This window comes from Bufo gargarizans, chromosome 1 (genome assembly GCF_014858855.1).
Source record: "Bufo gargarizans isolate SCDJY-AF-19 chromosome 1, ASM1485885v1, whole genome shotgun sequence".
Taxonomy (NCBI): Eukaryota; Metazoa; Chordata; class Amphibia; order Anura; family Bufonidae; genus Bufo; species Bufo gargarizans.
The window spans coordinates 168,366,207-168,427,154 of NC_058080.1; the positions used below are offsets into that span (position 1 = coordinate 168,366,207).

At 42.5% G+C, this 60,948-nt stretch overlaps 1 protein-coding gene across 1 annotated transcript; it reads right to left on the minus strand.

The window, feature by feature from the left end:
- Window positions 1-36,043: 36,043 nt before the first annotated feature.
- Window positions 36,044-60,705, minus strand: TMEM144 (transmembrane protein 144). Its single transcript, XM_044300081.1, has 12 exons — window positions 60,584-60,705; window positions 59,037-59,209; window positions 57,699-57,821; window positions 56,751-56,850; window positions 54,772-54,852; window positions 53,370-53,451; window positions 51,731-51,804; window positions 49,091-49,209; window positions 46,154-46,273; window positions 44,190-44,287; window positions 43,482-43,535; window positions 36,044-36,350 (listed from the first exon to the last, which is right to left on the minus strand). The coding sequence occupies exons 2-12, from the start codon at window positions 59,176-59,178 to the stop codon at window positions 36,267-36,269; spliced, it is 1,077 nt and encodes a 358-aa protein (XP_044156016.1). The 5' UTR covers window positions 59,179-59,209; window positions 60,584-60,705; the 3' UTR covers window positions 36,044-36,266.
- Between the last annotated feature and the right edge of the window lie 243 nt (window positions 60,706-60,948).

A 60,948-nucleotide genomic window follows, 5' to 3' on the forward strand; every position in this document is an offset into this window, starting at 1 on the left:
TCATGTCATATCACTATGCTCTGCTGTACTTGGCTTGTTGCTATGCTTACAAGACAAGCCCCAGCTGCTGGACATAGACTGGAAACCAAGCCAATCCCAGAGCTAGGTGGGGGATTTAAAGGGGTTTTCCTATCTCAGACAATGGGGGCATATTGCTAGGATATGTCCCCATTGTCTGATAGGTGCAGGTCCCACCTCTGGGATTGGCACCTACACGAAGAACGGAGGCCTGAAAGTGGTGGAGGGCGGGACTGCATAGAAATGAATGGGAATGGTGGCCATGCGCAGCCACCATACCCATTCACTTCTAAGGCGAGAACGCCTCCCCTTTACTTCTAAGGCAAGAACGCTTGGTGGGGTCCTCCAGCCACCATCTTCCCAGCTCTGTTCTTGATATCTTAGTGATATGCTCCCATTGTCTCGGATGGGAATACCCCTTTAGGACAGCTGATTCCTAATCACCTTGTCTGTTATTGTATTTAGTATTCTGAGCTCTATAATGTGCGACTTCATAGACCATACACAACTACTTTTTAACGATCTTGAGGAAACCTGGAATAATAGAAAACTGGAACTACTCATGAAGGTTCCTGACTGGATAATACATTTCACTCGATTGACTTGTGGGGTTGCATCTACTTGGTCCAGGATGGCATCGTTTTAAAAAAAGAAAATGGGTCATGGCCTTTTTGTTCAAGGTATCATGTTGGGTTCTAGTGATTCGAAAGCCACTGATTAAACAGTGAATGATGACAGATCTAATTAATATGCCATTCATGTTTATGGTTTGGAATGCCATTTAAATCATACTTTTCTTACTACTAGATTAACCACATTTTGTAAAAAATACATTGTGTGGAAAAGTTTATGAATTACAGGTTCCATTGAATTCCTATTCTAAGTCCTGATCCAATCCATTTTCTAAATGGTCCATAAGGAGGTAAAATTAAATCTTTTTTCTTAAGGAAGGCTTTTCGTCTGGCCCCTAGTCAGATTTAATCAAATTTTTGACAGACACGGACTATAAATATGCACATATAAGCACTATACCAACTTGTCTGCAGTCTGTTTTTCATTTACAGCATTTCTTATAGAAGGAGTATAATAAAGACTCCTATGCTCCACTAAGAAGATCAAATACGTAACTAAAGGACATTTTTTTTACTTTACGCTCGGTCACTGCTGGCATACGGCATTATGTCTAAGTGTGAGACCACGGTAATTTGGAGAAAAAGCATTTTTATTTTCCTTTCAGACCTGACATTAGCCATGAAATGCCTGGAACATTCGACCTGTGGGTAGATTCAAAATCTTTTCTCTAAAGAATACTTTATTGCTTAAAGCAGAAAGTAAAAGACGCAGCATTTGATCACTGAATGTTTCTCACAAGAGTCTCATTCTCAAGGGAAGAAAACTATTAAAAAGTACTCAAGCAATTTCTCACATGACGCAGTTCAATGTCTGTCGCTAATCCGCCATGTCTTAAGGCTATCCATAGGAATCTCACAAACTGTGTATGTATTTAAGAACTTAAATAGAAAAACAACAAATAAGCACTGCAATTACATATGTCTGTTTGAGCTCAAAGAAAAACCTATCGATCACATAGAAATAATTTAAAGCACACATAAGTATACAAAATGTATCTGCTTGTTTATGAAGTAAATCCGCCATGACGTGCAACTCGCTTTAGCTGCAATTTACTCACAGGAAATGTCTGAAATGTCCAAATGATGGTGGGTGACATGTCTCAAATGGGAAATCCTTAAAGGGGTTGTCTCAACTTGTACATTGCTATATATGTTGAAGCTAATACTGTAATTAAAAACTTACCAATGTAGTTATGTTTTCCATATTGTCTCTTCTCCGTGATGTGTGTCATTTCCTATTTCTTTATAGACTGCTGGTTGTCAGGGTTTACGGCCACTAGTGCAATTCAGCAGCGGTGGCCGCTTCTGCTCACTACACACAAAGCAGGAGCGCGCCTAGCTGCGCATGTGCAGTAACTCCCCTCCCGGCCACCTTGTAGATGCTGTGCTGAACAGCTCCCGGCAGTGACAGAAGCCTCAAAGCTGTTCAACACAGGAAAATGTAGGTCAAAGCATGCAGAGGGGAAGATGTCCAGGACAAAAGGCTGTCATCTAGTGATATATTACAGCCTGGGTTAGTCATAGCGGTCATCTGCTTATAGATGACAGCCGTTTAGGGATGTCGGTCTTGCTTTTTTTTTCTGTGCTCTGTGCTATGTTCCATCACACTGTTATCTATATATGCAAATAGTAGTTTGAGAACACAATCCTGAAACTTGAGCAGCCCCCGGATCATGCACTGAAGAGGCAAGGGGCAGGATTACACTATCCCAGCACCACTTGCCTCTGCTATCAATCAAGGCAAGAGTAATCGCCCCCTGCAACTCTGATCAGTAGGCCTTGTGAACAGCATGAGAGAGCAGAAAGGAGGAGATGAGACAACCCCTTTAACCACCTCAGCTCCCCTAGTTTAAACCCCCTTAATGACCAGACCACTTTTTACAATTCTGCACTACACTACTTTCACCGTTTATTGCTCGGTCATACAACTTACCACCCAAATGAAATTGACCTCCTTTTCTTCTCACTAATAGAGCTTTCACTTGGTGGTATTTCATTGCTGCTGACATTTTTACCTTTTTTGTTATTAATCGAAATTTACCGATTTTTTTGCAAAAAAAAATCATTTTTCACTTTCAGTTGTAAAATAGTTTTAAAAAAACTACATTTCTATATAAATTTTTCTCAAAATTTATTGTTCCACATGTCTTTAATAAAAAAAAAATGTTTTGGTAAAAGTTATAGCGTTTACAAACTATGGTACAAAAATGTGAATTTCCGCATTTTGAAGCAGCTCTGACTTTCTGAGCACCTGTCATGTTTCCTGAGGTTCTACAATGCCCAGACAGTATAAAAACCCCACCAATGACCCCATTTCGGAAAGTAGACACCCTAAGGTATTCACTGATGGGCATAGTGAGTTCATAGAACTTTTTATTTTTTGTCACAAGTTAGTGGAAAATGATTTTTTTTTCTTATAAAGTTTCATATTCCATTAACTTGTGACAAGAAATGAAAACTTCCATGAACTCACTATGCCCATCACAAAATACCTTGGGGTGTCTTCTTTCTAAAATGGGGTCACTTGTTGAGTAGTTATACTGCCTTGGCATTTTAGGGGCCCTAATGCGTGAGAAGTAGTTTGAAATCCAAATGTGTAAAAAATGCCCTGTGAAATCCTAAAGGTGCTCTTTAGAATTTGTGCCCCTTTGCCCACCTAGGCTGCAAAAAAGTGTCACACATGTGGTATCGTCGTTCTCAGAAGAAGTAGGGCAATGTGTTTTGGGGTGTATTTTTACATATACCCATGCTGGGTGAGAGAAATATCTCTCTAAAAGTCAACTTTTCCCATTTTTTTATACAAAATTGTCATTTGACACAGATATTTATCTCACCCAGCATGGGTATATGTAAAAAGACACCCCAAAACACATTGCCCAACTTCTCCTGAGTACGGCGATACCACATGTGTGACACTTTTTTGCAGCCTAGGTTCGCAAAGGGGCACAAATTCCTTTTAGGAGGGCATTTTTAAACATTTGGATTCCAGACTTCTTCTCACGCTTTAGGGCCCCTAAAATGCCAGGGAAGTATAAATACCCCACATGTGACCCCATTTTGGAAAGAAGACACCCCAAGGTATTTCGTGATGGGCATAGTGAGTTCATGGAAGTTTTTATTTTTTGTCACAAGTTAGTGGAATATGAGACTTTGTAAGAAAAAAATACCCCAAAAAAAAAAACATAATTTTCCGCTTACTTGTGACAAAAAATAAAAAGTTCTATGAACTCACTATGCCCATCAGCGAAGACCTTAGGGTGTCTTCTTTCCAAAATGGGGTCATTTGTGGTGTGTTTGTACTGCCCTGGCATTTGAGGGTCTCCGCAATCATTACATGTATGGCCAGCATTAGGAGTTTCTGCTATTCTCCTTATATTGAGCATACAGGTAATGAGATTTTTTTTTTTTCGTTCAGCCTCTGGGCTGAAAGTAAAAACTGAACGGCACAGATTTCTTCATTCGTATAGATCAATGTGGATGAAAAAATCTCTGCCCAAAAAAAAAAAAAGAGGGGTAAGGCGTCTGCCAGGACATAGGAGCTCCGCCCAACATCCATACCCACTTAGCTCGTATGCCCTGGCAAACTCGATTTCTCCATTCACATCAATCGATGTGGATGAATAAATCATTGTATATAAAAAAAAAAACGTGTTTGCCAAAGCATATGAACACCACCGCCCCCTCAGCTCATAAGCATCGGCAAACATATCTTTTTTACTGCAGAGGAGAAATCTCGTCTTGCAGCACCACATACACCGACTTTTGTGTAATCTGACAGCAGCGCAATGCTTCTGTCAGAATGAACATCAGTGCTGCAGCTGGTCGATCGGTTGGTCCACCTAGAAGGTAAAAAAAAAAAACAGACCACAACGCAATAAATTTATTAACATGAACTTTATAATAACTTTTGAACAGAACATTAACTTTTATGAACTTTGGAAACAGAACATTAACTTTTTTGCTTACCGGTGATTTTTTATTTTTATTTTTTACCTTTATAGGACAAACCTCTCCTTCCCCATGGGACAATGTGCAAAGCGCAAATCGCCCAGAGATGTGGCGAAGTACATTATGCACTTTGTCCCAGGTAAAAGGAGAGGTTTGCAGCAGCTCTGTGTGAATGGGCCCTAATAGCCCTGTGTGCCTGTCCTGTGAGATGCAATCCCTATGCTAAGTGTACCTGTGTGTGGTACTTCCGAAAAACACTCCCCTAAGCATAGGGCAGGGTGGTCAGGGCAGTCAGGACAGAAATAGCGGGTGTCACGCCTTATTCCACTCCTGCTACAGACACATTTTTTTCGGGGTGGCGGTTGGTTTGAGGTACTGGCAATGACACTGGGGAAATGTCGCTCGTGTAGACGGCTCACTACACTAGTGGTTGGGGCCACGGAATCTCCTGGATACAGGAGGTTCTCGATGATCTCTTCCTGAAATTTGAGGAAGGATCTTGTTCTCCCAGCCTTACTGTAGAGAACAAAACTATTATATACAGCCAATTGAATCAAATATACAGACACCTTTTTATACCAGCGTCTGGTACTGCGGGAAAGTAAATAGGGAGCCAACATCTGGTCATTGAAGTCCACCCCTCCCATGAGCAAATTATAGTCGTGGACACAGAGGGGCTTTTCAATGACACTGGTTGCTCATTCAATTTGGATTGTCGTGTCTGCGTGAATGGAGGAGAGCATGTAAACGTCATGCTTGTCTCTCCATTTCACCGCGAGCAGTTCTTGGTTACACAAGGCAGCCCTCTCCCCCCTTGCAAGACGGGTGGCAATGAGCCGTTGGGGGAAGCCCCCGCGACTAGGTCCCGCGGTGCCACAGCAGCCAATCTGTTCTAGGAGCAAATGCCTGAAGAGGGGTACACTTGTGTAGAAATTGTCCACATAAAGATGGTACCCCTTGCCAAATAAGGGTCACACCAAGTCCCAGACTGTCTTCCCACTGCTCCCCAGGTAGTCAGGGCAACCGACCGGCTCCAGGGTCTGATCTTTACCCTCATAGATCTGAAATTTGTGGGTATAGCCTGTGGCCCTTTCACAGAGCTTATACAATTTGACCCCATACCGGGCGCGCTTGCTTGGGATGTATTGTTTGAAGCCAAGGCGCCTGGTAAAATGTATAAGGGACTCGTCTACGCAGATGTTTTGCTCAGGGGTATACAAATCTGCAAATTTGGTGTTAAAGTGGTCTATGAGGGGCCGAATTTTGTAGAGCCGGTCAAAAGCTGGGTGGCCTCTGGGACAGGAGGTGCTGTTGTCGCTAAAGTGCAGGAAACGCAGGATGGTCTCAAATCGTGTCCTGGACATGGCAGCAGAGAACATGGGTATGTGATGAATTGGGTTCGTGGACCAATATGACCGCAATTCATGCTTTTTGTTAGGACCATGTTGAGGAGAAGGCCCAGAAAAGTTTTAATTTCGGAAACTTGGACGGGTTTCCACCGGAAAGACTGGGCATAAAAGCTTCCCGGGTTGGCGGCTATAAATTGAGTGGCATATCGATTTGTTTCTGCCAGAACTAAGTCCAACAGCTCCGCAGTCAAGAACATCTAAAAAAAAAAACAGTGCCGAACCGATCTGAGCTGTCTCAACCCGAACTCCAGACTGGGCGGTGAAAGGGGGAACTACTGGTGTGGGTGAAGTTGGGGGCTGCCAATCAGGGTTTGCCAACACCTCAGAGACTCTAGGGGCTCTGTGCGGTGGCTGCGACGGGGGAACTACTGCACGTGCCACCGTACCAGCTTCAACTGCCCTTCTGGTGCTCGCCACTTCACCATGTTCTACGGCAGTGCTGGTACTAGGTCCAGGATGGGCTGCGCTGCTGGTGTATGCCTCACCACATAATCCGACAGCGCCAGCCCCACTCTGCTGCCCTTGAAGTGGATTCTGCGCAACCTGTGGTCTAGCAACACAGGGCCGGATACGCCTGGTGGTATCAGGGACCTCAACCTCCTCGTCCGAACTTTGGGTCAGACTGCCACTGTTTTCTACAGGTTCATATTCTGACCCACTGGATTCGTCAGATGAGGGTTCCCATTCCTCATTTGACTGGGTCAGAAGCCTGTAGGCCTCTTCAGAAGAATACCCCTTATTTGCCATTTGGACTACTAAATTTAGGGGGTATTCCCTGAGACTACCCAAGAAAAAAAGCAAGCCTGTCTTACAAATGGGAGGCTAGCGAAGTACCGGAGGCCGCTGCGATTGATAAGAAATATCAAAACTGATTTTTTTTTTTTATCGCCACAGCGCTTGTAAAGTGATTGTGAAGTGATTAAAAAAATAAAAATATTTTGTCACTGCGGCGGGAGAAGGGGGGGGCGTGGGTGAACGCACCTGTGGGCGACCGATCAGGCCTGATCGGGCAAACACTGCGTTTTGGGTGGAGGGCGAGCTAAGGTGACACTAATACTATTATAGATCTGACTGTGATCAGTTCTTATCACTTACAGATACTATAACAGTACAAATGCTGATTAGCGATACGCTAATCAGCGAATCAGTGACTGAGTTGCGGTGGGCTGGGTGCTAAATGATCGCTAACTACCTAACCAAGGGGCCTAAACTATCCTAAAAACTATCAGTCAATACCAGTGGGAAAAAAAAGTGACAGTTTACACTGGGGTTAATTGGGGTGATGGGGGGGGGGGTGATCTGGGGCTAAGTGTAGTGTTTGGTGTGTACTCACTGTGATGTGTGCTCCTCTGCTGGAACCAACCGACGAAAAGGACCAGCAGAGGAGCAGAGAAGCCATTTAACACATTATATTTATAAATATAATGTGTTAGATGGCTTCTGATTTGATTTTTTGAAAATCATCAGCCTGCCAGCGACGATCATTGGCTGGCAGGCTGATGACGAACTTGTGCTTTTACTTTTGCCGCCCGCGATGCACATGCGCGGGCCGGCTCTGACCGAAATCTCGCGTATCGCGAGATGACGCGGCGGGGCGTCCAGGAGGAATTACAGGGCCGCCGCAAAGACGCATCCCTGCGTGCGGCGGTCCTAAGGAGGTTAAAGGGTTTCGGTCACCTGAAAAATGGGTATTAAGCTGGCTGACATTAGCGATGTGCTAATGTCACCTGAACATAATTATATTAGTGCCATCTCAGTGCCTGCCACCGTTATTGAGAAAAACAAACTTTTATAGTATGCTCATTAGCTTCTAGGAGCAGGGGGGGCGTTGCCCCTGCTCCTAGAGGCTCCGTTCTCCCACCTCTGGCCGCGCCCTGCTACACTAGATTCACAGGGGCAGGCATTGTTAGTCTCCTACCTCCGGCCCTGTTTGCAGTGTACATCTCGCGCCGTTCAGTATTCGGCGCAGGCACAGTGAGGTAGTCAGCAGCCTCCGAGCGTCCTTCCCTCACTGTGCCTGCGGCGAATACTGAATGGCGCAAGATTTATACTGCAGACACGGCCGTCGGGAGGAGAGCAGCGCTGCCCTGCCCCTGTCAATCAAGAGAAGAAGTGCGTGAAAAGAGGGGGGAGAACAGAGCCTCTAGGAGCAGGTGCAACGCCCCCCCCCCCCCCCCCCTGCTCCTAGAGGCTAATTAGCATATTATAAAAGTTTGTTTTTCTCAATAAAGGCTTTAGGCAGTGAGATGGCACTGATATAGTTATATTCAGCTGACATTAGCACATCGCTAATGTCAACCAGCTTAATACCCATTTTTCAGGTGACAGAAACCCTTTAACACTAGTGTCTTATCTTTTTTCGATGTTACCATGCATAGTACATGTTTTGTACAATTAGCAAAACTTTATGTAGATATTTTGATTCTCATTTCTAGTGTTGAGCGAATAGATCTGGACGAAGTGGAATTCGATCCGAATTTCAGGGAAAATCAATTTTCCCTGAATGGCGCTACAAAATCATACTTACCTCATCCGTTTGAGTGCAAAGAGCCGGTCGTGGCCATCTTGATTGAAGATCTCGCATGAAATCCCGTATGTGGTGATGTATGACGTCACCACGTCGTCCAACAAGATGACATCATCATGGGCCACGCCAATTTTTGGGCTAGATCTTCAATAAAGATGGCAGTGGTCGACTCTTCCTGATCAAATGGATAGGTAAGTATGATTTTATACTTTTTTTAAAATTTTACACTGTAATATCAATGTCAGATGCCGCAATCAGCTATGTTCACTGCTCTCTGTCATTGCACCAACTACGGTACTTACAAAGAAAAGCGAAGTAATTCGTCAAAGTGAATTTTTTGTGAAATTTAATGAAACAGTGTTAATGAATTGAATACTTCGCTCATCACTACTCATTTCATACATATTTACCCACTAAGGGGGAATTTATCATTGTAGGTGTATTTGAGGTTAGTTTTTATACTTAAGCTAACAATAAGCTCCAAATTTTTGAAAATGGTACACATTATTAATTTGGTGCAATTGCAATGTGGTTGCGCCTATTTCAGTAAAAGTACACCGGTGAATGCCTGGCTTGGAGTTTGGATCTACTTGGAAATAAATGGGATCATTAATCAAACTGGTGTAAAGTAGAACTGGCTTAGTTGCCCATAGCAACCAATCAGATTCCACCTTTCATTTTTGACACATGCTTTGAAAAATGAAAGGTGGAATCTGATTGGTTGCTATGGGCAACTAAGCCAGTTCTACTTTACACCAGTTTGATAAATATCCGCCTTAGTTGAAATTTTCACTCTAAATCTGTAGGTGGCCCTAGAAGATGCCAAATTGACCCCAAAATGTCACAAAAACCCATTTTTTTAAGCCAGAATTCTGGACTTGATAAATTCCCCCTAGGTGCTTAGTGACCTTGGCCTACCAGTTCAAGTGACTGGCTATTATAAATTTAGACAGTTAGAAGATACACCGCACCTGCAGATTTTGAGGCTTCATTATATTTCTTATCTGAACATGAATTCCACAGTGTGAGAATTGTCTAGATGTTCCTCAAAGTATACATTCATGTATCAAAGTTTGTCTCTCGGCTCTAAGACAAGGCCTCCAGATGTCAGAGGTGTGTAGTAGTGTATGAGTTAACCCTTAATGGTATGATGCTTATTGCTTATACAACAGTGACACCTAGATATGAGCAGTTAATACTGCATCAGTAGCAAAAGTGCATTCTGGGTAGTATTATGACGTCACGCTCCTTATCAATAGACACACCCATCCAACAATGATTGGAAAGGACCAAACTAGGAGGGTGTGTTCATCTGATAAGTTTTGGGTTAAGAAACCAGATACCGAAAAAAAAAACAGAGACAGAAATGAAAAAAACTAAGAAAGAAAGAAAGAAAGAAAGGGAGATCTCTGGAAAAACATTTGGATTATAGATCTGTGAAGAAACAATTGGATTATCGGGAAAAACTCTTGAGAGCTGACTGCCCCAAGATACCCGCTCATTTGCGGACATGTAACGTTAGTTGCTACATCAGTATTTTCTCAGATATCAGTTACGATGCATATAACTGAATAAGGGATAATATTGGAGAAACTCTCTGTTGGGAATCTTTATATTCCCTAGTTTGATATCAAGCCAATAATTTATAAGTTTTGTTGCAATACTACCATTATCTGAGATTGGTCATTTTGGGCAGAGCAAGGGCTTGTATCGGTCATTTTCTTGATTGAGTTTTCCGCATAATCCATTGATTGTATATCTCTCACAATTTTAAAGCCATATTGCATATTATTCTTGTGTTGGTCTAGGAGTGTTTTGTTGGCACCATATAGTGGTGAATTCTGGGTACTGCATATCATTGTATATTATTTAAATTTATGTTGATACATTTTTTATTGTATTTTAAACTATTGTATAATAAACCTTTTTTATATTTTTGCATAGACGCTTGTACCCTGTTTTACTGATTGCACAAAATAATCAGGTTCTTGATTGAACTCTTTTTGAGATGTTTATGTCCATCTCACGGGTCAATATCGCTTGAATAATTTTTCTTTTGATCCGTATTTTTTTAAATATATTTATATAAAGCATTTGTTTTATATACTTGACATGGTGCAAGGCAAATGTGATGCCCATATTCAAAAAGGGCTTTAGGTAATAATTGTGGTTAATTATTCCCATTCTGACTGGTCCTCAGTTATAAGTGGTGTGCCCCAAGGTTCACTGCTGGATCCCCAATTATTTAACTAAAAGGGTTTCTGTCACCAGATTTAACCCTATTAAGCTAGCTGACATTAGGCAGGTGCTAATGTCAGCTAAACCTAACTAGCCTATTCCTACTTTTATCTATGCCCCCGTTACGCCAGAAATCTATTTTTTTTAATAATATGCTAATTAGTCTCTAGAGCCTCCGTTCTCCCACCTTTGACGCCGCCCTTCAAGTCCTGATTGACAGGGTCAGGCAGCGCTCTTATCTGTCTGCTAGCCCTGTGTTCTTGTGAAATCTTGTGCCGTTCAGCATTCGGCACAGGAGCGGTAAGGGAAAGACGCTGGCAGGCTGCTAGCAAGCTTAATAGGATTTAATCTGGTGACAGAATTCCATTAATGAAATGAAGATGGGATTAATAGCACCATTTCTATTTTTGCAGAAGACACTAAGCTGTGTAGTACTGTGCAGTCCATGGAAAATGTCCATAAACTATGAGCTGTTTTGGACACTCTGAGTGTTTGGGCATCAACTTAGCAAATGAAGTTCAATGTGGATAAATGTAAAGTTATGCATCTTGGTAATAATAATCTCTGTGCATCATATATCCTAGGGGAGGTAACACTGGCAGAGTCACTTCTAGAGAAGGATTTGGTTGTACTTATAGATCATAGATTAAATAACAGCATACAATGTCAATCAGCTGCTTCAAAGGCTAGCAGGATATTATCATGTATTAAACGAGGCATGAACTCACAGGGCAGGGATGTAATATTACTACTTTACAAAGCTTTGGTGTGGCCTCATCTGGAATATGCAGTTCAATTCTGGGCACCATTCCATAGAAAGGATGCCCTGGAGCTGTAAAAAAAAGTACAAAGGAGAGCGACTAAACTGATAAGGTAAGGGGCATGGAGGGTCTTAGTTATAAAAGAAGGATTAAAAGAATGAAATGTATTTAGTATGGAGAAGAGGAGAGCAGAAGTGTGGCTCACAAGTGAGAGCCAAACCCTCGCTTTCCGTTGCAGATTGGGCTACCATTAGAAAAAAACTAAAATCCTGCAGTTTTTGTAGTGGCCACAAAGCCTGATAACAGACACTTCTTGGTCTGTACAGCCTACAGGTATCTGATTACACAGTAGATTACATGTGCCCCCCCACCCATTTTTAAATAAATAGATTTCCCTGAAAAACCCATTTAAGCAAATTGCAGTATAATGTAGATTAGTTGCTAAAAAAAGACAATAAGATAGTCAACAAATATCTAATGTAAAAATGAAAAGGATTGGCCCATGAAAAACATTTAGCACCTATTCACATAATAAATTAAAAACATTTGCTACGGATGTAAATGCTGGAACCCCCACTGATCATGAGAATCAGACCCTAAGACTTCATCATGAATGGATTAGTGGAGCGCACATGTGACCACCTTTTCACTTCTATGGGACGACCGGAGATAGCCAAGTGTTATACTTCTTAGTCCCATAGACAGTGATGGGAGCAGTGGTAATACATGCACACCATCACTCTTATTCACACACAGGACTTGAGGACCCCTGTTCTCATGATAAGTGAGGGTCATACATTTAGCCTTTGCATAGATGATAAATGTCATGGGCCAACCCCTTTAAGATGCTATTACCTAGGAAATGCTATTATTAGAAGAACAATTTTAATGTCAAAGTACCAGAATTAAAACATGTAGGGTTATGCCCAGTGTTGGTCGAGCACCAAAGTGCTCGGGTACTGGAGTAGAACACCTCGGGATGCTCGGGTGCTCTACCAAGCATCTGAGCACAATGGAAGTCAATGGGAGAACCCGAGCATTAAACCAGGCACCCCCTGCTCTGACCATCTAAAACATTAGAGGTGAGGTTCTGCTGCTGAGCTGACCATCTAAAACATTAGGGATGCAGACCTGCTGCCAAGCTGACCATCTAAAAAATTTTGTGGGAGAGGGCCTGCTGCCGAGCTGACCATCTAAACATTTAGGGGTGAGGGTCTGCTGCGGAGCTGACCCTCTAAAACATTATGGGTGAGGGCCTGCTGAGCTGACCCTCTAAAACATTAGAAGTGAGGACAGCCTAATAAGCATGTTGATATGATGGAGGAGGAGGAGGATGAAAAAAGGGAGATTGAACCATATACCCTTTGTAGTGGTGGAAGGGGTGCATAGGAATACAGTGTATTCAATACACCACAAAAGCCACATTTAGAGTGCCTTTATGTTCAGCCGCTTTCCTCTGGTGGGGTAGAAAAAACAGGGGCAATCCAGGCCTTGTTTATTTTTATAAGAGTCAACCGGTCAGCATTTTCAGTTGACCGGCAGATGCGCTTATCAGTTTTTATGCCCCCAGCAGCACTAAATACACGCTCTGACAAAACACTGGCGACGGGGCAGACCAGCATCTCCAAAGCGTAGTTCATGCCACGTGTGCAGCTTGGACACCCAATAGTTGTAAGGCACACAGGGATCACTGAGGACGCTGACATGGTCTGCTACGTACTCCTTCACCATCTTCCAAAAATTTTCCCTCCTTGTGACACTAGGCCGCGCATCAGGATGTCATAAAACTGTCCAAGGCCTTGGAGAGTGTTGCCCTGCCTCTGTTGGAACTGCTGTGTGTTCCCCTCATCTTCCCTCCTCAGTTGACCAAGGAACTACGTACTCTGCAGCCAGCGTTGTCAGCTTAAAATTTTTGGAGCAATTTTTCCACAAGAACCTTCTGGTATTGCACCATTTTGCTAGTCCTCTCCACCACAGGAATGAGAGATGAGAAGTTCTCTTTGTAGCGGGAGTCGAGAAGGGTGAACAACAAGTAATCGGTGTTGGCCAAAATGCGTACAACCCGAGGGTGACGGGAAATGCAGCCATGTGTGCCAGAGTCCCGACAAGACTTTACTGTCCTCATCAGGAGGATGACTCTCAATCTCCTCATTCTCTTCCGCCTCTTCTACCCATCCACGCTGAACAGATGGAATAAAACTTCCATGGGTACTACCCTTCTGTAGCGGAGGCAACCATCTCCTCTTCCACATGCAAAGCGTCCGCCTTAATTGTGAGCGGCGAGCGTTAGAGTAGACACAGAAGTGGGATGGTTACGCTGATAATAGCGTTATCGCAGCTCACCATCTGTGTTGATTCCTCAAAGTTGTGTAGAACCTCACAGAGGTCAGACATCAATGCCCACTCGTCGCTTGTGAAGAGAGGAAGCTGACTGGAAAGGCGACTACCATGTTGCAGCTGGTATTCCACTACTGCTCACAAAGCCTGACCAACATGTGGAACGTGGAGTTCCAGTGCGTGCTCACATCGCACAACATTCGGTGAGCTGGCAATTGCAAGCACTGCTGCAGCGTTGCCAGACTGGCGGAAGCTGTCGATGACTTGTGGAAATGAGCACACACACGGCTCAGGCAAATTGGGGTAGGTTTTGAGAAACCGCTGAACCACTAGTTTAACACGTGGGTTAGGCATGGTATGTGTGTGAGCTTGCCAAGCTCCAAAGCTGCCACCAAGTTACGGCCAGGTTGAGTGGCGAGAGCCACAGCTCAGTCTGGTCTTTTATCCCCTGCCACAGCTCTGCGGCGGTGTGTTGTTTGTCACCTAAGCAGATCAGTTTAAGCAGGGCCTGTTGCCGCTTCCCCACTGCAGTGCTACACTGCTTCCAGCTGATGGCTGACTGGTGCTGCAAGATGATAATTCACAGGTGGAAGTGGAGGAGGAGGCGGAGAAAGGGATGTTGCAACCACTAACGTAGGTGGCAGCGGAAACTCTGATGGAAGTAGGGCCCGCAATCCTTGGCATCGATAGCACCTGTGCCATCCCAGGATATGACTCGCTCCCTGACCCCCACAATGTTCACCCAGTGCGCCATCAGGGAAATGTGGTGTCCCTGGCCAAAAGCACTTTCCAATAACTGCGTTAGTCAGGGCACGGGTGATGTTACGGGACACATGCTGGTGTAAGGCTGGGATTGCACACCGTAACAAATATTGGTGGTTGGGGACAGAGTACCGTGGGACGGCCACTGCCAACAGGCTGCAGAAAGCCTCAGTGTCCACAAGCCTAAATGGCAACATTTCCAGGGCCAGCAATTTGGAAAGGTGCGCATTTAGTGCTATGGCCTGTGGGTGGGTATTTGCTCCTTCGTTCAAAGGCCTGGGGTATAGACATTTGTATGCTGCGCTGGGAAACAGAAGTGAATGTGCTAGCTGATAGTGTTTGCAAAGGTCCAAGTGCATGACAGCAAGCATCCGGGCCTGCGTCTTGGATAGGGGATTGGCCAGCACGTAACACAGGGGAAGAGGAGGCAGTAGTGTGACCTGCAGACACTGGTTGTGGACCCAGGCGTTCGGCCCACCTATTAGGGTGCTTTGATGCCATGTGGCGGATCATGCTGGTGGTGGTGAGGTTGCTAATGTTCACGCCCCTGCTCATTTTAGTATGTCACAGGTTGCAAATGACAATTCTTTTATCGTCTGCACTTTCCTCGCCAGACTTTGGAACACCTAACCCTTGGCAATGGAGATTGCTGCAAGGGGGTGATCTGGGGAACAGTTGCAGACTTGTTTGGTATGGTCCATCTTCTCCCTTTTGCCACACCACTGCCTCTTCCATCCTTTTGCGGTGCTGCGGATCCCTCCCCCTCTGTACTGCTCGGCTTGCCACCTTCCCAGGTTGGGTCAGTGACTTCTTTGTCCAGCACCTCCTTTTCCACTTCCTCACTCTGGTCATCCTCCTGACTAACAACAACCTCAGTTATTGACAACTGTGTCTCATCCTCATCATGAACCTCTTGAGACATAATTGTGGTTGACTTATTGGCAACTGTGTCTCATCATCATCATCCACCTCGTGAAACACTAATGGACATTCCCCACCGTCATCTTCTTCTGACTGTGGATGCTCCAGAGTTTGGGAATCAGGGCACAGGATCTCCTCATGTCCCTCTTCAAGCGGGCTTGGTGAGAGGTCCAAATTAAGGAATGGCAATGAAAACAGCTCCTTGGAATATCTGCGTGTGGGATCACTTGTTTGCCAAGACTCTCCATGGCAGATGGAAGGAGTATCAGAGTGAGGATTCTGTTGACCAGACTCTTGGCTACTGAGACTGGACTTTGTGGAAGACAGGGTGGTGCTTAACCGACTGGAAGGATTATCTGCTGCAATCCAACCGACCACCTGGTCGCACTGGTGTGACTTCGAGAGTGGTGTCCTGCACCACCCTGCAAACTGGGACATGAAGCTAGGTATTGTGGTTGAGTGTGTTTCTTGGGCTCTGGCAGCAGGCATAGTTTCACTGCACCCAGGGCCACGGCCACTGCGTGCATCAGCAGCAGCACGACCACTTCCCCGTCCTTTACTGCTCGCCTTGCGCATATTAAATGGTATATATGCTTGCAAATATGTCACACATACAAAACCTGCGCTACTGTAAGTGTATGCGCAAATAAAGTACACAGAATGTCACTGATATTTAGGATGCGCATACGTTAAACAGGAGGTATAGCGCAGGTAATGTCGCTGTCACCATCACCTAATAAAAAATACACTGAATGAATGTCACTGATATTTAGGATGTAAAAATGTTATACAGGAGGTATAGCGCAAGTAATGTCGCTGTCACCACCGCCTAATAAAAAATTACACTGAATGAACGTCACGGATATTTAGGATGCACAAACGTTATACAGGAGGTATAGCGCAAGTAATGTCTATCACCAGCGGCTAATAAAAAATTACACTGAATTAATGTCACTGATATTTAGGCTGGGCAAACGTTATACAGGAAATGTTGCGCAGGTAATGTCGCTGCCACCAGCAGCAAAAAATTTGACTGAATGTCATTGATATTTCGGATATGCTAATGTTATACAGGAGATGTAGCGCAGGTAATGTAACTGTCCGCAGCAGACACCGTCTACGGAAAAAGTACACTGGATGTCACAGATCTTTTTAGGCTGTGCACACCTTAGACAGGAGATGTAGCGCAGAGCACCACACCAGGGAGCACCACACCAGGGAGTGATCTGGGAGAGCCACTATTACTCTTGTATAACTTCTGTAGCGCAGATAATGTTGCTGTCTGCAGCGGCCAAACAATCGCAAGCTATTTAGTGCAGGTTGCGTTAAATATATATATTTCGGCTGCCAGATACAACTATAGTCCTTAAAAGGACTTCTGCTCTCCAGCTCTCCCTGACGTATACTGAGCCGAACACGTGTCATCGGGTTCCTATATAGTACCCGATGACGCATTCCGGCCAGCCAATCACTGTAAAGCCAGCAGCCAACATGGCTACGGCATTACAGTGAATGGCAGCACTTACTTGTACGTTTTTTGGCTGCATAGCAGCCAACAAACGTGCGGGGAGGAGACTCAAACATCGCGCTCAAGCACACGTGGTATTCGTCCGAACACCGCGATGTGTTGAGCATCTCGTTGCTTGAGACAGACTAGTGTTCAGCTGAGCATGCTCGCCCAACACTTAGGGTGGCCACTGGCTTCACCCTAGAAAGCTGTACCTCACAGACATTGTACTGAAGTTCTCTGCAAACCAAAGGAAATCTTCTGGATAAATAACATATTGTTGTTACTAAAGCTTCACTTGAAATCAGCGGAGACATTTTATTAGCATTGTTGAGTTCTGATATTCATGTTGTGCTTCTCAGAGACAGCTGTCTCCCAGGAGGAGGCGTGGAGCAGGGGCCAGGACAGGCATAGACATAGACATAGTGATTAAAATAATCTGTACAATCTTCTCCATTACACCCCTAGTTAAAATGAGAGTGCGAAGATACAGCAATGATAAGGAAGTGTATTAGTCATATATAAATACAGGGTTTCAACCTCTACATTGTTCTTACATGAGCTGTGGACACGGCCTGAATCATTAATTAATCTATTGATGATCATTATTGCAAATCATTATTCAGAATTCTGTAGATCAGAATGCGTCTACGTCAGCAAATCAGGTTACTCAAAAGAAATGCTGTATTACCTGGTTCAAGTGAATGGGTGACCAAATAATACATGATCACACAAAGCATTTTTGCAGTGGGTCTATTGTCCTATAGTCTTAGCTACATAAAGTTCATGACCTAATTGGGCAATTAATTTAAAGGATTTGTACAAGATTAGAATATTTGGCTGTTCTCTTCTGGTATTTGGGTTGCATATGGTACTGCAGCTTATCTCCATTTTATGCTAGTTTCACACTAGCGCTTTTGAATCCAGAAGGCTGTTCTGCAGTGATCTTCATCCAGCCGATTCATTCTCGGCATGTGTGCCGGGTTGCGGCCGGATGTCCCCCAGTCCCCATTATAGTCAATAGGGCCAGCGAAGTTAGGTAGCAGTGCTGGATCCAGACATCTCCAGCAGGCTGCTCCCTGCTGGATATGGTAAACACGAGTGTGAAACTAGCCTTAGTGAAAAGAGCTGAGCCGTAATATCACATACAGCCCGTGGCTGTTTTTGGAAGACAGCAATGTTTTTCTAATCCTGTACATATATTTAGATATGTTCAGAAATATTTTATTTCAGCTATGTTTATAGACAACTTATTTTGCTTTGGCAGACTGGCACATATTTGTTGTTCTGTATTCTGGTTGCAATGCCAGACAGAGGCAGATTTATTGCATAGAATAGCCCCAAGAGTAAAACTCTGTGTCTGTGGTGTCTCTGTACAACAGCCAAAGCCTGTGACATAGAGAAAAAAAATGTAGCACCAAACTCATCATGTAAATGGACATTTCTGGGAAATCTCTTCCTTAAAAACACAAACCGGATTCCAAAAAAGTTGGGACACTAAACAAATTGTGAATAAAAACTGAAATGCAATGATGTGGAGATGGCAAATGTCAATATTTTATTTGTAATAGAACGTAGATGACAGATCTAACGTTTAATCCGAGTAAATGTGTCATTTTAAAGGAAAAATACGTTGATTCAAATTTTCACGGTGTCAACAAATCCCCAAAAAGTTGGGACAAGTAGCAATAAGAGGCTGGAAAAAGTAAATTTGAGCATAACGAAGAGCTGGAAGACCAATTAACACTAATTAGGTCAATTGGCAACATGATTGGGTATAAAAAGAGCTTCTCAGAGTGGCAGTGTCTCTCAGAAGCCAAGATGGGTAGAGGATCACCAATTCCCACAATGTTGCGCAGAAAGATAGTGGAGCAATATCAGAAAGGTGTTACCCAGTGAAAAATTGCAAAGACTTTGCATCTATCATCATCAACTGTGCATAACATCATCCGAAGATTCAGAGAATCTGGAACAATCTCTGTGCGTAAGGGTCAAGGCCGTAAAACCATACTGGATGCCCGTGATCTCCGGGCCCTTAAACGACACTGCACCACAAACAGGAATGCTACTGTAAAGGAAATCACAGAATGGGCTCAGGAATACTTCCAGAAACCATTGTCAGTGAACACAATCCACCGTGCCATCCGCCGTTGCCAGCTGAAACTCTACAGTGCAAAGAAGAAGCCATTTCTAAGCAAGATCCACAAGCTCAGGCGTTTTCACTGGCCAGGGACCATTTAAAATGGAGTGTGGCAAAATGGAAGACTGTTCTGTGGTCAGACGAGTCACGATTTGAAGTTCTTTTTGGAAATCTGGGACGCCATGTCATCCGATCCAAAGAGGACAAGGACAACCCAAGCTGTTATCAACGCTCAGTTCAGAAGCCTGCATCTCTGATGGTATGGGGTTGCATGAGTGCGTGTGGCATGGGCAGCTTGCATGTCTGGAAAGGCACCATCAATGCAGAAAAATATATTCAGGTTCTAGAACAACATATGCTCCCATCCAGACGTCATCTCTTTCAGGGAAGACCCTGCATTTTTCAACAACATAATGCCAGACCACATTCTGCATCAATCACAACATCATGGCTGCGTAGGAGAAAGATCCGGGTACTGAAATGGCCAGTCTGCAGTCCAGATCTTTCACCTATAGAGAACATTTGGCGCATCATAAAGAGGAAGGTGCAACAAAGAAGGCCCAAGACGATTGAACAGTTAGAGGCCTGTATTAGACAAGAATGGGAGAGCATTCCTATTTCTAAACTTGAGAAACTGGTCTCCTCGGTCCCCAGATGTCTGTTGAGTGTTGTAAGAAGAAGGGGAGATGCCACACAGTGGTGAAAATGGCCTTGTCCCAACTTTTTGGGGATTTGTTGACACCATGAAATTCTGATTCAAAATATTTTTCCCTTAAAATGGTACATTTTCTCAGTTTAAACTTTTGTTCCGTGATTTATGTTCTATTCTGAATAAAATATTAGAAGTTGGCACCTCCACATCATTGCATTCAGTTTTTATTCACGATTTGTATAGTGTCCCAACTTTTTTGGAATCTGGTTTGTATGATAAAATGATGTCTGTTAAGCACTCTCTTGCACATCCCAATAAGTTAATTTCCAAAGGCTTCAGTTATGAACCTTCTATAACATTCTTGTATCACAATGTGATAAAATTACACATCATACCATACTATATATTTCCATACATGTTGTTCATTAGACTTGTGATGAATACCGCACCTTGTAGCCCCGCCTGACATCAACTACGTTGAGCTCTGGTGGTACGGTTTAGTCACTGGTTACCAAGACGTGATGTTAAGCTCTCTCTGGGAGCACATAAGTTCAGCTTGGCACAGTTTACACAGACACCTCCTGTCCACGCAGGCACGGGAGGGTGAGAGGGTGGTCCACGCTACCTCTGGCGTGACTCCTCTGGTCCCCTGCCAGCCTGGTAGACTGCCACTAGTTCCTTGATAGGTATAAGCCCAGTCCACTAGTGGGATTATATCGGGTCAGGAACCAACCGTAGGTAGCTTATAACTATGCCAAAACACGAAGGAAACAAAATATATTTTGTGTGGTCTTCCAATCGGCACAATCAGCAGCAGTCCCAAACAACAGGAGTAAGTCTCTTCTCCTTTCTTAACCAAAGCAGGGTCCGTGCTTGAACTTCATCAGTAAGGAACAGTTCACACACAGCAACACTTCCATAAGACGATTTTATCTCGATTCAAAACAATTCCAGCTCCTCGGTCTCAATATCCACCAGCAATCACAGCTCTTTTATCCTTTAAAAGGAACACGACATAGTGCAATACCCACAGGTTATTGAAACACTAGGCATTTTATTTTACTTACAAGATCGACACTTGTTCACATCACATATAAAATCAATTTGCCCGACTCGAGTTTCGCTGTCTGCTTGTTTTAAATCGAGATAAAATTGTCTTGTGGAAGTGTTGCTGTGTGTGAACTGTTCCTTACTGATGAAGTTCAAGCGCGGAACCTGAATTGCATTTTATTTTTATGCCAAAACATGGACAATCCCCATTCATGATCGAGATACAAGAACAGCGCAAGATTAAATTATATATTTAATTGCCTTAAGGGTGCAATAGACATAACACTATATACACACAGAGTATATACAATGGAGAGCTACTAAAGAAGAGCTACTAAACTGGTACATGGATTGCAGGATAAAACTTACCAGGAAAGATTAAAGGACCTTAACATGTATAGCTTGGAAGAAAGACGAGACAGAGGGGATATGATAGAAACGTTTAAATACATAAAGGAAATCAACAAGGTAAAATAGGAGAGAATATTTAAAATAAGAAAAACTGCTACAAGAGGACATAGTTTTAAATTAGAGGGGCAAAAGTATAAAAAATAATATCAGGAAGTACTACTTTACTGAGAGAGTAGTGGATGCATGGAATAGCCTTCCTGCAGAAGTGGTAGCTGCAAATACAGTGGAGGAGTTTAGGCATGCATGTGATAGGCATAAGGCCATCCTTCATATAAGCCAGGGGCTATCCATAGTATTGAGTATATTGGGCAGACTAGATGGGCCAAATGGTTCCTATCTGCCGACACATTCTATGTTTCTATGTAGGACCCCAAATGATGGTAACAGGGTTTTGGTCACTGGGGAGCGAGAGAAGGCAGAGCTCTGAAATGTTTTGTTTAGCTCTGTATATACAAAAGAAGAGAGGGCATCTCATGAGGGTAGTTTCACTGGTGGAAATACCTCAAATAACATACTTACCTGGCTGACTGTAGATATGGGCCTTAATATGCAAAAAAAAAAAAAGTGAACAAGGCCCCAGGTCCAGATGGATTACACCCTAGAGTTCTAAAAGGAGCGCAGTTCAGTTATTGCTTTGCCTCTGTTCATTATATTTACATATTTTTAACCCCTTCAGGACCCTGCCATTTTTCACCTTAAGGACCAGGCTAAAAGCTGGGTAACAACACTATGCAGCTGCAATGGTGACAACAGATTTTGTTGTGCTGGTAACATGTGCTGGATTCCCAAAATGCATAACCGCAGCATTGTGTGTATTTTATGACTATCACCGCCCTGGAAAGAGACCCAAAACTGGCTCCATGTTGTAGGCAGGTCCAAATTGACAGAAGGCAGAGCAAAACAAGTAGCCAGTAACAATAGAAGCAGGCAGGGCCAGCAATACCATAGTGCAGCACAAAATACTACTCCTACAGAAGCAAATAACCTAGAGCGGCACAAAATACTACCCCTACAGAAGCAAATAACCTAGAGCGGCACAAAATACTACCCCTACAGAAGCAAATAACCTAGAGCAGCACAAAATACTATTCCAGCAGCAAAAAATACTGCCACTGCAGTATTCCACTGTGTAACCATCCTGAGGATGGCCTTACAGTTGAAATTAGGAGGGCCGTTGTGGCTGTTGGCCAGGTACATAAAGTACCTGATGCTTCTAGCATTAATTAATGATGAGGATCTGTTTTTCATGTTATGTACCCATCTGGCAGCCATAAGGAAGGCTCAAATAGTCCCGATCACCAGCCCACTTGTAAATGTTCCTCTAAGGTCTATGGCCAGTTCGCCTCCGCCTGGTATTGTCTAGTATCCTTGCACACATACGAGGGAGGTTTTGTAAGAAGCTGCTGAAGTTTTACAGCTTCCACCTCTTTCACACTGCTCTGGATGCCTATTGAAGTGATTGGGCTGTTAAGCCCTCCGTCCTGAACTTCCTTTTAGCCTGTGAGCTTATGCTAGTGAACAGTGAGTCGATCTCCAGCCGAAGTTAGACAGGCCGGGAGTAGAGTTGAGCGAACACCTGGATGTTCGGGTTCGAGAAGTTCGGCCGAACATCCCGGAAATGTTCGGGTTCGGGATCCGAACCCGATCCGAACTTCGTCCCGAACCCGAACCCCATTGAAGTCAATGGGGACCCGAACTTTTCGGCACTAAAAAGGCTGTAAAACAGCCCAGGAAAGAGCTAGAGGGCTGCAAAAGGCAGCAACATGTAGGTAAATCCCCTGCAAACAAATGTGGATAGGGAAATGAATTAAAATAAAAATTAAATAAATAAAAATTAACCAAAATCAATTGGAGAGAGGTTCCATAGCAGAGAATCTGGCTTCCCGTCACCCACCACTGGAACAGTCCATTCTCAGATATTTAGGCCCCGGCACCCAGGCAGAGGAGAGAGGTCCCGTAACAGACAATCTGGCTTCATGTCAGCAGAGAATCAGTCTTCATGTCATAGCAGAGAATCAGGCTTCACGTCAGCCACCACTGCAACAGTCCATTGGCATATATTTAGGCCCAGCACCCAGGCAGAGGAGGGAGGTCCCGTAACAGAGAATCTGTCTTCATGTCAGCAGAGAATTAGTCTGCATGTCATAGCAGAGAATGAGGCTTCACGTCAGCCACCACTGCAACAGTCCATTGGCATATATTTAGGCCCAGCACACACACAGGCAGAGGAGAGAGGTCCCGTAACAGAGAATCTGGCTTCATGTCAGCAGAGAATCAGTCTGCATGTCATAGCAGAGAATGAGGCTTCACGTCAGCCACCACTGCAACAGTCCATGGGCAGAAATTTAGGCCCACCACACACTCAGGCGGGGGAGGGCGGTCCCGTAACAGAGGATCTGGCTTCATGTCAGCAGAGAATCAGTCTGCATGTCATAGCAGAGAATCAGGCTTCACGTCAGCCACCACTGCAACAGTCCATTGGCATATATTTAGGCCCAGCACCCAGGCAGAGGAGAGAGGTCCCGTAACAGACAATCTGGCTTCACGTCAGCAGAGAATTAGTCTGCATGTCATAGCAGAGAATGAGGCTTCACGTCAGCCACCACTGCAACAGTCCATTGGCATATATTTAGGCCTAGCACACAGGCAGAGGAGAGAGGTCCCGTAACAGACAATCTGGCTTCATGTCAGCAGAGAATCAGTCTGCATGTCATAGCAGAGAATGAGGCTTCACGTCACCCACCACTGCAACAGTCCATTGGCATATATTTAGGCCTAGCACACAGGCAGAGCAGAGAGGTCCCGTAACAGACAATCTGGCTTCATGACAGCAGAGAATCAGTCTGCATGTCATAGCAGAGAATGAGGCTTCACGTCACCCACCACTGCAACAGTCCATTGGCATATATTTAGGCCTAGCACACAGGCAGAGCAGAGAGGTCCCGTAACAGACGATCTGGCTTCATGTCAGCAGAGAATCAGTCTGCATGTCATAGCAGAGAATGAGGCTTCACGTCAGCCACCACTGCAACAGTCCATTGGCATATATTTAGGCCCAGCACCCAGGCAGAGGAGGGAGGTCCCGTAACAGAGAATCTGTCTTCATGTCAGCAGAGAATTAGTCTGCATGTCATAGCAGAGAATGAGGCTTCACGTCAGCCACCACTGCAACAGTCCATTGGCATATATTTAGGCCTAGCACACAGGCAGAGCAGAGAGGTCCCGTAACAGACAATCTGGCTTCATGACAGCAGAGAATCAGTCTGCATGTCATAGCAGAGAATGAGGCTTCACGTCACCCACCATGTCCGACCATGTCCACGACCATGTCCACGTCCGCGTCCCTTACTAGATGTTTTTCTCATTGTTATGGTTCACCACAACAACAAATATATTATTTGGCCCAATGTATTGTATTCAAATTCAGCGGGATATAAATTTGAGGCCTAGTATTTAGGCGCTGGGTGACCGGTATGGATTTAGTGACAGAATTAGACTTGGAAATGCACAGAAGCGTGTGTGTGTGAAGTTATTCTGAATGACCCAATGTGCACCTTGAATATTATATACCCTTTTAGGGATAGATTTCAAATAGCTCTGATATAGCAGAAACCACTAAATTATGAAATTGCTAAATTGGGAATTGTATTTCAACCCAGAACAAAAAATGTGCTTTGACGGACACTAAATAACTTTCCCAGCCACAACAGGACAGCGGTAACGAGAGATTTAGCAGGATATAAATTTGAGGCCTAGTATTTAGGCGCTGGGTGACAGGTATGGGTTTAGTGCCAGAATTAGACTTGGAAATACACAGTAGCGGGTGTGTGTGAAGTTATTCTGAATGACCCAATGTGCACCTTGAATATTATATACCCTTTTAGGGATAGATTTCAAATAGCTCTGATATAGCAGAAACCACTAAATTATGAAATTGCTAAATTGGGAATTGTATTTCAACCCAGAACAAGAAATGTGCTTGAACGGACACTAAATAACTCGCCCAGCTACAGCACTAGGGACAGATTTAGCGGGATATAAATTTGAGGCCTAGTATTTAGGCGCTGGGTGACAGGTATGGGTTTAGTGCCAGAATTAGACTTGGAAATACACAGTAGCGGGTGTGTGTGAAGTTATTCTGAATGACCCAATGTGCACCTTGAATATTATATACCCTTTTAGGGATAGATTTCAAATAGCTCTGATATAGCAGAAACCACTCAATTATGAAATTGCTAAATTGGGAATTGTATTTCAACCCAGAACAAGAAATGTGCTTGAACGGACACTAAATAACTCGCCCAGCTACAGCACTAGGGACAGATTTAGCGGGATATAAATTTGAGGCCTAGTATTTAGGCGCTGGGTGACAGGTATGGGTTTAGTGCCAGAATTAGACTTGGAAATACACAGTAGCGGGTGTGTGTGAAGTTATTCTGAATGACCCAATGTGCACCTTGAATATTATATACCCTTTTAGGGATAGATTTCAAATAGCTCTGATATAGCAGAAACCACTCAATTATGAAATTGCTAAATTGGGAATTGTATTTCAACCCAGAACAAGAAATGTGCTTGAACGGACACTAAATAACTCGCCCAGCTACAGCACTAGGGACAGATTTAGCGGGATATAAATTTGAGGCCTAGTATTTAGGCGCTGGGTGACAGGTATGGGTTTAGTGCCAGAATTAGACTTGGAAATACACAGTAGCGGGTGTGTGTGAAGTTATTCTGAATGACCCAATGTGCACCTTGAATATTATATACCCTTTTAGGGATAGATTTCAAATAGCTCTGATATAGCAGAAACCACTAAATTATGAAATTGCTAAATTGGGAATTGTATTTCAACCCAGAACAAGAAATGTGCTTGAACGGACACTAAATAACTCGCCCAGCTACAGCACTAAGGACAGATTTAGCGGGATATAAATTTGAGGCCTAGTATTTAGGCGCTGGGTGACCGGTATGGATTTAGTGACAGAATTAGACTGGGATATGGCCAAAAAATAAACAGACTATTGCTGGTTAAATGCACTTGGTGTGACAGCTTCACCCTGATGTAGGCTTTAGCCAAAAAACAACCACACCATTGAGTGTTAAATGCACTTGGTGACAGGCGCAGCTTGCCCCTGATTTTGTATATGGCCAAAAAATGAACAGACTATTGCTGGTTAAATGCACTTGGTGTGACAGCTTCACCCTGATGTAGGCTTTAGCCAAAAAACAACCACACCATTGAGGGTTAAATGCACTTGGTGACAGGCGCAGCTTGCCCCTGATTTTGTATATGGCCAAAAAATGAACAGACTATTGCTGGTTAAATGCACTTGGTGTGACAGCTTCACCCTGATGTAGGCTTTAGCCAAAAAACAACCACACCATTGAGGGTTAAATGCACTTGGTCGCAGCTTGTGCTGGCGCACCACAAGACACAAAATGGCCGCCGATCACCCCAGAAAAATGTGACTGACAAACGGTCTGTGCAGCCTAAAAACAGTGAGCAATTGAGGATCAGCAGCTCAATGATCCACAGCTGCAGATCGATCAGTTAATCAAGTCCTTTGGAGGAGTTAATCTGCCTAATCTCGCCCTACTGTCGCAGCCGCAACCTCTCCCTACGCTAATCAGAGCAGAGTGACGGGCGGCGCTATGTGACTCCAGCTTAAATAGAGGCTGGGTCACATGGTGCTCTGGCCAATCACAGCCATGCCAATAGTAGGCATGGCTGTGATGGCCTCTTGGGGCAAGTAGTATGACGCTTGTTGATTGGCTGCTTTGCAGCCTTTCAAAAAGCGCCAAGAAAGCGTCACAAAAGCGCGAAGAAAGCGACGAACACCGAACCCGAACCCGGACTTTTACGAAAATGTCCGGGTTCGGGTCCGTGTCACGGACACCCCAAAATTCGGTACGAACCCGAACTATACAGTTCGAGTTCGCTCATCCCTAGCCGGGAGGAAAGAGACACTTTTCTGAATGGAAGATATCTATTTTAACTGTTTTCTGCAGCAGTTTGCAGATGTCCATGAAAAAAGACAAATTTTCTCAAGCAGGTCAAGGCCAAGACAGCCTTAGTAATGTCAAACTTACAGCAATATATATATGGCTATATGTCTGTAAAAAGCTCCGGAATATAGTAGTGCTATATAAGTGCATAAATAAAATAAATGTGGACATGGCCCCATAGAAATTAATGGATCAGTGTGCTATCCCACAAAAAATGCAGATAGCATACAGATCAAAAATATGGTCGTGTACATGAAGGTTTAGTCTGTATAGCAGAACAGCTGTAAAAGATTTATGCTGCAGCAAGAAAATTCACACAAGTCCTCCTCAACCCTCCAGTATATTCTCATAGTAAGGACAGAATGAGGAAAGCAAAATTGGGGATCAGCCGACATTGGGGATCAGCCAAGCTATCTCTATACACATGAGATTATCAGCCAATTCTGCAAACATTTTCCTAAAGCATGTGTCTGGGATGAAGAAGAATATTAGTGCTTGACCTCATATAAAAGTTACAGGTACGTGTGGGATTAAGCAAAACACTACCTACAAAATACTCCATAGTGGAATAACAGAGCTCCATAGAGACCCATCTTTTATAATGCACTTCATAGTAAAAACCCACTGAAAGGTAATTCAAGAAGCTTTTCAGATACAGCAGATACAGTCAACACTTCAACACTAGATTTTCATCAGATTTCACTACTTGATCTTTGTATTTTCATCTCACATGAAATATACTGCATTATTAATGATCAACCGTTACTCTAGAAAGTGTTATCATTCATTCATTAACTATTAAATATATAACATATATCCAAACTATAAAAAAGGGGCATTCCAGCACAATAAAAAAAGAGCAGCCTCCAAATGGTCAAACGTGAATGAATAAACCAGCTTATACAGTTCTGTTCAAAATAATAGCAGCCAGACATCACTAACCTGATCGATAACAGTTTTTGGTAGAAATTATATTTCTACATGGTAAATAATTTACTAGCAGGTGTAGTAGAGTAACAGAAACCCAACAGACATGACATGCATGCTGCTAATTCTGTGTAATTGAATCACTAATTGAATGAATGGTATGTTCAAAATAATAGCAGTGTGGAGTTCAATGAGTGAGGTCATTCATTCTTTGAAAAACAGGTGGCAATTATTGCCCTTATTTTAGGAAGGCAGCAAATGTTGTACATGCTGGTTACAGTGTATTTCTCTCTGAAATTCTGGGTAAAATAGGTCATTCCAGACATTGTTCAGAAGAACAGCGTACCTTGATTAAAAAGTTGATTGGAGAGGGGAAAACATATAAAGAAGAAGTGCAGAAAATTATAGGCTGCTCAAGTAAAATTATCGCAAATGCTTTAAAATGGCAACCAAAACCTGAAAGACGTGGAAGAAAGCGAAAAACTACTAGCCAAAATGGCAAGGACTCAGCCAATGATCAGCTCCAGGAAGATCAAAGAAGGTCTAAAGTTACCTGTGAGTACTGTTACAATTAGAAGACGCCTATGTGAAGCCAAGCTATCTGCAAGAAGCCCCCGCAAAGTCCCACTGTTGAAAAAAAGACATGTGCTGAAGAGGTTACGATTTGCTAAAGAGCGCATTGACTAGCCTAAAGAGACATTTTGTGGACTAATGAAAGTAAGATTGTTCTTTTTGGGTCTAGTGGCCGGAGACAGTTTGTCAGATGACCCCTAAACACTGAATTCAAGCCACAGTACACTGTGAAGACAGTGAAGCATGGTGGCGCAAGCATCATGATATGGGGATGTTTCTCATACTACAGTGCTGGGCCTATTTATCGCATACCAGGGATCATGGATCAGTTTGAATACATCAGAATACTTGAAGAGGTCATGCTGCCTTATGCTGAAGAGGAAATGCCCTTGAAATGGGTGTTCCAACAAGACAACGACCCCAAACACACCAGTAAACATGCAACATCTTGGTTCCAGACCAACAAGATTGACGTTATGGAGTGGCCAGCCCAATCCCCGGATCTTAATCCAATAGAAAACTTGTAGGGATGACATCAAAAATGTAGTTTCTGAGGAAAAACCAAGAAATAGAGAAGAACTGTGGAATGTAGTCCAATTATCCTGGGCTGGAATATCTGTTCACAGGTGCCAGAAGTTGGTTGACTCCATGCAACACAGATGTACAGCAGTTCTCAGAAACAGCGGTTATACAACTAAATATTACACCCAAGCCGCCCCATTCATTTCAATGGGACAGATCGCTCCTATACAAGTGTACGGTTAGGTGTAATATAACGGGACTGTTAGGTGTAATTACACCTGCTTATCGCTGCAGAGGCAACGGCGAGAAGGTAAACAGTGAAGAGGAGGCAGAGCTGGCACGGTGCGCGCCTCCTCTTCAAACAGCTGATCGGCGGGGTGTCGGACCCCCGCCAATCTGATCTTGATGACCTATCCTGAGGATAGGTCATCAATATTAAAAGCCCGGAGAACCCCTTTAACTGATTCAAAGGAAAGCTAAATCTTCAAACATTTTTCAGTTTATATAGTGAATGTTTGAGTTTGTAAAGAAGAATACAAACACTGCTATTTTTTTGAACAGTCTAATAGTCACTTTTCTTTAATTTTTTTAGATGAGCAACACAAATTTGATATATTTTTCTTCATGTTTTGAATAGAATGTGTAGTGTTTCCAATGCATTTGTGGAAATAAAAGCTATTAGAAGCATTTTGAGCTTTATTCACTTTTTTAAACACACCGCTATTATTTTGAACGCAACTGTACATACCTTGCAGATCCCCCGCTGCTATCATTCCAATGGTGCCTGTCTTCCTGCTACACTACTATCCACTTCTTTCCCCTCTTAGCTACATGGCAAGAAATGGCTGGGAATGCTGCTCAGACAATCCCCAGCAATCCCCAGCCTTACTAGTAGAATGCAGAGGGGAACCCAGTACCATCATAATGGCAGCCGCAGAGAATTGGTGAAGTGAGCATAATCTCCTTTATTGTTTCAACCATTTGCAGGCCATGCTTCAGCCTTTTTATTGCACCAGAATACCCCTTTAGGCATCTGTCCAAAGGTGTCCCATGAATTTTAATAATTTCCCATACATGACCCTTCATTTATATTTATGTGAATATGTAACCCACGCAGAAGTCAAGTAAACACAGATATATAAGGATCTATACTAGCCAATATGTTTAGAAAAAAATGTAAGGGACTTCCATGAAATGATTACAGACAATAAGCACTAGTCAAATATGTACAGTATATTTGAACATTTATACAGTAACATCATAAAGAACATTAAAAATAAAAATTAAGACCCAAACATTTAGTTTTATCAGAAGTGAATGTTTATTAAAAAAACACATGTGCAGCACCACCTTGTGGCCAAAACATATTTTAGAAAAAATAGACAACTGGAGAAGAGTGAACTTGTGTTTTCAAGTTCGGCGTACAAGGTTCGGGTTATCTAAGAATTCTGTTTTAGATTCTGCTACCACGGACCATAAGTTACTAATCGGTCTCACCCTCACTAAACTCCCCCCTCCCCCTTCAGTTTGTCCTAAATGCTGCAGCCAGGCTCATCTATCTGTCCACCCACTACACTGATGCCTCTAGCCTGTGCCAGTCACTTTACTGGTTGCTGATCCACCACAGAATATAGTTTTAACTTCTCACCCACAAGCCCCCCACAGTGCTGCACCTCCACACATCTCCTCCCTCATCTCCATCTACCACTCTACTCGTGCTCTCCGTTCTGTTAGTGATCTAAGATTAACATCCTCCATAATCCGTACCTCTAACCCCATCTTCAAGACTTTTCTTGGGCTGCATCAACTCTCAAAATTGTGCCTTAAAAAACACATCTTTTCAGGCAGGCTTATCAAGCTACTTAAAATGACTAAACCTCTCCCCCACCAACTCCTCTAGCCTGAACTCGATCCTCCAACAGTCCAATACCCGAAGCAGATTGGCCGGGCACCACTCCTTTCAGTTCAATAATGGCTTGAATCAACTACTTTTATGTGTCACCCCCAATTCCTCATAGATTGTAAGCTCTTGTGAGCAGGGCCCTGACTCCTAGTGTTTCAGTTGTGAATTAGCCAGTGACTTTTGTTTTGTAAATGAACCCTATGAATTTGTAAAGTGCTGCGGAATATGGTGGCGCTATATACTGTAAATAAATATTATATATTATATTATTATTAGATAACCTGAACTTTGTACGCCAAACCTGAAACACAAGTTCGCTCATCACTAAAGACCTAATAGTACAATATAGAATGCCAGTATCAGAAGCAGGTAGTTCCTCATTCCAAATATGTACAGTATATTTGAACAATTATACAGTAACATCATAGAAAAACATTACAAGTAAAAATTAAGTGTTTTGGTAGACCGCGCGTGTTTCAGGTAACCACTCCAGAATCAGAGTATCCACTTCTGCATGTATGGGTAAATCATTAATCTCCACAGGAATCTCTTTTCCTCCACTGACTTCTATGGAATACCAAAATTACACTGATAGTGAAGTACTGCTACTGTCGATTGCAAGAACACCTGATATTATACTCACAAGCGCACAGTAGTATGCAGACACTTCAAACAGACGCTATAGAAGCGAGTCCATCAAGGTCCTCCTTCCCGATGGTAATCCTATAAGGAGTTTGCTACAATATTGAATAGTCTCCAATTTGTATAAAACAAGTATTTATTATACTCACAAATTCCATAAAAAGTATAAGCATTTCTCAGATAAAAAGCAGCAGCCTTTTTCCACGCCCAACCCGGGTTTCGCCTTAGGCTTCGTCAGAGGCATTGACCTCAATCATCAACACTTGTGTTTAAATATCCACCCTTAAACTCCTCCTTGATTACACTTGGTCACAATGCTGCTCAAATCCATTAAAAATTTACATTTTCTTTTAAAATAGCAAACAATCAAATTAATCCAAAAACTTAAAAAACTTAATCTATAATGTGAATGTTTTTCATTTTCATCTGCATCAAACGTAACTTTATTCATAAACCACACGATGTATCACATGACTATTTTTCTCCACCAATGATAATACAAAACAATCGATATGTCTTAAACTCTTTACTTTTTTCTATATAGCTAAAGTATCATCCAGAGGATTCAGACCTCAAGGTAAACCCACACATCCTTCTTCCAAACTTAATGTGTATCATATGTTCACAGTTCACACTCATTCCATGCTACTACCCTAGACTCATTCATAAAATCCGTTTCACCATGTGATCAAACACGTAGTTGGTCACATGGTTTTGCATCAGCCACACACAGCCTTAATTCGCGGAATATAAACAATAGGAATAGTATGTTCTATTTTCAATATAGGGACACACTCTTCTAGCCGGTCAGACACGGTTTCAAGTCAAATTCCACATTCAACCCACGGGGCTGGATCGTATCAAGGTCATAAATCCACTTAACCTCCTTCCGATCTATCTTGGCCACAGGGTCTCCCCCTCGCCAGTTCGCCTTCACCAGTTCGATCCCCATAAAGTTAAGTCCCCTTGGATTTTTTTGGGTGCACGGTTTTAAAATGCAGCGATACACCATGTGTCTATAATCCCTTTTTAATATTCCTGATATGTTCTTGTATACGCATCTTCAGTTTTCGCGTGGTGCGGCCCACATACTGGAGGCCACACGGACACTCCAGCATGTAGACTACTCCTGCGTTTTCACAAGTGATGTTCCCCTTAATTTTAAAGGCCTTATCCCTTTTTGTGGAGTGTAAAGTAGTCACTTTACACTGTCTTTTGCTTTTGTCCCTATTTTTGCATGGGAGGCAAAAACCGCACCAGGAGAATTTATCTCCTCCTTTTCTGACATTTTCAGTGGGAATCAAACTGCACACCAAATGATTACCGAGGTTGGGGGCTTTTTTTAAAACAATATCCGGGCGGTCAGGAATTTCTTTACCTATTATTGAGTCTTTTTTTTTTTAAAACCGCCCAATTTTTTCTTTTTTTTTGATCAGATAATTTTTAATTTTTATTTTACAGGTAAGTGTATTATACAAATACAAAACCATAACACCCCCCCCTCCCCTCCTCCATCCCGCCCCCCCTTCCCAAAGCACAGTCACTTAGAAGAAGTCAGGTATGGTCCACCGCTGTAAGTTCGCGATATCTTCTGAAGGTATCACCGTCCAATCTTCTGAGGCAGGGCATACAACTTCATGGATTTCCATATTCCTCACATAACGTTTCGGCACAAGCATTCAGACATCAACCACCATCCAACATCTCACCATTCACACACATCAACATCCTTCATGTCCGCCACTCCAGTCAAAGTTTACAGCCACATCTAAGACAGCTCATAATGCGAGAGCCACGAGGACCAAATTGCTTCAAATTTCTTCTTCGAATCCCTTTTCAGGTAAACATATTCCTCCAATTTAACCAGTGCGTGCACCCTACTCACTACTTCTTGGCTAGTGGGGGCCAACTCATCTATTCAATGAAATGCTATGCACTTCCTTGCCTGGTACAATACTCTCATAATAGCCATTTTCTTTTTCCACATGGTCCTAGGCACTACCATAAGGCCTAGTAAACAAATTAGCGGGTAATACCGGCCTGGGTGTTGTATTGTGTGAGAAATGTGAAGCGAAAATCTTTAATCTTTATTATACTTTTTTCTGTTTCTTTTGTTTCTAAAATTCCTCCTTCTTCAATATTCTTACTACAACTAATTAGTTCCTCTCTTTCATAACCCTTATCAACAAATCTCTCTAATATGACCTGGCTCTGTTCCCTATATGTTTCAAGATCTGTGCAATTGCGGTGGATCCTTTTTATTTGTCCCTTAGGGATGTTCCTCAACCATGGGCTATAGTGACAACTATGAGTGTCGATATATCCGTTCACCTCTATCTCCTTGAAGAAGGTTTTTGTTTTCACTATTCCTCCCTCAAAGAAGATTGTGAGATCCAAAAAGTTAACCCCTTCATTGCTGATGCAGCTGGTGAATTTTAAATTCCAGTTATTCCTATTTAGCTCTCCAATGAATTCTTCGAGTCCCTGTCTTTCCCCTTCCCACATGAGTAAGCAGTCGTCAATGTACCACCGCCATGCAGTAAGTGTACTTAATGGTGTGATTTTTGCCAGACATGGGTTAATCGTCGCTTGCTTCCAGAATGCCATGTACAGATTGGCGAAACTGGGGGAGCATTTCGCCCCCATTGCCGTCCTAACCTTCTGTAGGTAATAGTAATTTCCAAACCCAAAGTAGTTATGGTTCAGACAATATGCGACACATTCTAAGATGAATGAATTGTTTTTCAGACATCGCAGGATCTCTATCTAGATGTCTCTTGATAGCTTCCATACCTAGTTCTTTCAGGATGATGGTATAAAGTGAGGGTACATCAACAGTTGCTAGCCACATGTTCTCATTATGCGGATCTTTCACTAGTTAGATAATGCTTCCTGAGTCTTTTGAGGAAGGAAGGAGTTTTGGTGACATATTTCTGTAGAAAAAAAGTCTATATATTCTGTGAGTTTGCTGGTTAATGAGTTAATTCCTGAGACTATAGGTCTCCATGGGGGTTCTGTCTGACTCATGTGAATTTTTGGCAAATGATAAATAACCGGGGTAACCGGAGCTTTGATGGTTAAATACTCATATTCTTTCTTGCTTATAATTCCCTCTGTATATTACCTCAAAAGGAGCCGATCCAGCTCAATTTTGTACTCTGGCAATGGATTTTTCTTTAGGACCATATATGTCTCCTTATCAGATAATTGTCTCATTAATTCAGCTTCATATTTATCTACATCCATTATTACAAGTCCTCCCCCTTTATCTGCTGGTTTTATTACTATATCCTGGTTCTTCTCCAGCTTTCTTAGTGCATCACTCTCCTCCTTTGTGAGATTATAATTTTTCGGTTTAGAGCTGACTTCTTCCAGTTCTTTCAATACTCCTGTTTTAAATCCATCTATGCATTCATTATTTTTGTGTTTTGGAAAAAACTTTGTTCATACACAGTTGCGCGAGAAAAATCTTACTATCTTGTATGGTATTCTTCAACATAGGTGTCTGATTATTAATAAAGTACTTGGCAATATCTAGCTTCCGGACATATTTGTGGATGTCAAGAAATGTCTGACTTATTTAACCCCTTAGTGGGTGCAAACTTAAGGCCCTTTCCCAACACCTTAATTTCTGATTCAGTGAGAACGTGCTTACTTAAATTGAAAATACCAGTCACTTCCCCTTGCTCTTTTTGGGGTTTGGACCTGTGCTTTCTTCCTCTGCTCTTTCCCCTCTGTGACTTCTTTTTCGTGGTGTTTGATTCACACTTTTCTGTTTTTCCTTTATTCTGGTTACTTCCATATTGTCCCTTTGGGTCCCCTTTATCGCCTGGTGAGGAAAAATTTCTGGGTTTGTGATAGTTTCTCTCTGTAAACTAGAACTCCTATTCCTTCAGGTAGAGTCTTGGGTGTATCTGTTCTATTTTCTCCCCATTGATTAGTGTTCACACCGCTATGCGCATCTCTGCAGTAATTCCCTTGGTAGTTACTATCGCCATTATTCTGATAATGTTGGTGATATGTCGAAGGTCTATATTGGTTCTGCATGTAGCGATTTTGCGGAGCATAGTTTCCACCATACTGCCTATATCCAGTGGAGGAAAAGGGATTCCTGTGGAGATTAATGATTTACCCATACGTGCAGAAGTGGATACTCTGATTCTGGGGTGGTTACCTGAAACACGCGCAGTCTACCAAAATGCATTGAACTGAGTGTGAATTGTACCCACATCACCTTTGACCTGCTGCAGCTATTCATCCAGACAACGTAACAGAATAATTTGTTTTCTGCCAAGTAAAAATTAAGACCCAAACATATAGTTTTATAAGAATGAATGTTTATCAAAAACACATGTGCAGCACCACCTTGTGGCCAAATCATGTCTTAGAAAAAGCTGTTAGAAGAGAACCTGTTAGGACAATACAAAATGCCAGTATCAGCAACAGGTAGTTCCTCATTCCCTACAAAGGAAGGGAAAATAGTGTCAAATGGCATTGTAAAATACACCTTTTCTATAATTATACACCCAACAGCAAAGGTTTCAGCAAATAAAGCTTAAAATAAAAAGTAAAAAAAGACCCTTTCACTTTTTTTTATTTTATTATTATTAGAATTTATTTTTTTTACAGTCTAGTTTACCCACATCAATCTTCACTCAATACCCCATAATGAGAAAGTGAAAACGGAATTTTAGAAATGTTTGCAAACATTTTGCATGGACATAAGTATTCAGACCCTTTGCTATGACACTTGACATTTAGCTCTGAGAGGCTCCCATTTCTCTCAGTCTCTCGGTTTCTACACCTTGATTGCTGTCCACCTGTGGTAAATTCATTCGATTGGACTTGATTTGGAAAGCCACACCACTGCCTACATAAGGTCTCACAATGAATATCAGAAGAAAAAACTGCCCGTACAGCTCAGAGACAAGACTTTGTGGAGGCACAGATCTGAAGAAGGGTACAAAACAATTTATGCTGCTCCCAAGAGCACAGTGGCCTCCATAATTCTTAAATCGAAAATATTTTGAACAACCAGGACTCTTCCCAGAGCTGGCTGACCCACCAAAGTAAGTAATCGGAGGGAAAAGGGCCTTGGGAAGTAAGGTGACCAAGAACCCAATGGTCACTCTGGCTGAGCTCCAAAGATCCTGTGTGCAGATGGGAAAAATATCTAGAAGGTCAACCATCACTGCACTACGCCACCAATCTGGGCTTTATGGCAGTGTAGACGGAAAGAAGCCTCTCCTCAGTAAAATACACATGACCGCACCTCTAAAGTTTGCATTAAAGCACCTAAAGGACTCTCAGACTGTGAGAAACATAAATGTCTGGTCTGATGAAAACAATATTGAACAATCAATTCTAAGTGTCATGTCTAGAGGAAACCAGGCACTGCTCATTAACTACAGTGGAGCTTGGTGGTGGCAACATCATGCTGTGGGACTGTTTTCAGTGCCCAGGACAGGTTGAGGGACAGCTGAATGGAGCAAAGTACAGAAATATTCTTACAGGACTGCGCGACTAACTCCTATAAAGTCTCCTCTGAGTCGAACTATCCACTCATATAGGTACAAGTAGAGCATCAAATTTTCCAAATATCCTCTTCCCACAACAGCACAAGCGCAGGTGGGAGTCAGGCACATAAAACCAGTATATTCATCTGAAATTCCTCCAAATATGTCTCTTCAGTTGATGTCCTCTAGAGCATAAAACCCTCTAATAGTTTACTTTAGGGCAGGAGCACATTGCTGTGAATTGTTTTATCGATTTTATACTAACTTACCCTGAGTATATTAAAAGGATTTTTTTTTTTTAAGTAAACAGTGGTTCTTCACTATTGGAGTGTTTTATGCTCTAGAGGACAGCAACCGAAGAGACATATTTGGAGGAATTTCAGATGAATATACTGGTTTGATGAGCCTGACTCCCACTTGTGCTTAGGGCTAAACGTAGACTTTGCAAGCATTAAGTGCCTTTTAAAATCTTTTTAAAGTAATTTTAAAAAGTAGTAGGTACTTTTTCCTCAAATTGATTGTTAAAAGGTGCCATCCCATAACAAAAATGAATCATCTATCCACAAGCAGAGCATCTGAGTCTAACCATCCACTCATATAGGTACAAGTAGAGCATCAAATTTTCCAAATATCCTCCTCCCACAACAGCTCAAGCACAGGTGGGAGTCAGGCTCCTCAAACCAGTATATTCATCTGAAATTCCTCCAAATATGTCTCTTCAGTTGCTGTCCTCTAAAGCATAAAACACTCTAATAGTGAAGAACCGCTGTTTACTTAAAAAAAAATCCTTTTAATATACTCACAAGGGTGAGTTAGAATAAAACCAATAAATCAATTCACAGCAATGTGCTCCTGCCCTAAAGTAAACTATTGGAGTGTTTTATGCTCTAGAGGACATCAACTGAAGAGACATATTTGGAGGAATTTTAGATGAATATACTGGTTTGATGTGCCTGACTCCCACCTGCGCTTGAGCTGTTGTGGGAGGAGGATATTTGGAAAATTTGATGCTCTACTTGTATCTATTTGAGTGGATGGTTCGACTCAGAGAAGACTTTATAGGAGTTAGTCGCGCGGTCCTGTAAAAACGCATAATGACTTTGTGAACTAAGCCCACTTCACTCTTGGGACCTGCAGTGGTAAAATAATTGTGGACACGTGTTGGAGTTTTATTTTCTGTTTTACATAAATATTCTTAATGAAAACCTGATCCAGAGTGCTCTGGACCTTAGACTGGGGCCGGAGGTTTCTGACAAAGGAGCTTTGAATAAGTACTGAATAAAGGCTCTGCTTGTGGATAGATGATACATTTTTGTTATGGGATAGCATCTTTAACAATCAATTTGAGGAAAAAGTACCTACTACTTTTTAAAATCACTTAAAAAAGATTTTAAAAGGGACTTACTACTTGCAAAGTCTACGTTTAGCCCTAACAATTCAAACCCCCTCTGTTCACTGCAATGATCCTACAGCCGGGTTTGGTTTAAATAACCGCAGTGGTGACAGGTCCATATACCAAACATGACTGATTCAGGTCTCATGTTGTATACCGCTGAGGCCAGTGATTGGCGGCAGCAGTCACATGAGGTATGCGGCATGTCATTGCTGCTGCCAAGAAGACTATGTCATGGCTACAACTCCCTGCCTTTTAAAAAAAAAAAATTACTATGACATCCCTTGTGGACGTACAACTTAGATAAATATTGGCCAAGCCCACTGACTATGTATAGGGGCCTCCTGGCTCTCCCCAATGGTAGATGGATTGTATTTGGTTTTGGTTTTGGGGAGGTAGGCTGCTGCCAGAGGTTTCTGTAGTTGGGTTTCTCCTCTGTCCCCATACAGGACATGAGAGAGGATTGTATGGGGAAATAGGGAGAGATAGCTGTCAGGTAAACAAGCTATTTAAGGTGTATGGTCAGCCTTAAAGGGGTTCTCCCGGAAACTAAACTAAATAAAAAAAAATAATATGTCATAGTAAAAACATTCATAAGTACCTTTATTTATCAAAAGAAGCTTTTTTCCCTAGGGAGTTATCATTGTGGGACCCTGAAATGGCTGCCATCAAGTCATGGCGTCAGAAACACATTCTACAATGCCCAGTACACTCATTAGGACTGCTGAGTCAGCACCAGCAGCTAGAGACAATGTTCAGCCTGAGGTAACGGCTACTTCCTGGTTGAGCTGACTGCTAGTGAGACGGGAACGAGCATATTAGAGCATGCGCACTGTGCTTAGGCACCTCCCAGTGAAGAGGAGAAAACTGTTCCCTGAAGACTGTGTTTGCGATCTGCTTCAGGCACCTGGCAGGGCTCTGAAGCGGCAATTTTAAAAGGAATCTACTCTTATCACAGTTTGTGCTGTAATCGGTCAGCCTGATGAAAATGCAGATGCCTTATCCCACTTGCCTACCAGAGAAGACCCGACTGAACAGGAAGAAATTTGGGAAGAAGTAGAGATGACGGCTTTCTACAAAAAATTTGCCCAACAAGATGCTATCACCATCAAAAGGTAAAGAAGTCCTCAACTTCCTACAGCAGAGAAATCCAGAACCCCAAGTTGAGAAAGAAAGGTGAACCAAATCAAACAAGATTTCTTCACTAGTGGAAGAACACCAGAAAGAATCCACAGAAATAATGCAGATCCAGAGCTGCTCAAGCTATGGAGACACAGAAAGCAACTGTTCACGCAGAAAGGACTAATGTTAAGTGATCGGCTGCATCAAATTATAGTACAACACAGAGATACCAGAATTGTCCTTCAAAGTGTCCTAACCTATCGTGGTACATTTCGTGTACAAAAAACAGAAGCTGCCATCCGCCAAAGATTTTATTAGGTTGGAATGAGAGAAGATAATAAAAACTGGTGTCAAGAATGTTCTACTTGTGCCACTGGAAGAAGTCAGAGACATGACCAAAGAGCACCATTACATCCCATTGTAAGCCGAACACCTCTAGAAATAGTGGCCATTGATCACGTAAAGCTAGAACCAAGTCGTTCAAGATATACTTACACCATGACAATAATTGATCACTACACCAAATTCATAGTAGCTGTACCTGTTAAAGACTTGACAGCCAAAACCACCGCAAACGTTTTCTGGAAGAATTTTCCTGTTGTCCTTTGGATGACCTGAAAAGATTCTCACAAATCAAGGATCTGCCTTTGAATCCCAGGTATTCCATGAACTATGTTCACTTCACAATTGTCAGAAGAGGAGAACAACAGCTTACCATACTCAAGGTAACGGACTTTGAGAGAAAATTAACCAAACCATGAGAGAAATGTTGAGAGCTATTCCACCTGCTAAAAGAACTGATTGGCCAACCTACTACCTCAACTGATGTATCTTTACAACAACACCATCCATTGTTCTACTGAATACACCCCATATTACCTTCTGTTTGTCCGCCAAGGCAGATTACTCACAGATCTCACCTTGGATGTAAAAGTTCCAGATTCCATCAATCCTTTACCACAAACAGATTGGGTGAGTGAACATCAAAAACGTCTAGCTGATGCCCAAGAGATTGTCCAGATCCGAATGGCGAATGCACGTCAAAAGCAACAGAAAGACTATGATCAGTCTTCAAAAGCAGAACCCTTAAAAATTGGTAACCATGTGTGGCTGAAAAATAATCATTGCACTAGTAAGCTGGATAGTAAATGGGAAAGAGAACCCTACACCATCACAGCTATTCCTAATCCTGAGACTGATATCTACGAAATCACCAAAGAGAACAGAGCACCACAAATACTGCATCACAACTGTCTCAAGTTGTTTTACAAAGAGATTGTACAAGAAGAAGCTCCAACCACAGAACAATCGTCTGAAAAGTCACCCGCAAAAACTAATACAGCCCCACTTCAGTCAGAAGTGCTAGCTAGTGAAGGATCCTTGGTAGCTCAAGATGTACCGCGTTACCTAGAGCCAAGGCCTGTAGAGTCACAGGCACTTCGGAGATCCGACCAGATTACCCAGGGAAAACCACCTGCCTGATACCAGGATTAACCGTTATTGCATTCCTGCATCATTTTGAGCCGGGGTATGAGACACATTGCCTATTATTTGCCTTGCTCTAAGGACTCTCTAAAGAATCCTTTTTCCTTGTTTTGCAACGTTCAAGTCATCTGCCTGGAGATGGAGTTTGACGCATTAAAGCCCTCCGTGATGTTCTGCAACCATCATGCTTCATGCCCAGGGAACGGACTCATGCCCTGTGAGCCTCCTGAGAAGTTTCCTTTTTGTTTACATTATGGACTATCCTGGTTTTTATTGTCTGCTGTGCCAGGTCAGTGCCCCCAGATCTCCAGTTACAAGAGAAACTACGGCCCTTGTCAACCATTGATGGGGGTAATGGTACTGTGTATATGCATGCATGCTCTTTTTATATTTTGCAGGCGACGCATCATCGTGGTAAGAGTGCGCCGAGGATGGCTTACATTAAAGTAGGGGGGAATACAGTGTCCTGAAACACACTGCTTAATATTGTGTTTCATGAAAATGTGCTTGTGCCTGAGTTTCCATAAAGTTGCACAGGGAGGGGGAGGTTCTAACAAGTCTCCCAGGGCTGACTCCGCCCTGCTCTCTGTAGAGGAGAAGAAGATGGAGGAGAGTGTGATGTCTGTGGGAAAAACTGCATCTCAGCAGCCGTTTTGCAGAGTTATCAAAACTCCAGAGTTAGTTCCATGTACCAGCACATAGAAGGGAAAGATTACAGAAGATCCAGGCAACCCAGAGAGGGAGTGAGAATATTGGCAAAGGAAGGTAATCGTCGTTTATCAGGCTCTAGTCCCCTTTGCATTAGGTGGAGAGATTCTAAGCTACCAGCTACCCACCATAACCAAAGACAGAAAGGCCACCGTCAGGAGATAGTACTCCTAGAGAGGATACAGAAGTATATGACTATACAGTACAGCAGAGATAGTACATCCCTCCAGCCTGGAGAAACAAGGGATTGATTGTTATAGAGTAAAACTACCCCTTATGCAAGTTCTGGGAACTAACCTGAACCATTGTAGAAGTTGCCTTGCTATAAATGACTTTTGCGCACATTGATGACCTTTGGATCAGCTTCAGTAAAGTACTGGGAATTTGGTAAGAGAACTGGTCTCTTTATTGTGCAAGCTTATCACTTTTTTGCACCTTACGGTGCAGGCGTCACGAACACCGGGGATCCGGCCTCCAAGGTACCCTAAACCCCCACACCACAAAGGGCACCTCAATACCATCTGGCTGGTGATCCCTGGACAAACAGAAAGTGCCCCGAAGGAACTGGTTCTGTCCTTCCCATCACTGCATGTAGGCCCAGGGAGGCTCCGCTAACTGAGTAAATTAACTACTACCCCCATCGGCCCACCGTGCCTCACGTGTTGTCCCTGCTGACCTGGTTGCTGCATATACACTAAAAAAAGATATATAGAAATAATTTGTGACGATGTAGTAGGCCTCCCTCACTCCTGTCAGGGTGACAGGGCACAGCACAAACTGTGATAAGAGTAGGTTCCTTTTAAAATTGCCGCTTCAGAGCCCTGCCAGGTACCTGAGGCGGATCACAAACACAGTCTCCAGGGAACTGTTTTCTCCTCTTCACTGGGAACTGCCTAAGCACAGTGCGCATGCTATAATATGTGCGTTCACGTCTCACTAGCAGTCAGCTCAACCAGGAAGTAGCCGTCACCTCAGGCTGAACAGTGTCTCTAGCTGCTGGTGTTGACACAGCCCGTCCTAGTGAGTGTACTGGGTATTCTAGGACGTGTTTCTGACGCAATGACTTGATAGCTGCCATTTTAGGGTCCCACAATGATAACTCTCTAGGGAAAACGAGCTACTTTTGATAAATAAAGGTACTTATGAATGTTTTTACTATGACATAATATTATTTTTTATTTAGTTTAGTTTCCCGGAGAACCCCTTTAATCTTGCCGAGCATCTGTGTCTCCATCACACAGAAGTAAGCAGTGAATATTCCTATTGAATGAACAGAAATATAAAACTTTGGCAATGCCAGTGACACATTATAGAGTGCACAGCTTACAGTATGTAAAAGTGTAAAAGTATTGGAAATAAATTACTTACCCTTATTTCTTTAAAGACTAAAACTCCCCAAAGTGCAGCAATCAATCCAGGGCCCTGTGGTAACATCATGGAAGAAATCATATAGCTACACAAATACTAGAATGCAGCAGCACACACAAAGGCAAAACGTGCAAAATACTCATTTCATTCAATCTCTGCATTGTTCTGATGTCATTTCAAGGGATGTCTCATTAAGACAACTTATCTCTTATCCGCTGTCTCTAAAGTTTAGCTGTAAGGGTCCGAGTGCTGAGGCCCCCACCAATCATGAGAAAATCTCTGCTCTTCGTCTGAATGGAGCGGCAGTCATGCACGTGTGTCCGCTGCTCTATTCAACTCTATGGCCAAGTACAAGCGCTAGGCTAACCTCATGTTCATGCACATACAATCTGATTTTCAGCATTAGATCAACGAAGAACTATCTAAGAACGAATTTGGTAAAGATGTAACTTTTCATCCAAATTTCCATTAAAATAAATTACGGTAATTAAAAACACTCACAATTATAATATTTCCCTTTAAAAAAAAAAAAAAAAAAGCTACTGGGTTATCAAGGCAACTAAATGACAACTCAGAAACCCTGTCAATGAGACATGCAGTAAAGTTCAGATCTGGCTGTGTAATTGGCTGTTTGACATTCAGCAGACATGCAATTGTACAGAATGATTTACCCAATATCTTTAGATTTATCATCTAAAAACTACTGACCGCGGTTATTATGGGGAAGCTGACCACGGCGCTTAGATAGTTATTAGCCAGGAACCAGCAGCAAGTTGCGATTGCCCAAAGGATGCCAGAGATAAATCCTTAAAAATATAAAATATACGCCTGATTTATATACGTGCAGTACTTATGGTTCTGACTTCTATGGAGGAAAGCTGGATTGTTAGAATTTACAGTATAACACTACAATGTCTAACTTATAGTATTGCACCAGGTTGGAAAGCCACAGGTTAGGGACCACCGCTTGATTCAGCTACTAACTAGTTTACAACCAGGAATGTATTGGTCTGCTTCATAAAAAAGCAACACTTCAGGAAATTGAAGGCATATTCAGGTGAAATAGGCATAGTAAATAGCTTGATTATACAGTATATTTGGCTAAGTATAACATCATACATTGGGTATATAATAAAAATTAAAAAAATGTTACGTCTTATTTTCATGTTTTTTGTTTGTTTAATGGTTTATTATTCTTTTTTATTGCAAGTAAAAGAGTCTGCACATTTTCTACTTTTATTTAATAGCTTAAAGGGTTCGGCCCACAAGCAACATTTATGACCAATCCACAGTATAGGTGATAAATGTATGATTGCTGGGGGTCCGACCACTGCAACCCCCACTGACTGATCATGAGAATTACGAGGCCCCTGTGTTAATGGAGCGGTGGTGTGCATGGGTGACCGTCGCTCCATTCATATCTATAGGACTGCCAGCAATAGATGAGCGCTGTATTCAGCAGTCTCATAGTCAGTGATGGGAACAATGGCCATGCATGCGTGTTACCACCTTATCACGGGGGACGCCAGGACCCTTGTTCTTGTGATCGGTGATCATCCTGTGAATAGGTGATACATTTTGCTCATAGGAGAACCCCTTTACTGCACTGTAACAAATCTATTATCTAGGAAACGTAATACCTCAAGTCCCCTTTAAATTCAGGTAAATCGGGAAAGAACCATTTGTTCCCAATAATTGCCTGATCACAAGCAACATGCAGCAATCACCTTTACTGTATGAGAATGAGTGATTGTTGTGACCACTTGTCACCATACAGATTTATTGTTTCTTAGCAGTAGATCCTTGTTTAGACAGGGTGAACTCCTGTCCAGAATTAATCATTTTGGGGTTCTGCATCAACGCTTACACACAATGAACGGGCATTTGCTCGTTCATGGGATAATCGGTGGCACCATTACATAGGCTAATGAGGAATGAGCATTTGTAAGAACGAGCATTCCTGAAGATCGCCCATGTTAAAGGGGACTTAGGAACCTGTACACCCTTGTTGGCACACAGCGATCATATGGTTTGCGCCTGAACTGTGTGTATTGAAGAAGCAGGAAGGCAGAGATAATAACAGTTCTAGAACATCTTTTCTTATGGCTCTATGTTGTGCCATTCCTTTATTATTTCAAATAGAAGTTATGAATGAATTGCTAGCAGTCTGCAGTAAGGGTACAGAGGGGTGGTAACCAGTTAGGGTGTGTACCTGCACAGTCTGAAAATGGCAGCACTGATTGGATAGAGTCAGTCTGTGCAGGACACACCTCCAACTAGTTACCACCCCTTTGTACCCTTACTGCAGACTGCTAGCAATTCATTCATAACTTCTAGTAGAAATAATAAAGGAATGGCACAACATAGAGCCATAAGAATAGATGTTCCAAATTTTTTATTACATGGGGAATGCATGAAGCTATTAAAACAGGCAGGTCAGGAGTGGTGAAAGGTCCTCTTTAAGCAACTGCACATTTTCTGTGGGTCATGCGCAGAACATCCCAGTATTTAAAGATAATGATTAACTGTAAGAATTGAATTTGTTAATTAGAGAAAAAATTCAACATATCAAGTATGTACACACTGGGTAGTAAGGGTCCTTGAGAAGAATTACTAGTGTACTACCGCATTTTATTCATTTGTACAGTACTTGTATTCTTGAGAAAACTTACCAGGCAGTATTGCTTTTGGATAGACTTTAGGCTGGTTCTTCATTACAGCACAGTAAATAAGGAAGTAAACAGTACTTGTGAGGAATATTCCACTGAAGTGTGCAAACACATAATCAAGATCTGAAAGACAGAAAAGCTTAAAGGGGTTGTGCCTCTAATATCAATTTCTTGCCCAACAGATATCGCTGTTATATCTCTTTCCCCAAATACCCAAAAGTGCCTTATTCTAAAGTTATTAGTCTAACATTGCACCCTGTGGCAAATCTATTTTCATATTCAGTTGCTGTAGATTACGTCCTGAATTGGAGCATTGTAAGGTGGGACAAGCGTCATTGGTAAGAACTAGGGGTGCTCAGACTATATCTCTTTGAATCTCTTGCCTATGTTTGATAGATTTGGGACGATATAGGACACTTTACTCTATATTTCTTTATATTGTTATCTTCACTAATTCTATAGGGTGGTTCTTGTCACCCCACCTGGGACATTGTAAGTGTTTGTTATTTTCGGTACTTATATTAGTCCAGGTCTGACCCTAAGGCCCAAATTCCACAGTGTTGGAATCTTCCCCGTGTCAGGGTCATCCTAGGGCTATCAGGAGGCACGAGACACGGGATCGCCCCTATCGGGGCGGCTATTCCGTTTGCAGGCAGGGTGGCAGCAATAGGGCCAGCATTAGGGATATCACCCCCATCCTAGGCCTATGATACGTCTGCCGATCTCCCTGCAACCACTAAGCATTGGAATAGTAATCCCGCATTAGGTTTTGATTTTCATTTGATTGTTACAAGGGTATATTGGCTTTTAATAAATTACCATTAAATGTTATGTTTTAGAAAAAGTGGTGTTCCTGTGAATCTATGTTCGATAGATTGAATGCTAAAATGGAAGCATGGATGAAGCTACCACTATCGGTAATGGGTCGTGCCAACCTGATTAAAATGATTTGGATGCCGCAAATACTTTATATTCTTCATAATGCTCCTTTATATCTTTTTAGGCACATTGTCGAACCCCTACAATTAAACTTGGTAAATTGCAACTGAACAAAGAGAAAGGAGGGGTGGCACTGCCCCATCCCCGGGCCTATTATTTAGCTTCATAATTACAACATTTACAGGGATGGGGCCTGCCAACAAACCGGGACTCTAGGCAGAGGATCCTACAGCACCATTTAGGTACGACTGATTTGGTGGGGTCTCTGGAAGCTCATAGATTCAAACTAATTACACCATCTTGCCTACTTTCTTGCTCCTACATACAGTGTGGTGGAAATGTAAGGCTCTATTGGGTGTTCATGGCTGTACCAAGTGCACGCCAATTTGGCATAATCCTTATTTAGGTGAATTGTTCATGCTGGAAGGTTTTGAGGCCTAGGAAAGGAAAGGTGTAAAATATATTCGCCAATTATATGAGAATGACACGCTTAAAACCTTTCAGTGTTCTATCAGTATCTTTAACTGCGGCATGCTATTCATTCTCAGGGTCGCACGACACACTTACCCATCTCTGGTACTAGGGTCTTTGATAGTATAGTTCAGACCCTTACATCTAAAACACTGATCTCCATTACTTATGGGGATCTCTTGTTAAAGTGTGTTGGAGACCCTTTGCAGGGGCTGAAGGATAAGTGGGAAGTAGATGTTGGTCCCCTATACCAGTGTTTCCCAACCAGTGTGCCTCCAGCTGTTGCAAAACTACAACTCCCAGCATGCCTGGACAGCCTTTGGCTATGCGGGCATGCTGGGAGTTGTAGTTTTGCAACAGCTGGAGGCACACTGGTTGGGAAACACTGCCCTATACGACACCCAGTGGGAAAATGTTCTGGCCTACACTCTGTCACTCTCTTCATCGGTGGCACAGTGTAGGTCACAATTATTTTTACTACATAGGGTGTATAGGACACCTCTATTGCTATATAAAATGGGCGTTCGGACAGATGCTAGTTTTCCTAGATGTACCCATCTTGAGGCGGATACGGCTCATATGTTGTGGTCATGTCACAAGTCTGTGGTCTGCAGTTTACACCCTTCTGGAAGACATCTATGATGTTACACTAAAAAAAAGTCCCCAGGGTTGGGCTCCTTGGTTGTGTAATGGACATTCCTACCACAGATATAATACAGTTGGCGTTAGCTATGAGTTTCCTAGTTAAATAGAAGATCTTGGCAAAGTATTGGCTACAATGATCTGCTCCAGGGATAACAGAATTAATAAACGTGGCAAATAATATGATTTATATGGAATGGAAAGTATATGTGAAAATTGAGAAACAATGGAATGCTTGGATTGCGCATCCAGGGCTCGTTACTGCGGCTCTGTTGCGCACACAGATGCTGCCATTCAGAGGTTTCTAATCTGCCTGGAAATGGGTGAGATGTCGGGGACTGCACGGGGGGGCGGGGGTTTCTCCACCCTTTTGTACTTTTTGTATTTTGTGTATCTTTGTATGCTAAAAAAAGCCTTTAAAAAAACTCGTTTCAGTCGATAAAGCCCCAAATCTGCAACCTGGCCAACCACTTTTTCAGCAACCAAAAGTCTGCTGTCAGGCAAACGATCATTTGTGCTAGTTTTTCAAACGATGGTCAGATGAAAAGGCAGAAATCAGCCATTTTGGACTTTAATCTCATGTGTATAGCCAGCTTTCTAATCTGCCATTGGATAGCAGATTAGTCACCCAGCTAGAATTAAAGGGGTTGAGTCAAGTTTATAAATTATGGTCTGACCACTGGCACTCTCACCGATCCCAAGAATGGGGGTCCCGTTCCCCCTTACTGATGGAGCGGCAGGTTGTGCATGTACACTGCTGCTCCATTCATTCTCTATGAGAATGCCAGAGATTGCCAAGTACTGTACTCTGCAATCTCTGGTCTTATTTATATACATAAAACCCCAAAAATACAAACATGAGTCCAGAGAACATTTATTTTCTCTTACCAAACTGACTGGATCCCGCATATATGCTCTCATTGTTCGTACTGTGGTCTTTAATGTAAAGAACTGGAACAAAGCTGGATCCATAGAGAACTCCTGCTCCTACAGCCAGTACCGAGCCTCTAACAGAAAAGATAAGATGAAAGATGATAGTCTTAAATTTCAAGTGAAATATCGATGCTCGGAGCTCCTTTAGCTCACACATTAGCAAACAGACTCATGGGAAATTCTAGACTAAACCTCTATTAACCAAAAATCTCTCTACAAGCAGCGGTGATCCAACTCCTCGGGAAGAGCGGCAGGGAACCATGGATTTTCTGTTCTCCTGAGGACATCAGCAGGTGCCGTTTACTGTGTGTATGAACAGGGGGCAGACAGGGGCTTTCATCTGTCGATACAATATGACAGTGCCGTCTGTAATTTCCTCAAGGATCAAACTCCAGCCACCAGGAGTTTGATTTCCCCATAGATACACTGGGAGATGTGAGAGGTTCTTTAATAAAAAATAAAAAAAAGTTTAAAATAAAAAAAATATGGTTAAGGAATGTTCCTCCAGCTACAAACATTGCCTCGTTTTTGAGGTCCATATGTTTGAGCATATTACTTCCATAATACAGGAGTTCCAGTGCTTCAGGCCGGATGCCTCTCTTCACACCGCCATAGAGTTAAATGATGTACGTGGCTGCATACAGGCATCACTAGGGGAGGTATATCACAACAGGCCTCATTCATCAAAACTGTCTAACAAGGCGATTCTCTTTGTTGCCCATAGCAACCAATCAACTTTATTTGTTCCAGAGCAGTTTAAAGGGGTAGTCTCACTTCAGCAAGTGGCATTTATCATGTAGAGAAAGTTAATACAAGGCACTTACTAATGTATTGTGACTGTCCATATTGCTTCCTTTTCTGGCTAGACTCATTTTTCCATCACATTATACACCTAGTTTCCATGGTTACGACCACCCTACAATCCAGCATAAGTGGCCGTGCTTGCACCTTATAGGAAAAAGCCATTCATAGTGGTGGTTGGAATCAAGAAGGGTATATTGTGATGAAAAAATGAGTTCAGCCAGCAAAGGAAGCAATATGGACAGTCACAATACATTAGTAAGTGGCTTGTTTTAACTTCCTCTACATGATAAATTCCACTTGCTGAAGTGACACAACCTGAAACGAAAGCTGAGCTCTGACTGGTTGCTACAGCAACGACAGTCTCACTGTTAGACAGCTTTGATAAATGAGGCCTATGATCACAAATAGCCCCTTGTAGTGTCTGCATGCATAGTTGCCAACTATCCCAAAATGGGCGGGGATAAAACAAACTCCGCCCATAAGTGGTTGGCCTGGGCTGGGCATTTTCAGGGGCAGGGCTTACACAGCAGCTCAGTGGTTAGCACTGGTGCCTTGCAGCGCTGGGGTCCTGGGTTCGAATCCGACCAAGGACAACATCTGCATGGAGTTTGTATGTTCTCCCGTGTTTGCATGGTTTTACCCCGAGTACTCTCATTCCAAAGACATACTGATAGGGAACTTAGATTGTGAGCCCCACTGGGGACAGCTAATGTCTGTAAAGTGCTGCGGAATATATCAGCGCTATATAAGTTACTATAATAATATATCCTGATTTTACCAACAGAAATGTTGGTAAGTACGTGCATGCAGCAAGCATTTTATCATTTAAATGTAGACCAAATATGAAAATAAGCCAAAAGAAGAAACATTTCTTTCAGGGGGTTGTCCAATCCGAAAAAAGCCTGTCACCTCTCCAGACATGTATGTTTTAGTAACTACTTGCATTCCCCATGTAATACCAATTCTAGAGCATCTATGCTCATGACTATGTTGTGCCATTTCTTTATTATTCCTGCTAGACGTTTACAAGTAAATTGCCAGCAGTCTGCAGTAAAGGTACTGCTGGGTGTTACCAGCAGCGGGCGTGTCTGACTCTGTCCAATCAGTGCTGCTGGGGTCAGACTGTGCAGGGACACTCCCCCAACTGGTAACACCCATGTGTACCTTTACTGCAAGCTGCTGGCAATTCAGTCATAAAGTTCTAGAAGAAATAACAAAGGAAAGGCACAACATAACAATAGTTATTACATGGGGAATGCAAATAGTAACTAAAACAGACATGTCAGGAGAGGTGACAGGTCCTCTTTAGCATTTGTGACATATCGCTAGGATATGCCAAAAACGTCAGATAGGTGTGGGTCGCACTCCTTATTTTCATATTAGGTTTACAGAACAGGGCCCCCACTATTAATGGTAGTCCTGTAACTGTGAATGGAGAGGACACTGCGCATGTGCAATGTGCTCGCCTTCACTTTGGGGGCCCTGTTCTGGAGATAGGAGCAGGAAGAGCTAGTCTTCAAAAGAATGGGTCTAATTATGTAGGAGACGCTAAGTGACTACTACTGTGTCACATGTAATAGCTAACTTATTGGATATTTTATAGGATCAGTAAAGGATTTTAAACTTTTTTGAGGCTGGAATCACACATGCCGTTTTTGTGGTAATTTTCAATGCAGTTTTTTGAGCCAAACACAGGAGTTGATACAAAAGTGAGTAGAATCCAGCTTCCTGTGCAAACCGCTCATCTATTGTACATGTGAAGATGCTGAAGATCTGCCACACTGTGCTTACATTATTCGCTTTTGCAAAGGTGATAATTTGTCTACCCAGGATTCATCTATACCAGCGGGTTCCTGGGTGTTAATCTGCAGAAAAAAGTGAGATGAAGAAAATTTTGAACACTGAATTTTGATGCAGTTAAAAATAATTTTATATGCCTGCATAGCATTAGTTTGTTTTGTTTTTTCGGTTTTCTACATTTCTATAAGTAAATGTTAATTTATAGTCTAATAAAGCAATGTCCTCATATATGCTGTCTTTTATTTTCATTTTATTATTTTTTTTTTTTATTATGTTTTCAGGTCCTACTTACACAGCTGAAAGTTTGAACCTGTATCAGTCTTGGCAATAATCACTGCAGAACAGGTCTTCCGTGTTGAGGTCTCTAGGTTCACAACTCTTACCTTTACTAATACATTGTAGCAAACCCTCAGCTGTGAGAGCAGGAAAGGCTAAATATTCTGGGTTTTAACCAAAATGTTTTTGTTCACTGACACAAAAGGTCTGGAAAACGGAAACCTAAAGTGTATCAAATAAAGTTTTGAGTTGCATAGCTTATCATAATTTAAAGGGGTTGTCCATATGAATATTTGAACGGAAGTAAAAGGTATTAAAATAATAATTACAGAAGTTATACTCACTGTTCCAAACCCCCTCCATTCTAGCGCCACAGCTCCATCCTCCCCTCTGGACTTTGTTTTAAAGACTGCCATGGTGATGTACCTGTATAGCATATGTGACCACTGAGGCCAATCATTGGCTTCAATGATTTGTGCCATATACAACTGAGGCCAGTGACTGGAAGCTGCGGTCATGTGTGATATACAGGCAGATCATTCACCTGCAATGCTAGGGAGGCTCGTCCCTGTCCCTGCCTGCCATTGGCTGTTCCCCTTCCCCCGACACCGGATATTTTCATCCCTGTACTGGGAGAAGCAGCAGCGGCAGTGCGGGGACCAGGAGCTGCACAGGGAGCGGGGTAAGTATATTCCCTCAGAGAATATAGAAAAAAAAAAAAAATATATATATATATATATATATATATATATATATATATATATATCTGGCTCCCAAGAAATCTAAAATGATCAAAATCAGTGCAAAGGAGTCCAATTTGCTGTGCAACAAGGTGCAATGTACTGTAGATACGGTCTACAAACATACATAGTGTAGATAAGTTCTGCAGTGTCATTTTATCTAAAGGGGTTCTGCAATGTAAGGATATTGACGGCCTCTTCTCTGGATTCGCAGTAATTACACTGCACCGCCGCTATAATCTAAATGGCATGCAGAAAAAACGGAAGAGGCTGCAGCTCTGGCATGGAAGTCGGACCCCCCATGAACTGATACCAGTGACCTATCCTGAGGATAGGTCATCAATATCCTGATCCAGCACAGCCCCGTTAAGGTTTTTTCAGGCCTGGTCATTAAGGGGTTAAACAATAAATCTAATTCACACAAAATAGTACATACTGAGTAGCAGGTATCTAAATATTCCTGTATATTACAATCTGTTTCAAACCCTTTAAAATAATCAATGCAAAGGCAAGTACTGTGTGGCGGTTAGAAATGGCAGGTAAACGTAGCGTTGGCGCCAGACGATTCTTAACACACAGCTGAGGGGTAAGAGCGGTTAGCGCAGAATACATACACTATTCCTGAGAAGTGGGGTTGTTTCTGACTCTGAGGTAACACTTTTAACTTCAGTTTTCACAAACAGAAAAATAATTGCACTAAAAAGCAAAGAAAAGTCCTGGAACATGAATGTATTAAAACGGCACATTTTCATATTGAAAAATAACGACAATTTACCAATTGACATTGCATTGTATATCTCTAGGGGGACGTTACCGTTATGGACATTGTGAATCTGTAGGGGGACGTTACCTTTACAGAAGAATCTCTTTTACATACTTTCTGTCTATACGATGTGTACACCCTGTCTGATCATGGTACAAGCCAATTGTGAGACCCCCCCATGATTTTGAATGGTAGAATTGGGAGGCTAGCCATAGACAACAAGCAGATCACCTGTCCGCCCAGGGGTTAACACCATCCTCCTCATTATAAATGGAAATGGTATTGGCTTTTACATCAAAGAGGCAACCATTCTGTCCATCAATACGTAAAAGATACTTCATCTATTCAGATTTTTCCAGATAATTGGAGAATGTTTGTAGCATGACAGATACATTTATAGTGACATTTGGTGCCCTTACTTATATCTTGTATGCACAAACAGATCGATCATGGTCACCACAGGCAGATTTACCAATACCAACCTTTAGTGATGTGTGTTATACCCTGGTATATACTGTACTTACTGACATGGCTGTTTGAAGGCCAAAATATTCCGCCAAACATACCATTTTTGGAAGGGTGACGTTGGGGAAAATACGGATCTGGCTCAATGGATTTCAACTTCCTAATCCCCTTTATTCTCACTACATATGCATACTCAAGGGGGTTTTCCAGGGCTTAAACATTGATGACCTTTCTTCAGGATAGATAATCAATATCATATCTCTGGAGATCTGACTCCCAGCAGCCCCAGCAATCAGCTCTGGATAGAGACACTCATTGGCTGATGAAGAGGCCACAGCGCTCAGCCCCTTCAAACGTGATCAGCAGGGGTGCCAGTAGTCATACCTCCACCAATCTAATATTGATGATGACCTGTGGGAAAACCTTATAAAATAATAAAAACACTTCCACTCACTATTCCAGCCCGCTCCGATCGAGCTCTGCTGCTCCTTCTCCCAGACTGCAGCCAGTGACGAAATGCTGCAGCAGTGACGTCCCATACACTGCTGATGCCAATCACTGGCCTCAGTGGTCTCAGGCCATACACCGCTGAGGCCAGCTATTGCTTGTAGCAGTAAATGGAACTTCATTGCTGCAGTCCGAGAAAAGGAAGCAGCAGCACTGGATCGGAGTAGGTTGAAAAGGTGAATGGAAGGACTTTTGTTATTTTATCAGGGCTAAGGCAGTTTGAATTAATAAAAAAAATAACATGGACATTCCCTTTAATATATTTTATAAAATCAAAATACCTCAAAGCTGATAGGCCTGCCCCTGCATAGTTTAGATACGGCCTTTCAACTTCTTCTGGGTTTATTCCAAACATTCCAAACCTGTGAACACAAAGTCACAATATTCTTGCCTTGTCATATGCGTCCACTGTAATATTCCAGCAGAATGAAGCAGGGCTTAAAGTGCATATTCACCTTTCAAGACTAATACAGTACACAGATCACAGAGGTATGATCTATAGAAAACGTTAAAGGGGTTCTCTGGAAATTAAGAAAATGAAAATACTTTACTTTATTATAAATATATTCCCAAATACTTTTTATTAGTTCTAAAGGCTTGTTTTATCTAGGGAGCAATCACTAGGAGAAATAAAATGGCCGCTGTCCTATTAGTACACACAAATCCTGTCCTAATCACACAGTGGGACAAGTTACTTCACAACACTGAGCTAAAGAGCTGCCTCATCCTCCTCTCCTACTTGTCAGGAATTATATTCCTGAATACAATAAGATCTTCAGATGAATCTCTGTAGGACTGGAGTTCATGAGGAGACATGAAGTACAGAGAGGGGGTGGAGGTGTAGTAATGAGCAGCAGCACTTGTATGCGGTCTCCATTACCACAGCCCCACATTACCACAGTCTGTCCGGTCCCTCCTCTCTGTATTTCATGTCTTCTCATGAACTCCATACCTACTGAGATTCAGCTGAAGATCATATCATCTGTATTCAGGAATATAATCCCTGACAAGTAGGAGAGAAGGATGAGGCAGCTGTTTAGCTCAGTGTTGTGAAGTAACTTGTCCTCCTGTGTGATTAGGACGGGTTTTGTGTGTACTAATAGGATGGAGGCCATTTTATTTCTCCTACTGATTGCTCCACAAACAAAACAAGCCATTATAACTAATGGAAATTATTTGGGAATATATTTATAATAAAGTAATATTTAAGTATTTAATTTTCTTAATTCCCAGAGAACCCATCTCGTACTCATCCTAATCAGAGTTGAAATATCCCATCAGTTCTTGCTGGGTTAATGTGTGAGATGTGCATAGTGCTTTTTCTGATGATTTGCCTTATGTAGTCTTTACATCTGGCACTATACAGTTTTCTGATGTGGAAAAAACTACTGCACTGCATCATAGATCTGCTAAGCTATTAGAGATATGTGTACGTATAAGTGTTGATGCTGTCAACTTGTAATAATAATTATATTTATATATATATATATATCTATATATAAACTTTTTAATAAAGCACAGTATGTATCTAAACTTTGTCATTTTATTGGGTAAAATTATACCCACTAAACAGCCCCAAAGTGTCAAATGGGTGGCAGAGAAGATAACATGTCTTGGTTCTATACAGTCACATAAGCCACTGATGTGGATTCTGTTTCCGGAAAGTCACACATTGTGATTGAGCTTTCTGCTGGAGGTACACATTAGGAAGATTCCTCGACATATAACTCCAATGGAAGACAGGCATACGGTGGCACACATATTACTCAGTACACATTTTCTGCTGTGGCCCACTGTATATATAGTAAAGGACAGTCTGCTGCACGTTTAGGGGGGAGGTATACCAACGTATGCCAGACCAATGGAGGCCAAAATGACACTCTCTTGTGAAGAATGGAGCTGCATGGATACATTTAACATATGCTGGGAGCTTCTCCATGTATATAGCCCAGGGTAGGGCTCAGACACAGTGTGCACAGGGCGTATAGTTATACCTAGACGAGCCAAGGCTAGGTGGCCTTCATGCATGTTCAAATAAAACACATATCCTGCCAAACCAAACATGAATTTTATTGAGGGAAATGGTTATGACAGATGTTGGCAAAAGCTCCTTCAGCCCATGCTTATGTTAGGTGTATGGTGACCTTTATTTCCCATTTTATAGTTTTCAAACAGTTCAATAAAATTAGTGTCCTGCATGTATTCTTTAGGCAATGAAAGCTAAAATGCATGATAATAAATATATATACGATTTCAGTACCTGGAACTTGCCCATCCAGTAAGAAGATTTGAAGACGCCCAAAGGAGAAGGCCCAAACCTAGTCCAATTGTCTTTACAATTGGAACGACTGTAATATTACCTGGAGGGAAGAAGCAGGATTACAGAGCAGCACAAGAAGAAAAGAAAGGACATGTTTTCTACAACAAACATCCCTTTCAGTGAAATCAGTGAATACCAGCGGAGATCTAACATTTATCCACGGATGAGGTGACATATGTTAGATTGCGGGCCTTTGTTGATCCCTAGAAGGGGGATCCTAAATCAGGAGGGTGGACAGTAATGTGTATGGAACACCAGTCAAGTATCCGAGCTGCTCCACACAAATTCACCGATTGTGCACCTCTATAATTGTGGATACCTCCTGGCAGCATGACTCCTAAGTGATCACATATATGACATGGACTTGCCATATGAGAGGGGTCCTTTAATAATGGCACACGTCTGAAAATATTCTTCTGTCCTCCAGATGACTCTGAAGAAACAATAGAGATATGGCAACGTGTAAAGAATTACTTAGAAATTCTCCAGAATCATACTGCGATTGTGTTAACCCCATCAGAGCGATCTGGATCAAGACAATGAAGTAGTCAAGTGTGACAACAGAGTCTGGTTCCTTTGGTCACAACAGAACATTGTGTTTCTTTGGTATTTGAGAAAGAACAATTGTTCTAACACTAGACTTATGTATGAAAAGCATTGAAGGTGGGGACTGATTGTTTTCTCTCTTCTCTCATGAAGAAAATGTAAAGGACTTTTTAAAGATACCTTCAAAGAAATGAGATTCTAAAGACACCGTCTATGAAATATGAAACATCAGTGAAGAATACCAGACAGCTTCCAGTGTTTGGCTTAAAATAGTGGCAATTACTGCCTAAAAATAATGACCATATACCAAAAAAGAAATGAAAAGAGGATTTGGTTTATTACCTGTAGCCCAAACAAAGCCTCCAACCATTGCAACAGGCCAGAATTTAGGAGAGCGAAGAACGATATTGACCACTAAAGACACGATCCATATTGATGCGCAGAGAATCCACTGGAAGAACATGCCTGAAGACAGTAATGAAAGGCCATCAACTTCAAGCTCCTTGTGCTTTTTTTTTACGATTTTTGCACGACATACATCATTTGCTATATCTCCTTATTTCCACAATACAAAGATCTGTTACAACCTCTTTCCATATGCCCTATGGCTGGGATCCCATGTTGGAGCCTCAGGGTAGTAGTATGCTGCACAGCATGACAAAACTAAGGCAGGTTCTGAAGTCCTGGTCTTCTCAGCAAGTACAGGAGAAGTATACGTTGCTTCACCTGTACTTGCCACATGACACTGACTGCCACACGGGGCCCCAGCCTATAAGCGAGCCCATTAATGTATAATAACTGGCCTTATATTGTAGTTGGACTGAGCTGGCAGCAGGCAGGGCCAGCAAACTGGCGGCCATAGCCACATGGCTGCTAGGTGGGGTCAATGCAAGAATTCTGTGGAACAACAGAACAAACAATAGTTATCCACCGCTTGTATGCTGCTCTATAATCAAATATATAATGATATGCAGAGCCCAGTCATTACATATATAGTCCTATAGTGAGACAAGGGGCACGGTAACTATATAGGGGGTCATTTACTAATCTGAAATACACCTCAATTAGGCATATTTCAGGTGCAAATGACAGCGCTACAGTAAGTTGCGCTGCTATCTGAGACTCATTTACCATTTTCTACGCCTGTTGAAGCCGTAGAAAACTATCTAAATGTAAGACAGCTAGGAAGCCGTCTTACATATAGACATGCGCTGGATGCGCTGAAGTTATGGAGAGGCTGGCACCTCTTCATAACTTCGGCAGATCCACTGTCAGCTATAGGGGATATTAAGACCGGCGTCTAAAATGCTGGTCTTAATAAATGTGCCCCATAGAGTCCTATAGTTGGAGCACCAGAAATATATATATATATAAAATGATATATGGAGCTATATTACACATGCAGCCCTATAGTAGTACTGTACATAGCACCCTATATTGAGCAGGAGTAGTGACACCACACGGTATAATGACATGGGTCTCCAGTGACATGCAGGAATGGCTTCTGGAGGTGGACGGCCTCCTGACATCATAACCCGACTGGCCACCAGATTGGCACCTGTAGAGTGCCTGCCTCTGGTCACAGGATTCCCAATGAATGAAAACTCACTGACCTCCATAGATCCCCCCTCTAATTCATTAAAAAAAATAAAACCACACAAAACAAGCAGGTTTTCCTACCATCTCCAGTGTCAAACTTCTTTATAGGGACAAAGTTAGAACCGAACAAGACGACCGATATAACGGAGGATGCGAAGCCAAGTGCTAAATTAGAGCTGTTACTATTGGCAGTATGGTTATTGTCAGTCATCCAGTCCTCCATAGCTTGGTTTCTTCGGGATCTCTCTCTGGATCTAGAAAAATGAAAACGCAGAACATATATTTCAGAAGAAAGTATGAAAATATTCATGGGTTGTAACGACCACTTTGCTAACACTTCATGAACACATTTAAAGGAGTCTGTCAGCAGTTCTGAGCCCTCAAAACTGCTGACAGCATTGTATAGATGACAGGAAATGCTGTGCAGGCATATGCGGTGTGATAGTCATGCAGGTTTTAAGACAGAGAAATCACATTTTTCATCCCCCCCCCCCCCCATGACCTTTTACATTCAGTGCCCCGGAGGTGGGTCTTTTACATTCAGTGCCCTGGGCTCTCTGCGCTGAATGCCTTCCAGCGCATGCGTTCTCCTCTAAATGACAACTCTAGCAGTCCGACTGATTGGACATTTAGGGTGTCAGAGGTGAGAGGCTGGGATATGTTCAGTGCAGAGACCCCAGGGCACGGAACATGAAAGGACCGCACTTGCAGGGCAGGATAAAATTCTGATTTCTCACGAGCACCGATCAACTTGCTACATTGTTGATTGGCGCTTGTTACAGGCAATTAACCTGCCAATGTAAGGGTCCACTGGAGCAGAGCAGTGTCTCATTGTGTCCTCTGTGAGGGCAGGGAGTCATTACAGCTCATACAGAGATACATGCAGGCAGCTGGAGATGGCAGTTTGCTGTCAGTGAATGAAAACACTCTTGACAAGATTCCGAGGCTGCAGACCTGTTGATACAGTACCTGCTCTCATCTCAGGAGACTCCCTTGTATCCAGTGTGGGCAATGCTCTGCCAGCCAACCAGCCCGGACCACAGACCGATACATTGCAGCAAACCAGCTGAGAGAGGTCGGGTAATCTACAGAATCAGGGCTCATGCACACGACTGTCTCCATTTTGCGGTCTGCAAATTGTGGATCTGCAAAACACGGACCCCGGCCCGTGTGCATGCCATTATTTTTTTTGCATGCCACTACTCCTGTAGAAATGTCCTACCCCTGTCCACCAAACAGACAAGAACAGGAAACGTTCTATCTTTTGTGTGGGGCCACAGAACTGGCATATAGATGAGGACTGCACTCGGTCGGCTGTCCAAATATTTTGCATTGAAATGAATAGGTCCGCATCCGATCTGCAAAAAATGCAGATTGGATGTGGACCGAACATTCGGTCGTGTGCATGAGGCCATTAGCTGATAGAGCATGATATAATACAGCAGGAGAGCTCTTCCTGAAGACTAACACCAGACTTCTATTGCCATACACAGACAGGAATACCCCTCTATGAACATCACTATTGCACAGTACTATATATATATATATATATATATATATATATATATATATATATAAATATACACTTGTCATAACCCATTGCTCAGTGTACACTGTGCAGCACTTACCCGGCTCTGCTGCTCTCCCTCCAGCACTGCTATGGACTTGTTTCCTGATGCAGACTAGAACAGGTCAGGTGACTTTCTTCCTCATCACGTGACCGAGAAGTCCGGCTGTGCATTGTTCTCACCTTCAAAACAAACCGACTGGTGAGCTAAGCAAGTGGGCGTGGCGTGTGAGCTGTCACTCAGAGCTGCAGACACGCCCCCAGCCCAGACTGGAATGAGGAGCAAACACACCTAGATTACGTGTCTGTTTGTGTGTGCACTTCAAGTGTAGTTCCTTTATCACTGTTTAATGATCTGAAGCTTTTGGGTATGTATATATATATATATATATATATATACCCTTCTACCACTGTAACAGTTAAACT

Coding starts and splice junctions, on each gene's coding strand:
- TMEM144 (XM_044300081.1), bottom strand. CDS start 59,178: ATGGAGGACTGGATGACTGACAATAACCATACTGCCAATAGTAACAGC. Junction 54,853..56,750: donor ACTGGATGGGCAAGTTCCAG/GTACTGAAATCG, acceptor TTGTGTTCACAG/GTTTGGAATGTTTGGAATAA. Junction 44,288..46,153: donor TCCAAAAGCAATACTGCCTG/GTAAGTTTTCTC, acceptor TATATTTTTAAG/GATTTATCTCTGGCATCCTT.